At 35.1% G+C, this 69509-nt stretch overlaps 1 protein-coding gene across 4 annotated transcripts; it reads right to left on the bottom strand.

Moving 5' to 3' along the window:
- Window positions 1-4148: 4148 nt before the first annotated feature.
- Window positions 4149-59767, bottom strand: LOC121410148 (MAP kinase-activated protein kinase 2-like). Of its 4 annotated transcripts, XM_041602040.1 has the most exons (9): window positions 59667-59767; window positions 57675-57908; window positions 40405-40559; window positions 25814-25872; window positions 12457-12660; window positions 10263-10338; window positions 9613-9823; window positions 9137-9220; window positions 4149-7350 (listed from the first exon to the last, which is right to left on the bottom strand). In XM_041602040.1, exons 2-9 carry the CDS (start codon window positions 57840-57842, stop codon window positions 7219-7221), a joined length of 1089 nt encoding a protein of 362 aa, XP_041457974.1. In that variant the 5' UTR covers window positions 57843-57908; window positions 59667-59767; the 3' UTR covers window positions 4149-7218. The 4 variants fall into 4 exon arrangements, with proteins under 4 accessions (XP_041457974.1, XP_041457972.1, XP_041457975.1 ...); XM_041602038.1 differs by lacking the exon at window positions 59667-59767 and having other exon boundaries at window positions 57675-58825; XM_041602041.1 differs by lacking the exons at window positions 57675-57908; window positions 59667-59767 and adding an exon at window positions 41410-41532.
- Window positions 59768-69509: the final 9742 nt, after the last annotated feature.

The raw sequence follows: 69509 nt of genomic DNA on the forward strand, positions 1-69509 counted from the left end.
GCCGCTTTTCCGGTGGCGGCGGCATCAACATCATTAACCTGAGGTTAAGTTTTTGAAATGACATCATAACTTAGAAAGTATATGGACCTAGTTCATGAAACTTGGCCATAAGGTTAATCAAGTATTACTGAACATCCTGCATGAGTTTCACGTCACATAACCAAGGTCAAAGGTCATTTAGGGTCAATGAACTTTGGCCGAATGGGGGTATCTGTTGAATTCCCATCATAACTTTGAAATTTTATGGATCTGATTCATGAAACTTAAAGCAAGGTTTCCACTTTGGCGAGTTAACATCGCGAGTTATGGCGAGTTATAGCGAGTTGCCAAAATGAGGCACTCGCGATAACTCGCATAAAGCTCACCATGAAACTCGGGATAACTCGCGACAACTCGGCATGGCTCGGCGGAGCTCGTTCAAGATCTGGACAACTCTCCTTGAAGTCGTGAGCAGTTTCAAAATTTTTGAACATGTTCAAAAATTTTGCTAACTCGCTGTAACTCGTGCTGAACTCACCTAAACTCGTTATATACTCGCAGAACTCGCAATTACTCGTAAAAAACTCGAGATAAACTCGTAATAACTCGTAATAACTCGCCACATCTGAGTATACGCGAGTGCGTTCCGAGTTCTCAAGAGCGAGATACGAGCATTGCGATCGTTTTACGAGTCAAGTGGAGGTGCCTACGATATTAACGCGACTTTAGCTCGAGCACCCCGAGTTACAGCGAGTTTCGTATGAGTTTATACAGAGTGTGTTGCGAGTGCTCATTTACATGCCAGCTGAATGATAAATATCCAGTTTTCTATATATAAACCCCTCAAATTTTTTTTAGGAAATCTGAGTTTGACCATTAATTTCCCCCAACTCCCAATTTTACACAATGCATATTTGACATCATTTAAAAGATCATTTAATTCTCTTTACAATGATACCATGCTTGTTATGATCATGCCATTACAAAAAGAGTAGGATTCAAAAGTGTTAGATGAAGTCTGAATTGAAAAGCTGCAAAACGAGCAAAAAAGTTTGGAAATCTGAGTTTGGCCATTAATTTCTCCTAATTCCAAATTTTACACAATGCATATTTGATATCTTTCAAATGATCAGTTGATTCTCTTTAAAAGGATAACATGCTTGTTATGTCATGCCATCAAAAAAAGCAAAATTCAAAAGTGTTGGATGAGGTCTGAATTGAAAAGCTGCAAAACTAGCAGAAATAGTCATGAAGGGTCAATACAGAACATGATTCTTTTGTCTGTGTCAATAGAGATGAAAATTAATTCAAATAAAGCCCCGCCTTCTTCAATTCTTATGTTTTGTTGTGGTTTATGTTGGTTTGTTTGTTATGTGTTTGCTTGTGCAGCGGTGTGTCTGATTCCATTTTAATGTTGATGTTAAGGTGCATGAAAACAAAAGAAACCGCTGGGAAACTCACTCATCACCATGGAAGAAAAGAACAGTGACTTTCAATTTTGTGTAATTTTGCAACTTTTGAATGTTGACCTTGCCCCACATTTAACGGCACTGCAACTCCATGTGAACCATAATTATATCATGTAGGGTATCAATTTTAAAAGAAATTAATGATCTAGTCATTGATATTGATATTCATTGATATCTACTAAAACCGAGGAGGGATTATCGACCAAAGTCGGATTTCCAAACTTTTTTGAGGAGTTCATTTTAAAGTGAGAGCACATTTTAACTGACCCACGCATGTACACGTACTTTTAAAAAGGCTGTTGTCACTCCATTATTACAACTACCAACGAATAAGGAGAGAAATATGCCTCGACCCAAAAGATCCAAGAGTTGTGGCCATTCAGGTCGGGAAACTCCGAAAGAAGATGTCATTCAAACAAGGGTAGAAGTAGAAGACGTGGAGGAAGAGACAATTGAAACGGAAGAGGAGGCCAATGACGAGCAGAGCCAGGTAAAAGAACAAGACACCAAACTAGACCAGGACCAAGTGGAGCGCCTCTGGCAGTCTCACCTACATCACGCGATTAGATATAGCAGCAGTGCTGACTTTCAAAACTACTATAAAATAATTATTCACAAAACATCATTCATATAATGATACAATACTACGTTCATTGACAATAAATGACATTTGACCTTGATCATGTGACCTAAGACTTGTCAGTGATACTTGATTGTTCTTATGTCCAAGTTTATGAACTAGATCCATACACTTTCAGAGTTATGATGGTAATTCAGCGAATATCCCCCCAACATATTGCCAAAGTCCATTTGCCATATGACCTTGGTCATGTGGCCTGAAACTCGCACAGGATGTTCAGTGATAATTGATTACTCTTATATCCAAGTTGATGAATCATACTCCATAAACTTTGAAAGTTATGATGGTAATTCAACAAATACCCCCTATTGGCCTAAGTTCATTGACCTTAAATGACCTTTGACCTTAGTCATGTGACCTGAAACTCAAGCAAGGTGTTTAGTAATACTTTAATAACCTTTTGTTCAAGTTTCATGAACTAGGTTTATATATTTTCTAAGTTACGATGATTTCAAAAACTTAACCTTCGGTTAAGATTTGGTGTTGACGCCGCCCCCGGCATCCATCTTTTAGTGCCAAAAATGTGCATGTCCCGCACCTTGGTCGTATGAAACTCTTATCACTCGTAAGAAAATCTTGATAACTCGTTTATAGCTCGCTTTAAGTCGTATAAAGGTCATACTAAGCTCGGTCTGACTCGTTTCGCGCTCGGTTCACTCGTACAGCGAGCGTAGTGAACTCGATGTTGAGTCTTTTGTCACTCGAGCAAATTCCAGAAAAAAATGTAAATTTCACGCGAGCTTGTGCGAGTTAAGGCGAGTTAGAGCTCGCGCAGCTCGCGTATGACTCGCAACTCCAACTCGCCAAAGTGGAAACCTTAATAGTAATCAAGCATCACTGAACATTTTGTGCAAGTTTCAGGTCTCATGATTAAGGTCAAAGGTCATTTAGGGTCAATGAACTTTGGCCGAATTGGGGGTATCTGTTGAATTACCATCATAACTTTGAAAGTTTATTGGTCTATTTCGTTACACTTGTACATTAGAGTAATCAAGTATCACTGAACATCCTGTGCGCATTTCAGGTCACATGACCAAGGTCAAAGGTCAATGAACTTTGGCTGAATTAGGTGTATCTGTTGAATTACCATCATAACTTTGAAAGTTTATGGATCTGATTCATGAAACTTGTACATAAGAGTAATCAAGTACCACTGAACATCTTGCGCGAGTTTCAGGTCACATGATCAAGGTCAAAGGTCATGTAAGGTCAATGAACTTTGGCCATGTTGGGGTTTTTTGTTGAATAACCATCTATATCTGTAAGTTTATTGGTCTAGTTCATAAAAAGTGGACATAAGAGTAACCATGTATCACTGAACATCTTGTGCGAGTTAGAGTAGTTTTCAAAGTCAGCACTGCTGCTATATTGAACTGCGCGATGCAGGTGAGACGGCCAGAGGCATTCCACTTGTTTTTAATTTCTGCTTCATTCTGACCCTTTTCTGTCTTCTTACCCACTTACTTTCTTTCTTCCGGTTTTTGTATCTGCTTTATTTACTTTTTTTTTCTTTAATTTCTTTATTTTTTGCATGTGTCTCAAAATGATTATCAGTCATTGTGTATAAAATGCCTATTTCGTGCAATGTTCCAGTAGAAACGGAGTGCCCATGATATTCTCTTAACATAAGGAATGCTTCTATAGGTTAAACTGCAAAAATAAAGTGCATTTTGAAGAAGGGGACAGTCCTTACAGAGATAAGAACACGTTAAGAAGATTTTCAGAATACCGAACGAACAAAGATATGTGTTTTCAGAATACTACCCTAGGAGTCATTTCTTTTATTCTTGACAGACAAGGGGGGTGTTTCACAAAGATTTAAGTACTTAAATATCGATGCATGTCAAGATATGCAACGCGCGATCTTATTGATAGATATGCAGTAATGTGCGTCCCCATGACACGATCTGACCAATGCGGTCAAGCCTTTCATACCATACGCAACTCTATTTAAGTGCGACTCTTAAGTCATACTTAAATCTTTGCGAAACATCCCCCAGATTACACGGTTATTCAATAAACATATGTATGGTAATAGAAAGATAAGTATACAAGGCAAGTAGTTTTTATGCTTTTTTTTTATTTACCTAATGTACATGTATAATATTTGACATCAAACCAATATGGTCTGCATTTTGTGACAATCTTTATCATATGAAATAGTGATCTTAAAAATGGCTTCATCTTTCATGATTATCATATCTTGCTCATTTAAAATACATTAAAATACATTTTTAGGAAATAAGATCCCTTTTGTGATCACTCTCATCAAGAGGTTAAAACCATTTCAGTATTGTAGACTTGTAATTAAGGTCACAATTTAAGTTTTCACAATAAAAAAAATTACATCCTTTAACACATTTTGAGGAAGTTTAAAAAATCATCAGCTTGTACATGGATGTGAAAATAGATAGTACCGGTACCTGTATTAAGTTATCACATTTTCAATAATTCAAGAAATACAAGGATATATTTGAAGATGGAATCCCATTGATAATGTAATGGCATTAAATTTTTGAACAAGCCTTTCATAAAAATGAACATATAAGGCTGAATGGAATCAACCCCATATGTATTTCACACCAAGCTTGTAATTTCTCCAAAATGAAGATACATGTAAAAACTTTCAAAAATGAGACAACTATGTACAAAAACTCACATAACAGAACCTATTGCTATGATCAAACACTCAAATATTACAATTAACTAGCAGCACCTGAGATGGCAAATATTCTAAAATCAATGTTGGGAGATTTAAGGGTATGAGTAACCCAGAAATATCTAATGTAACAAAGAAGACAATTGTATTAATATTACGATGGAAGAGATTAGAAAGAATAGAGGAAAAGGGGAACTTTGTGAATGACGAGAGCCATTTTACTGTCAAAAGAATTATTCTGATACTGAACTTGAAGGCACAAATGACACACTAATCAGAAATTAAGTGAAAAAGAATTTAAAAAAGGCTACAGGTAATTGAGTGTGATTTTAAATCAACTAGTAAGTAAATAAAGCATTTTTTGTTTTTTCAAAATAATATTCCTTAAATATATTACATTACAAAATTCTAATTATAATTTAATATAAAAGAAATAGATTTAGTATACAGCTAATTATCCAGAAACAAAATATACTGGGTTACAATTGTCTTCAGATTTACAAAATCTTTCTAGTAACATTTATCAAATTCTGCATAAAACATTCTACTAGAGGAGCATAAACATATAAAATGAGGTTACAACAAAATGTTTGTATTTTTTCCCTTACCGAACATGAAGTAGCAGCATCACAATTAAGGAAGTATCTAAAATATACAAACTTTTGTCTTTGACCCTTAACATTCAACATCATCCTTACAAAACATAGGTTTAAACAATTTCACACACTTCTGAAACAATGTGGATTTTAACCTTTTAATAGTAAACAGATGTATAATGCTTAATAAAATGGCCTCTTTAATGTTTTTTAGCTTTATTGAAAAGTTTTCTCTAACATTGTTTTAGGCTTCGTCTGGGAGTATACTTATTACTTTTCAATAAGTTGGACTTATCACGATGCAAAATTTGAAACCTAGAGCAATAAATCATGTCATTTGGCACATATTATTCTTGTGTACCAGATCTAATCAGAGCAATGGATGTCACTAATGACTTCTGTTATTTTGGCCACTTTAACCCCCCCCCAAAAAAAAAGAAAAAATGACAGATTTCATTCTTTCACCTGAAAATCAGTACGTCAGTGATCAGTCCACTTGGAAAAGATTTATACTTTTTTTTCTTCCTGAATTCTGTGATATTACCATGTACAAGTAAAATGAAACCAATTCATAATTGTGTCTGAAATGGGAAGATATTTATAAATCATTAAATATAGGAGTATTTCTACCCTTTTCAATAAATTTCTCTTGGATCCTTCATATACAATTTAATTTATATTCCATGATTTCAAAGCTAACTTGATCCATTTCAGCATGTCTTTTAAAAAGAATACTGAGATAAACTTATTTGTATGTCTTGCACATTATTTGAGCATTTATAAAAATATACAGCTGCTCATTATTGAATTATAATGAAGCAAATCTATATTAAAAAAATTATTTTAAAAAAAGGATGGATGTATATATCCCTGATTAAAAAAATTACCCTTCAAATTTATGTAATAAAAGTAAAAATAGACCAGATGTCTTTAGTAAATAATTAAAAGGGACCATACTTGAGGAAGAGATATGAAATAAGGGATTTATACAGCAATAATATAAGTTAATTTGCTTTTAAAAACCAATCTCAGATAGACCACCAGTAACTCTAATACTATAATAAAAGAGATGAAAGATATACGGACAACCATCATAAGACTCTCAATAACAACCAAAATATGTTCAATTTTTTTTTTCTGGAATATACAAGTCTCATTTTCCAATTACCGGGTAGATTCATTATTTGTTGGTATTTGGCAATGCACTGTAACTGGACATCAAATATCACGGCACACTTTCATAACAGATAATGATATATATATATAAATTTTACAAATGGAATTAATGTATTTGATGTCCAAATCAACGATTTTCAAAAGAAGTTTCCTACTTCACAATAGCATTCAAGTAATAATGACTAGCATAATTATGGGTATTATGTGTGCAATTCTCAACTGAATTATTCAAATCCAATTCTCATATATCATTAACAATTGGAAAAACTTCTTGAACCAGGTGTGTTGAATACATTTAGCAAATCAAATTACTGATGCAAAATCAATATTAAAACAGTGAATTGATCATTGAAAATCTTTACTCAATAAGTAATATTCTTAAGAAACATTTACTGAAAAACAAAAGATCTTTTTTTTAATGATTAATCAGTAGGTATGGATATGAATAATTCAGTTGATAAATATTTCAAACAAATGATATATTGAAAAATACCTCCATACATTCTTGACTATAATGCATGAAAGAGGTATACTATGACTATTTGTACAGAAAGACTTATCAATACTGTTGTCTCTCTTGAACAGTTTATTTGGGTAAAAGTGTGAAAATATCTGTTATGTTGAGTAAATCTGCTGATATTAAGACCGGCCTTTTCCCATCTTGTTTATTGTCCATAAAAGCCCTTTATGCAGTAGAATCTATTCAGCCTGCATTGCTAGTTCTTTCTTACGTCTCTTTGCTAGCAGTGGGTTGGATGACATGTTGACATCTTTAATACGGACCTGATCATAGTCAACTCTCATTGTTGCTAGGGCATTAGTCATCTCATCCTGTTAATAAAATGAAACAAAATGACTTTTTAACTTACATTCAAAACTTTACTTAAAATAGTTTTTAAAAAATCAGAAAAGAAAACAGACACAAATTCACAAAATAAGCATGCTACGAAAATTAACTCTTTTCTCTGTGTATTCCGAGGTGTGATTCTTTAATCACATACATAAGCAACCATTCATATTCACAAGCAATGGATATTAAACAAACATTGTTCATTATTTTTCTACATACATGTCCATTGTAACAGAGTTACTGCCTTCTGGTATTCATAAATAATGCATGTTAAGAGTGAAATTAATTTTCATAAATCTATTGTTAAGATTTATCTGGAAGCAGATAAAGATGAAATAAAGTCAATGGTCATACAGTGTGTACACATATACACTTGCACAAAGTCATGTCCAGAGGTACTTCCGTCTCAGAGGCAAAGAATGGAATAAAATGTTTCATATAAAGAAAGGTAGTTGGTTTCACAACATAAGTAGTCATTCAGTAATTCTAACTCCCCTCTCCAAGGGTTGTGGATTAAAATCCTATGCCAAGCATTATTTTCCCTTGAATTCATCCAGGATAGGTACATGCAGACCTGGTAGGAATTTATAAGTGGGATGTGCATAACAGCTGATCGGCTAAGGCCAATTGTGCTGAATTATTCAAGAGTGTTCTAAAGGGAATCCTGAAAAAGTAATTTTTAAGCACTAGACAAGATAATATAATCTATTATTATTTACTAATCCTGGTGGCTGTTTCATAAAGCTGTTCGTAATTTTAGAGTGACTTTAACCCTAAATAGACAGCCCCCCTTGACATTTTTTCGCGATAAATCCGCAGCGCGAAATTTTTTGACCGCGTCGCTCACTGACTTTTTACTTTCAAGTCTCGCGCAACTTTTGCAACCAAAATTGTGACCCCCGGGTACGCGGTTCAAAAATTACGTAACATTTCGTAAGTGCATGCAGACCAAAAATTACTCAAAAATGTGAATTTGTGTACAAATCCAATGCAAATAGTGTTTTTAGCCAAATTTCATAAATGTATCATTATTTTTCCTTTTACTGCTTAAGGCTCCGACAATTTCCATTGAAATAACAATAAAAAACAAAAAGTAAAAAAACAGAGAAGTACATGAGAAATTTAGAAAACAATAGAATACATAAGAAAATAAATGTGATGTTGAAATTTTTTAGAAATAAATTTGATGATGCCTTTCTAGAGTATGTGAAAAAGAATAGCATTTTAGGATTTAGCATAATGCCATGGGCAACGCATGTGCCAATTTTCGTCGCGATCGACAGCCGAGATCATAAGGGGGGCTGAATCAGCCTCCCCCCAGTCTTCTTAGGTGTCGAAATAGCCCAGTCTATTTAGGGTTAAGAACTGGTTATCCTTTCTTTTGGTAAATGATATTTACCATTGGTGATTATTTAGCGTGTAAGAAAGTTTCACCAGTCGTTCTTAAAGTCACTCTTAACTTACTAACAGCTTTATGAAACACCCACCAGGACAAGATATTGTTTTCATCACAGGATTCCAATAGAAATCTAAGAGCTGCAGTCAATGACCCATCTGACACTTTATCAATCACTATTACCACATAAATTCCCATTGTCAATGTTAAATTAAAACCACAAACAGCTAACAACTGGTCAATATTCCAGTCTTAATTTACACGTGAATTTGTTCTTCAATGACCAGCCCCAAAGTATTATTTTGGGGACTTTCCTTCCACAGTAAAAACCTACATAAATACAAAGTAACTATTAGAATCAGTAGACCTACCTGGATGTCTGCCCATTGCTCTACACCTTCTTCCTTCATAACACTGCTGGTATGGAGTGGAGTAGCAGGAACAGCACTACATTGCTGAATAATATAAACAAAAGATTAAGGAAAATATGTATGAAACATTAACAGTGACTGCATTGAGAGATGTATAAATCATGATATTGTCAACTTGATTCAAAGCTAAAGACATGTTTCTTGGACATATTTTATTAAACTGTAATTATTATTGCCTGACCCACCTCTGATATTGAAGGTAAATAGATTTTTTTTTTAAATAATGAAAGCATGTACCACTTTATATCTACTGTATTCATTACTGTTGACAAACTGGTGAATGTATCATGTGCAAAACTTTATAAAAATTGAAGAATCACCAATACTAAGGTTACTTCAGTAAAAGATCTCAATACCTATTAGATTGGTGTGTATACACATAGTTGATTGAGTTGAGCCATTGTGAACAGACTTACCCTAACCCATGTATGGTTCATGAACTCTTGTATGGTAAGTCTCTCAGCTGGATCTGTACGTAGGAGTTTCTTGATTAGATTCTTAGCATCTTCAGAAACATTACTCCATTCAGGATCAGGGAACTCGTACTGACCATTACGGATTCTACGTTTCATACCAGGTGATATAGCCATGCCATGATTGCTGTAGAATGGTGGAAACCCACATAATCTGCAAAACAAAATTGCAAGTACAGGAAAAACATGTTTATCATAGTGAGAAGGTCATTAGAAAACTTTTTATTTTCAGCTCTCAGCTAAATTAAAATTCAATATAGTGAGCCAATACCAAAATAAATGTTCATTATAAACTGTTTTTCCTTTTATTTACACCTTCCATGCATATTTAAAACATTAACCTAACCCCCCCAAATAACTACAGAATAATAACAGTAACAATACTCCAACAATAACGACAATAGCAACAATTATATTAAGATTAATTGTTCTGCGAGTAAAGCTCAAACTTCATTTTAAATATCAAGAACAAATTATCAAACATATTATTCAGTAAATGACTAAATAATGTATAATAAACATTCAAAGTTGAAAGACTTTCTGAACAATTTAGTTTAATAAATTCATTGAATTGTTTATTATTTCCTACTTACAGGATGTACATGATGACTCCTAATGACCACATGTCACATGACTTATCATACTTCTCTGGTCCAAGAACCTCTGGAGCTGTATATGGGAACAAGATAGAAAATACATTTTTGATAGTCATGTTAGATTCCTGTTTTTCTCACGGTGTAAGAAACTCAAATAAATCGATTGCTAATATAAAAAACAACAGAATATGAATTAAAAGATTAATTTCTGCCAAATTGCTGCGATAAGTAGACTAGAAACCAACTTAACTGTTTCATTTAAAAATATATATTATTGATACTTGCAATGATTTTGGGATCTAAGAATTACTTGCAATTGATGGCAATATTCTCATATCACCATCAAAGTCATACAGAAAACAGTATTAAAAGTGGTCTCTTTGATGATCTGGATATTCATGTATATAAACCTGCATTTTCCAGTTGTATTTGAACACTGACAAAGCTTTCATTACATTTACTCTAATTATACATTTCACCTCAACAATGCTAGAAATATATTGCTATACTTTTTATCCCCCTTTAAGATGATCAATAACTGCTATGTCTTCCAGTAGTGACAGGCCTGACATTAGGCGGTTTCAACCCGCCTCGATCATAAAAATCCCCGTTAAATTACGAGAACTTCTCTAGGCTAAAAAAATACCCATTCATTATTCCTGCATTCACACCACCCCGAAACATATCCTTCGGGATAAATTCCTGAAGTTAGGAGCATGTGCAGTATGGTCTGATAAGCAGGCAAGGTGCGAGATTCAAAACCACTAGCTCAGAAGCCACCCACGGCGCCCGCACCTTACTTCACGCTGGGCTAAAAGTTCCCATAAATTGCTTTCACATGGCCAAAATACCTGCGATGTTGGAAAAATCCCAGCGAAAGTTCTCATAATTTTGCCAAGTACCTAGTATTAAGTGGGTATTTTCTTTCGGGGATATTACGCGTAATTTGTTTTCACATTGCCAATATAACCTGGTATTTTTGATCGGGTAAATTTCCCAATCAGAAAATACCTGGAACTGACGAACTTTGAGGCGGTCTGAAACCACCAATTGTTCCTTCATCGCCAATAGAGATTTATTGCCACTTGCGACCATGTTGAATAACAAGAGATCATAATATCTGGATGGACATGCAATCAATCACCTGTTATAATAGGATAAAGCTTACATTTACAGTGTTAAATGTGTGTCACAATAGAGTGTAAAACACAAGTATTGGTAGGTAAAATTAGAATGAAAGGCAAGTAACTAATGGCCTTCACCAGTGTATCAGGATGTTGATCAATGTTAATACTGATCATCACAGGTTACTGACAGCAATATCCATCCCCGGTGGGGTCACTCACCCGCAGAGAAGGTCGCATATGACCGTTACCACAAATGCAAGTAACCCCCTATTGCAGTCAAAATAAGGACAAAATTGCGGTAAAATGGTACCTTGAAACACCACTAATTATAAGATTGTAAGGACACTTTTGCCCATTTCGCAAACTTACCCCTATTTACCATATTTCAAGGACAGGGCATTTATACCCTTTCCTCATTAGAGGAAATTACAACACAGGCGTCAGAGTGCTCAGCCTCAGTCCTTAAAGATGACCAAGAGCCATGTCATACTGATACAATAATCCAAAAGAGACTTTATTTTTCTTGAAAAATAAGAAAAGTAGAATTCTTTGTAAAAATAAATGTAGAGTTGTCCACATAAAGATACAGAGCATGATGAGCGCGCCCTCTGCGGTTGGTGACTCGGCGACAGATTTTACTTCCCGTGATCGTTCTCCCTTTTTCTGACCCCTATTTCCATCAGATCGAGGACGGTGAGCACCCCTATTTTCACTACTTCGAGAAGTGTTCTGTCCGCGGACGTTCCGTGAAATTGACCCCTTTTCCCGCGATTTTGGTAACGGTCATGCGGTCCCCAAGTCATATTGAGTGACCCCACCAGGTATCCATCACAGGTAGATACATGTAAACCTCTGAAGTCTGAAAGCTCCCAAGCTTTTATAATTAACATAAATTAACTACCTTCTCTTCATGGTGATAACATTTAAGAAATTATCAACTTTCAGATTTGGTACTTGAATCAAAAGCACTACACCAAAGAGAAAGAAATTTCTAGAGAAAATTGATACTATGGCCTACTAGATTACAGAGAGATTTAAATGAATCCACTGGTAGATAAACTTACCAACATAGTAAGGTGTATAGCAGGGTGTCTGAAGATTGGTTGTTGTTGTTTCTTTGGCAAAACCAAAATCTGTGAGCTTGAGGAGTGAGTGTGGTGTCTTGTCACGATACAACAAGTTTTCAGGCTTAAGATCACGATGAGCAATATTCATTAAGTGAAGATGAAGGACAGCTTGACCTATGCTACGCACTATCTCTGCTGCTTCTGTAAAGCAAAGAAAGAAATGCAATTGATATTTAAATAATGATTTAATGATTTATTGCTTGAAATAGACAAAGTTCCACTTTATAAGGTAAATAGTGTTAATTTTTTTGGTGTTTATATAGGCTATAATATGCAATGGGACACTCATGTTCAAAAAGTCACCTAAAAAGTATCTAAATATATTGGTATCCTTTGCATATATGTATGGGGGGTCATTATCAAGACTCCCTTACAACTTCTGTATTAATACTATCATACAATTCTTTCATGCTGTCATATCTAAAATATTGTTTGCTGTTTGGGGCAATTGTAGTTGAATTAGATAAGACAAATTATTCAAATTGCAGAAAAAATCCCTTCGCATATATGTATGAGGTGTCATTATCAAGCCTATTCTGCCCCAATGTTCATGGAAAAAAGTTTCTATTAAATATATATGATTTGTATTATTTTTGTATAGCATTAATTGGTTTATTCTTTTTTTCAGAATAAAGTACCTCTTAATGTCCATAAAATGTTAACCCTCAATCACTCATAATCACAATACCTATTTTAAAGATTCGTTCCACTTTATGGCCAATTCAAACTAATAATTTAATGAAATGTGTACGGCATAATTTCCCTGTGATTTGGAATTCCATCCCTAGAGTTGTCGGAAAGCAAGTCCATTAAGTCATTCAAAATAAAATTGAAGTAGTTTCTATATGTCAAATTATGTATAGATATTCTTCTCATGTAAATTGACACCTTTTTTTATGTTGTTTTCTTCTGTCTGTGTGTCTTTATTTTTTTTTTATAATTCATGTTTAATTCTTTATCCTATTCTTCCTTTACCATGTCATGTCATCAATGTTCTGGAAACTGAGCTTACACAATGCCACTTGGCTTTATTTCATGCAGTTCCCCATTTCATTTTAATTTTTACTCTTGCTTGTAAATAGTTTCTCTGCACTTTATATTTGTTTTTTAATCAAGGATGATACAAATGCAAATGGAATTGAACAAGTCTTGTAAACAATATATATTCTGGTGTTCGATATTATTTCTCTACTTTCTCTAATGGTTTATGACATATCACTGTAGGTAATTATAGCAATGTTACAATAGCAATGCAGTATTTACCATACATGTGAAAAATGTCTTGTGCATCTTCACTCCAAGACCAATATGTATTCCAAATCTAAATGACTCACAACATACAGACAAATCATACACTATTCTGACACACCATACACTATTCTGACACACCATACACTCATCAAACTCTGTTTTGTGGTCCCCTTTACATTTGCTTGTGTAAAATGATTGACTTGCTATTGTCCCCTGTAGATTCTCAAAGGACATGTCCAACCCCAAAAAGTTTATTTGAATAAAAAGAGAACAATCCAACAAGCACAACACTGAAAATTTCATCAAAATTGGATGTAAAATAAGAAAGTTATGACATTTTAAAGTTTTGCTTAATTTCACAAAACAGTTATATGCATATCCAGGTTGGTAATGCAAATGAGAAACTGATGACATCATCCATTCACTATTTCCTTTTTGTTTTATTATATGAAATGTGAAATATTCTAATTTTCTCCTCATTGTCAAGTGAAAGAATGACCAATTCACCCCTAAACATGTGGAACTAACATTGCTTAATACTATATGGTTCAGTCAAGTTGGTCCTTATTGTCAAATCTGTAAAAAAATAAAATGTATAATTCAAACAATGAAAAACAAAAGAAATTGTGAGGGGCATCATCAACTGTCTCATGTACATATCACTGTTTTTTGAAAAATAAGCATTACTTTAAAATGTCATAACTTTCTTATTTTACATTCGATTGTGATGACATTTTCAGAATTATGCTAGTTTGATTTTTCTCATTCAAATCAACAGTTTTCCGGGGTGGACTTGACCTTTAACAATTAGAATTACATTTTTGTCCTTTCACTGAAATACATGTAGGAAAAAGTATATTTAGGTAATATTCAAAGTGCACAAAATCTCATCAATATTTAAGATGGAGAAAAATAATGCAAGAAGAAAGGGATAACTGAAACTAGAACGCTTTGCACTCAATGCACAGTTTCAATCTTGAATTAAAAAGAGGTTATCTAAATAGTTCATGAGTGACAGCTAGTTTCCCCTAACAACATTTGAAAACTGTCCAAGGGTGTGTTTATGAAGACAGAATCAGCGATTTCAAACGTCGATTCAAAACGCCGATCGTAAACGTGGTTCTGGGAGTGCTGTTTATGCTTAACTTTTCAGAGCAAATCATGATCACCAGCTGGCTTCGCATCGTAAAGCGAGGTCAAATTGGGCGCGCCTTTTTTCGAAAGTTTTTTTTTCCGATTGTTGTTATAACGTGGAGATAACATGGAGCAATACGACTTTATTTGCCCGCGGATTTTCATCTCACCGGAAGCATGTACCAAATGACGTCATTTAAACATGTTTACGATCGTGGTTCTGTTTATACTTCCCCAGAAAGCCTGATTCTGGTCAAACGGCGTTTACAAACGCACCATTTTGTGAGTTTACGATCGGCGTTTTGAAACAGCGTTTAAATGAAAGTAAGCATGGACGCAACCGTGTTTTGGACTAATCACGTTTGGAAACGCTGATTCTGGCCTGAAAAGTGGAAGCATAAACATGGCCCAAGTGTACTGTACATGCAGTACAAGTACTATACATGCACAAATGTGTTATAGACTGAGAAGAAAATATTTTAATGTACATTTTAGTGTTAATACTGTGAAAATGATGGCTTAAGATGTAGCTCCAGTGTTCATAATGAATACTTTAAAATGACATAGGTTATCATGAGATACAAAAACAATGGATTACGCTCTCTTTGAAATGTGTATAAACATTGACTGGAATCTATCCAAACAGTCAACCTGCTTTATCCACACAAATTATAAATACAGCATGCATATCCATCATATATAATTTGTGTACATATTACACTTCTTTCATCTTTACTGATTAATATTATCAATTTTAATCTTGGCAATATGGTCTTAATCAATAACATCATACCAAGGTAATTGGGAACAATTGCTTTGAAAATTGGATCGCAAGCTTCTAGAGAGAAGTTTCTATGATAAATGGCATCGGGTATTAGCTTGTTGAACCTGCCTTGCACTACACAGACCTTGCACTTTTTTGTCCGAGTCTTGCAGACTCAACAGATTTTTTTTGTATACAGTACTGAAGTGCACATACATCATCTCATACTTACAAATTTAAATGTGATGTACATTGCCCTATATAACAGAACTAGGCATCCATGGAATTATATGAAAAGATTTGTCAAAGCATTATAATGCTGATAATAGTATTTTACAAATTGTAAGATATTTGTCTTGGAAGAACAAGTGTATTGATGTGGAAGAGGTTCATCATGGTGATGGATTGAATAAAGGAAAAAACAATTGTATCACGATGGACAACTGATTATTCCTTCTACTCAAGAAGTGTATTATTTGAATTTTTCACTAAATTCTTTACCTTTTCTTCTATCTTTCTATATATGTACTGTATGTCATTTTGTAAATGCAATACTGTTAATCATTACCAACATTATTTTTTCACTTCATGTAAGCCAGTTGTTTTCAGTACATAAAATAAAAAAAATACTATGTACTCATCTCTCAAATAAATATTATTGATAAAAGCTCAAATAAGGAGAAATCTACATCTCAATAATAATATCAAATATCAACAATTCTTTTAAACCCACAGAATATATTCAGAAAGTGTCATTTCTCCATCTTTAATTATTTTTCACTTAGTGTAGACTGGATAATCCACTCCATTCACCAATCATTAATACTTCACAAAATATGAAATGTAGTGTCAAGTTGCTGGTATTTTATGCAATATGGAGGCATTGCTCATGAAAGAAGACCTCTTAGAACTGACATGTCCTGTTTCCTGTGTAATATGAATAAGTGTTACCATGGATAGTACATATTTCTACATACTTTTATATGGTATGACTGAATTTCAGTTCAAGCAGACCTTTCTCCTACATGTAGCTCAGTGCTTTAATACCACATCTTAACTGAACATGAGAGCTAACTTCCTCTCCTTTATCTAATGCTAAGAAACTTATTCATACATCGTTCATTCATGGAAAAGGGGGAATTTGTCACATGCCATTACATCAACATTTAATATGGAAAAAATTATTATGTATTGACCATGTCACCCTAGTTTGTTACAAAAGATCCTATCAGTAACTTGACCAACTTGTCTCCAATCACCCCCAACAAAATACTTCCAAGCAACCAGCATACATGTATGAGCTAATGAAACTATCCCTTCATAAATCCCTGTTTCACTAATGATGTCATAGGATTTCCCCTTCAGAATGTGGATTTATTTTGTTCTGTATTATAGCCATTGCCAATGGATAAAAGTTGCCAATTACACATTTATCTCATCTGGAGAAAGTAACCTTGTAAAAGTACTGTGTTCTACATGTACTCAACTTTGATCATCTCAGTTTGCAGTTCCTATCATGCAAATGATATCTAAATTTTATAGAATTCTCACAGTAAAATTACTAATTTTCTTACTACTTTTATTTCATCCTTTCTCAGCCCATGCCATTTCCAAGCTCTTACACGAAAACTACTGTTCACAAAATTCCACAAAAGCGAAATAGTTCCATTGCATCCCCCACACCATTCCCTTGATAGCACTTTTATATAATCCTGCTATTTGTGTGTGTCAAGTGTTAATTGCACTGCTTGTGAAGCTGGTAATTAAGCAGCACTAGAAGGACATTTTCAATGAAAATTATGGATCCGCATCTTTTTATGGTAATTGATATGATAGATCTACCTGTGGAATGAAAGGTTCTGCATCATAAATTTAGTATCTACTCTCTACCACAAACAAAAGGAGCCCCTCTGGCAATCTTGCCTGCATTACGCAATTCCATATAGCAGCAGTGCTGACATTGAAAACTACTATAGAAGAATTACTCACAAAAAACACCAGTCATATAATGATATAATACTATGTATATGATACTACTTCTACTACTACTATGATATTGATGACTTGTCATTGAAACTTGATTACCCCTATGATTGCATTTCATATCCATAAACTTATAAAGTTATTCAAACTAGAGATGCTTGGCGATGTCTCTCACAACAAAATCAATAGGCAGCTTTGCTTTTTATTGGACCTTCATGCCACATTTGAAGATGATAGAAGAAATGTAGCTGGTAGGACGCTCACAAGGACATCTCTGCTATTTCCACAAAAACTCTTTTTACCATGGCAACGATTTTCCACCAACACCAAAATCAATAGGCAGCTTTGCTTTTCCATAATGGACTTTCGTGCCACATTTGAAGATGGTCTATGAAAAAAATGCAGCTAATAGAGTGCTTACAAAGACATCTCGGCTATTTCCACAAAAACTTGTTACCATGGCAATGATGTCTCCGCCGGCTTCACTATACCATAATTGACCTTCATGCCAAGTTTACAGATGATCAGAAAAGAAATGCAGTTGGTAGAGCGCTCACAAGGAAATCTCTGTGGCAGCGCGCTACAGGGCTAAATCCATTGTATCCTCCAAACTCTGTTTGGGGGATACAATTACCCCCATCATGGCCAAAATTCATTGACCTTCAATGACCTTTGATCTTGGTCATGTGACTTGAAAACTCGCACAGGATGTTCAGTGATACTTGATTACTTTAAGACACCATTCTCACTACCGTCCTAAAACTAGTTTACTGGAAACTAGTTTAACATGTAATGACAACGGTCGAAGCCATCTTGGAAAAGATCTTCGAAACCAGTTCAGAAAACCACCTTGCGATGTAGTTTTGAAGATCGCTTTGCCGCCAGCAGATTTGATGAGAAAACAAGGATTAATTTTGAACTTATGAAGGCTGTGTTAAACAAGAAACAAGGGAGAACCAACAAGCCAGAATAGAATGGTTCTCAGAGAAAAGAACACTGAAAATGGAGAAAAGGGACAGATTATATTCTCTGAAAATCATAATGTACATTTACCATGTCTTCATGAAAGCAAAATTCAATACATAAAAAAGAATATTTTGTATAATTTTCTCTTGTAGTTTCCCTTCCATTAATAAATCTACTATTTTGCAGGATAGGTCTTTTGAAATTGCTTTGTGTGATATGCTTTGAACTTGACTTCGTATTATGATTCCAACTGAAATGTCATGATTCAATATCAAAAGGTTATATAGATCTCCTAAAGTGCAGACATCCATCTAAACATGAAGTCACTTAGTAGTTCATCACACTTTGTAGCTATATCCAAACATGGTATCATTTTAGGCGATTTTGTCTAAACTTCCCATATAGGTCTACATCTTCTACACATGATGAGATTAAATATGTTACTGTATTAAAACTTAGCCTACTTTGGTTTCAGACTACATTATACAAATAGCAAATAGGCATGAGTGTGATGGTGCGAGATTTCACATGAGGTGCACGAATAACATATTCGCTATTTGTGTTGTAAAACGCCTCAGCAAAAATATGGGGAAAAAAAGTTTTTCCCTGCAGTAATCTATGAAAAAGGAGCAAAAATATTGAAAGTGAAAAGCAAAATCTCACAAGCGCACATGACCTCGGGCAACATTGCGCATTTAGCCAGCAGGCTATACGCATATTTCACCTTCATTTTTTACTGAGCGCAATGAATTGAATCGTATTGTGACGTCACCTCCTAAAGCCATGCAACGGTACACTGTGGATGGTACGTTGTATGTGCAACGGTACAAATGTTTAACATTAAGTCTCCCATTTACTTGTGTACAACAAGCTTAAGTAGGCGTTATACAACTTACCAAACTGGGCTATCATGGTAAATAGAAAGGTACTATCAGGTCCAGCTAAAAGCATAATTAGCTGGCTTATTGCATTGCTAGCCAGTCAATTGCTGTGCTAAGATCTGAAACCAAAGCAGGCTAAGGCCCCCATCTCACTAGGATGGCGATCATGGCGACCATGGCGATCTGTTTAAATCCCGCAAAGCGCAGCAGAATCGTCCTCGAATTCTATTTTTAGCCTGCGAGGCGATTGCACTGCAACTTCACTGCAACGGACCTGCGCTGAAGGCGATGGTAATATGCTGATAGTACGACGCTGCCACTCTCTTGCCATGATTTGAGGCAGATGTGATGCGCTGCTTCTGCGATCAAAGCGACCGTACAACGAGGCTCATACGCTAATAAGGACCTCGGTACGGTGGTGCTACGAATGGAGTGATTGTGTTACGTTCATGATGGGCTCTTGAAACGATTTCAAGCAATCGGCATATTAATCGCGGCACATGAGACATTTTCAGTCGATTACCAACCTCCGACCAAGATGGATGTCCAGAATTTGGTTGGACTTATGCATCTTAGATACAACAACATCAGTTAGAAGTTGAATACGAGGACCTGATACGAGGACAGGAGAAGGAGGAGGCCAAAAAGATACTGGGTCCGATCCTGGCTGTCATTTAAGTCATAATATACAATATCTATTAAAATTTCATTCAAAAAATGTCGATGAGCTTGATAGTTAATATGAGGGATGCATCCAGAATTTCATAAAAGAGCATAACATTTTTTGATATTCTGTTTATTTTTTTCCACAAAAGTTTGTTACTCAAAATTGTTAGGTAAATTCCTTTCAAATTTGCTTACAAGAAGTAGTCTACTGATGTGAGAGCACTCATAAGGGGGGGGGGGCACAATGCCAGAATCCCCATAAAGTGTGCTTTCCCAATCAATACATCAGTGATCGAATCATTAACAAAATTTTAATATTGTCTACTGTCACTGTAGTTAGAATTCATTCTATTTTTAAAACATAGTCAATTTATATATTTTTGCGGAGGTAACCCATTTTGTCATCAAGACATGTGAGCGTGTTTTTTTTCTCTCTTTCAAGCTGGCTCAGCAGTTAGATTTTCATCCTCCTCCTGTACCCCATCCTCCTCCTCTTCCTCCTCCTCCTCCGCTACCACCACCATAACCTCTTGGACCGCCGGGCAGCTTCCCCTTTTTGGTCCTTTTTCTGGGAGGTATATTTGAAAACGTCGTGGTGTTGCCTCGTAATCTGTTGAAAATGTGATAATCCGCCACCATCGGCATGGTGTTTTATAGCAGCGCGGACGGTCGCTGCTCAATCGCTGCCCAGTCATCAGCGGCGCAGAAAAAGCGCAACGCGAATGCCTGCAGCGGGGTGAGAACGTGTTCAACATGCCACCCAAAAGGAAAGCGTCGCGGTGTGAAGCGTGTCGAGCGCAAGTAAACGGAAGCAGCGTAGCAGAATTGTCTTGGAAACGGGCCTGAAAACACGGGCGATCGGTGCCGCTTTTAATGCGCTTCTACTACGCTTTATGCGTTGGAGCTCCGTTACAGCTACAAATATGTCGTTTGTAATACGCTCTTGACGCGATTATGATGCGCTTTAGCACCTCCGCGATCTCGCTACGTAAGTTTTGAACATGTTCAAAATTTTGTGGCGACCAGGAAGATGGTGGCGATCCTTGCCGCTTCAGAAAAGATCAAGGTACGACGAAGATTGAAAAGATCAAGCCACGTTCAAGCTACGATATACCACGCTTTGTCGATTTTTGACGATCGCAGCGGAATCGCCATCTAGTGAGATGGGGGTATAAGGAAAAGCAGGGGGAAGCAGTAGCCAAACAAAAGAGTCAAAATTTGAAATTAATCATGCACTATTTGGCAAAAGTATCAATATTCAAAAGCTGTGTGATAGTCTGGGTTTAACGCACTAACCCTGTCAAAGTAATTAGTGTGGGATTATGAAAGACAGTCCAATCCTCTTCAAAAAAAGTATGGGAATAAGGACAGTCCCTGGTTTAAAAAATCATGGATAAAGAAAATGTAGCCTGAAAGGCATATGACAACCAGCAGTATTATCCCTTATCCCTACCAGAAAATTCTAGCAAGTTAAAAGATCATGATAGCAAGAGCTTTTGAAAGGATTTTTCTAATTTTGTAGAGACTTTTGCAGTGTGGAAGCAAATTACCAGAAATATTGACATATATTAAAGGCAAGAAGCAATGTGAGTCTTACTGCTGGCTCTTAACTCTATCTTGTTTGGCTCGTTTGACTGCATGAATGTATTTTCAGGCCTTACAAGTAATAGGTATTTTTAATCCAGTAGGTGTGAAAGCAACTACTTGAGTTGTTTTTTCCATCAGATAGTCCTAATTTTGCTCAATTAAAAGTACACACCCAAAGAATCAAAAGTATTCTATTTTTATAATGACTTTTTGTGGTCATCATTGTAAAGGGGATGTATTACTAATCAGATATATAACTTAACTTTTTAAAATAGTGATTAGAGTTTGCAGAAATCAGCTCTCAAAAATGACTTATTTTCATGGCATATTTCTGCCTTTGTCCATCCTCTGGAGAGCTCCAGCTGAGTGACGTCACACCAAGAGCAGTGAGCAGCTGAGCTGACAGCAGCCCATTGAAGACGATCTTTTCAATCAGCGTTTTTTTTGCTCTTAGAATTGTTCATTCCTCCAAGGTTGGTCTTATTACATAGATAAAAGTTTGAATTTTCTGAACAGTAAAATGAAATGCACATTAAACACATTTTGGTAACCGATATTTAGCTAAGAAAAATTTATTTGTTTTCAAGAAATATACATGAATAAAAAAAGCATATTTTCACTTAGAAATCACGCTTGCACCACATTGATATTATTATCAATATAAAGCATAGACATTCTTCTTCACGACTGAACAAAAATTATGAAATTTAATTACGTAGCAAGTTCAGGAACCACAAAAAACATGGCAATATCCATCGCGAAATGATTGGAATTGCCGAAGCATTGCGAGGCAACAGAAGCGAACGCACTTTGTTTGATATATTATAATGAACCCGGAAGGGAAACAGATATGGACTATGGACAAAACTGTAAGAACTTTGTTTTTGTTATGAGTGCGGGATTCCTGGGTTGAACCTCTTGATTTTTTTTTTGATTCCGTTTGGGATTTAAAAAAAAATTGTATTCCTTCCCAGTTCCTACCAGCTCTTTTTTCTCTTTTTATTTTCATGTGAGATTCTATTCAGTCCTGTATTTATTAAATCTTACTTCTTAATTGCTGCTTTTTATTTTCAAGTTCTTGATAATAGATTCTTATTTGGGCAGGGACTCACTCACTGGAGTGGAGCAACACAACGACGACTGCAGTGGACAAAATCGGTCTTTACAGTTCACAGTTCAATAAAAACGGGCAAAGGAACACAGTTCTGATTCACTTTTGGTCTGAAGTTGTCGAAAACAGAAATTGAATATCACATGAAGAAAACGGTAAATTCGGAAGATATTGTTCAATAAGGTGATTGAACAGTAAGGTGATTCAGTGCATGATGCACAGAGAGATGATGAGCTCGTTGATTGTGTGATGTCATTATTCTCGACTGTTTTCGGCTGCATGATTGTCGGTCTGGGGGGCTGAGATGGGTGTCTAATAATTTCATTTCTTGCATTTCCATGACATCTATAAGACTTTTTAGTGACATATTTGTGTATAAAAAGATAATACCTTTCCATCCATATATAATTTGTCTATAATCATCACTTTCGTGAAGTTTCTTCGTGTGTACTTTATAGACTCTGGTCTGACAGCACTCTTGGAGTTTAATCACTTGAATCAAGTAAAGAAATCCCAATTGTAATCTGAGACAAAACCAATGAAATATCCTACGAATTGCATCTTAACTCCAAATAATTTTAATTTTTTCAGGATAGTTCGCAGGATTTAAAATTATGAGAAAATTTGATAGCTGGAGCTCTATTTCAGTGCATTGAGACCCATGAATTCACAGCTACTTGTTCAAGCCTCAAAATAACAGAATCATTTTGAGGTATTCTCAGTCATAGTTGTGAGCATGCAGAGTATGAGAAGCAGACAAGGCATGCAAAATCATTGGCTCAGCAAGCAATTTGCCATGCAGCCATGGCACTAATGGAAAGTTTTCATAATTAGGTGATCTGTCAATCGACAGGTTAACTATTAATTTCATACAAATTTTCTTTTTTATTAGGTGATCTTTCAATCGACAGATCAACTATTAATTTCATACCAATTTTCTTTTTTATTCATTTCTTTCTTTCTTTATTTTTATTTTTCTGCCCTTTCATTGTTACCACAAAATCTCCAAATCTACATCATCAATTATCTTCAAAATATCATCAGATATGGGGACTCATCATGTGATGTGTATAAAACAAGTTTAAGGTCATCATGATGTCATCTAGATGACATTTTGTAAAATCACATTATCAATCATATTTTCATTATCAATTATCAAAAATAAACAATATTTACAATACATTAACTTATTTTCATTTTTCCGCCATTTTCTTGTTAGCACAAAATCTCCAAAACTATATCATCAATTATCTTCAAAATATCACCAGATATGGGGACTTATGTCATGTGTATTAAGTTTAAGTTCAAAAGGTCATGACGTCATCTAGACGACATTTTGTAAAATCACATTATCAATCATATCTTTATTATCAATTATAAAAAAATAACATTTACATCACATTAACTTCAGGTCAAGGGTTAACTGTCCATGTCATCAAAGGTCATGAAGAGGTCAAGACATGTGCGTATGCGCATATCAATCTTTTTTGAAATGCACAAAATCACCTTTTGACCAAAGTAGAGTATGAATCAGGTCATTTTAAGTATTTCAAAAATTCGCAAGCGTTCTCACGGTTTTTACAAAATAGGATTGCAATTTTTTCATATCGATGCATCGATAATATAATTCTGAGTAGTTTTATACCTTAATCAACCTTCTACGACTAGTAATAATGGAATTAGCCTCCATCAAAGTTTACAGCATGTGCGCGCGCATGCTAACCATAGACAATATATGTGCAAATACATGCCTATACAAAATTCATTATACATGTAGTTCTTCAGGAAACCTGTTGACCCCTAATTTTTTTCCCATATTCGAATTAAGTATGGACGGGAGATATGATTTCATGTCACATTTGACCCTAAATTTTATCATGAAATCATCAAAATGACATCATCATAGTTCTGCAAATGTGATTCTAACTCCTTAAATATTGGTCAATTTTTGCTTGATTTTCAATATGTTGTACTGAGGACTTACTCTATCTGATGTGATAGGTATATTTTCATTTTTGCGAACGGATCATCCTAAAAAAATAAAGGTATAACATTTTCACTCATTTTGCATGCAATCTCTATGGGAAATGACTTTTTCTCAAAACTGAATTCTACATTCCTCTATTTCGCGAGCCATATCTCCATTATTTCTTATCAGTTTTCTCTGAGCTTTAAGTATGTTATAACTGATATTCTAAGCTATTGCAAGTGTGGTCTGCATTTTTTTATTAGATGCCGGAAAATGCTGGTATTTCACTTACAAAATTGGGTTAGAGATCCTCTTAATTTGCTTATGTGTAAAGTCTATGGGAAATAGTGTAGCTCAATTGGTAAGGCATCAGACTTTCATCTCAAGGGTCTACGGTTGAACCCAGGGGTGAAAATGAGATTTTTTGTTTCCAACATTTCACTTATGGTCCTTTATGACCAGTAAAAATGTATATAAAATAAAAAAATTGACAATAAAAGAGATTGAAATCCCTTTTAATGTACAATATGTACATGTACAATATTGTGTATGACCTTCACTTTTTCACAACTTTCTCATTTCCCTCTTTTTCAAGAGTATTCAACAAGTTCTTTTTGTAAGAAAAGTTCAATTTTCATCATGATGATCATATTGATCTAAATAAACATGGTGATTGTATTTGTGATCATGAAAATCAGAGACAGATCATCTAATTCGTCCTCATGACAAATTCTAGATCACTTTCACATCGCAAGAATACTGGCAGCCTTGGCAAAAATTCCTGTGGAAGTTCTTGGAATTATGAATAATTTTGATATTACTCAATATTTTCTCACAGGGATATCACAAATACTTTGCTTTAACACTGGCAAAAATACCTGGTATTTTCTGATCTGGTCGGATCTGGGTAGATTTCCTGATCGGAGAATACCAGGTATCTGATTTTTTTTAAGTATGTCTGAAAGCATCTTCTCTCTACTGACCTCTTTCTGTGAAGGATGATCTTTCTTGTATTCTGCTGAAGAGCTCTCCTCCTTCCATACTGCAGATGGAGAAAAAAAAGGTGATAAGAAAGTGGATGAAAGATGGGGCACCTCTCTAAACACACATTCATTACAAATATATGCGCATTTTCAAGAGTAGAGTACTGGTAACTTACATCTTCTTTCTCAATTGGAAAGAATGACTGTACAATGATCAGTGACATTAAGCCAAACAAGCATTAGTCATTTACCTTCTATCATCGCTTTAAACAAAATATATAAACATTTTCAGCATGACTAATTAATTATACTGGGTTTATCATACTCAGAATAGGTTTCAGATCCAGTTTATTACATCCATCGAATATATACATGTAAGTGCTCTTGATGAATTTCAATTCTTTTCAAGAGGCACATAGTACATGTGTATAACTGTCCTTTGCAATTCCTGTAATTTGGATAAATAATTTATAACGATATAGTATTAAAAATATCATGTAACCAGAGGGAGATAACAAACTATGAAAAACAAAACATGATTTATTAACCCCTGTTTGCATGGTTAACAAGGGGGAAAAATCATTGTATAACAAAATTATAAGATTTGTGAAGGGAAACCACCTGACTACAATTACTCATATGTACTACTACCAGTAGACAGTAAGAATTGAATAACAGGATTTCCTTGTCTTGAAACACAGTTTTTACTCACAATGAACCCTTCAGTAGGCCTATATACATGCATATATATTTCATAAAAGTAATGTGAACCAGTGATTGACTGGTCTTAAACCCTCCATGTGATGACAGTGTGCGTGCTGCAGGCAGTGATCGATCACTGTTATCAGATTTTAAAACTACATGTAATTTGTGATACTTTCATTGGTTTATTTTCATTTGGTCTTTTATCAATTCGTCCAATTGCCATCTCGTCTACTATCGTTTGGTCTACCATCAGTTCGTCCAATATCCAAACGGTCTAATTTCCATTTCGTCCACTCACCATTTCGTCTAATATCTGACAAGTTGGTCCAATAGTCCATATACTAAGACTTAGACTAAGTGTTAATTGGGCAAGTGAATGAAAACATATCAGATATTAGACCAACTGGTTATGAGACAGAATGGTTCAATACATGTAGACGAACTGGTGATTAGACAAAGTGATGATTGGACCAAATGGTCGTAATGGACGGAATGGCATTAGACCAAATGAACGTAGACCAAGTAGTGAGTGGACGAGTTGGTATTAGACGAACTGGCAATTAACTAAGCCTGAGTCATATCGATTATTTTGAAAACCAGTATTCGACAGCTCTAATTCGATCGAACATCGATGCATCGAATATTGAAGGCGGGGAAAATTTAGTCTTGTTTTTTTGCGTCGATGCGAAGCGCTTTGCATGTGCACTATACGCACTGAGGGTATGCGCTGGCGTTGGCCGGGTGAGCGTTGCACAAGCAGATGACAGAGCAAAGTTCGTTTGTATTTTCCATGATCACAAAACACACAAAAAAGGCCGGGGACCAAAGCAGAATTCTTCCCAAAATATCTTCAACAATGATATTTGCATTGCAGATGCCAACATATAAGTTTGAAATGAAACAATAATAAAGACATGAATCACGCAGAGTCGATCCGAATGATTTTCGGTCAACTAGCATTCGCAGTCCATTCACCAGCCCCGTCCGCAGCTCCATACACTCACTCTCAGCTCCCCAAACGACAGGCGTGCATGACGTCAGCGCCAGCAAACAAGTGCAATCAACGGAGAGCGCTGTAACTTGCCTGAGATTGTGTAGTTGGATCCAAAATGAGCTCCAAATAAATTTATGGGAATAAATACGTAATTTTCTCTGGATGGTCATTTGAATTGCTATTCAATGCTGATATAACGATTGTGAGGAAAGATTGTGGAATATGAGTTATGACGATGTTCGAGAATTAATCCTGATAATGACAATCCAGTTTTTTAGACGCAATTGAGCATGCGATCAAAATAAATATGAATGGTTCGAATCGAGCCCTAAATTCATCTAAATTATTACGATTTAACAAGATTTTATGGTCATACTAAGAATATTGACGATGTCAGCAAAGTATGTTATGTTCATATGGGAGAATTAATACTGGGATTATTTCTATGATTCCATTTCTGGATGTCTCCTCCAAGCTCCGAGAAAATAAGTACAATGCGCATGCGTGTTCGATGACGTATGACATATTTTCCCTTTCATGAAATCAGAGCCCAAAGTTTGGCACAAACTAGCTTCAAATTGATGGGAAAAAAATCAAACGCAATTTTCTCTGTTTTGTCATGTAAAATGTTATTATATGGTGATATTACGAACTTGAACAGAGTTTTTGCATGTAGACAATGTTCGAGGATCAATCCTGACGTGATGATTATTTTTTTTAGACAAGTGCACTAGCTCGACTCAAGAAGTCAAGTCGATCGTCATGAGATGTCCGCCATTGAAAATTGAAACGAAATACAAACGTTTCACATCAAGCTCTAAATTTATATTAATGATTATCATATGCAAATTATTGTTAAATATTACGATTGAATAATGTTCTATGGTCATGATATTAAGATTGTTCATGAAAGCAAGATTTATTTTACGTTGATCGCGTCAATTTCCGGCCATTTTCTGGTTTGATTAAAGAACAGTACTGCGCATGCACGATCGATGGCCATGACTAATTCCATTCATGAATTCATCGTGCATAAATTATCTCGGCACGAGCAGACGAGTAAGACTCGAACTATGATCGAAATAAACTTCAAATTAATGGTGAATAGCATCATAATTACTCAATCGGTTTCATTTTGGGGGCAATAGAAATCAAGTAAGTAGTAGTAAAGTTGGACATTGCTGATATTTTGATGATTGATTGTGTAAACCAAACGAATCGGCCGGCCGACATTTTTTTTTTTCGATGCACCGATTTTGCAAAATCTGCACCGGTGTTCGATGACATCGATCGAACACCGATTTCAAAATCGATTCGACTCAGGCTTACAATTAACCCTTTCATCTCACCTGAAGACTTGGGTTTCTTGTAAATTAATACTAATGATTTAATCACTTTTCCTATCTATTGCATTATAACTGAATTACTGATAATGGATATACAGATATAAACCAAATACGGCCTTCAGAATTTTGATGAATATATGTATGGTTCCAAAATATGACTTTTTTTCAGGGCAGCACCCCTGAGAAAAACTGTTACACATTTCTCACCACTTTGGGATTTTAACCATCTCCTCTGGCTGTCATATTTCTTGACTATTCACTGATAATATTCAATCATTCATATCTCTACAACATTCATAAGGACAGTGATTTTCCACGATTGCGGAAAACGGACAGAATTCACGTAAACGGCCTTTTGACACGGGTGGCATTTCAAATGGAAAATCACAGAAAACATTTTTCCTCAAATACACAAAACAGCAACAGAAATTACACCAAAATCTCAACAAAATATGAATATTAAATGGCCAAAAAACACAATCTCACTTTGCTACAATCAATACAATCCACACATCGCGACAGCACTCGAGTCCATAACACTAGAACGTACCTCTCGCCCCGCGGTGTCAGCCATATATATCGAAAACAATTACATGCACATATCATTTGATCTTAACAACACGGCCGTGTGATTCTGCCCTCTACGTTCGAAGATGTAATCGCAATATGATATCGAAAATGTCAGATAGGCGAAAATCATTGACTGCTTGAAACGATGTCCAAAACCCCCCAAAATTATCGATAAAATTTCATTCAACCTAAAAATAATGCTAATAATGTGAAGGTGAGGATGTATTTATGCTAAATGTGTTTGTCAAAATATTTTGTGTACCCATGTATATCCGATTAGAACGGATTCTAATTCATTGTTGGTACAGTGGCAGATACAAATTTTGACCAGCGCGAGTGTTGTGACATCACTACTCAATGCGTACTGATTTTCTGTGTAAACTGAATTGTCACTTTTTTCATGTACACAAAGTCAACGGGGAAATAGAATATCTATTTTTTACATGCTGAAACAGAATATAAGATATTCTGAAACGGAAAACCACTGTCCCTACATTCATGAATAGTATGTTATGTTTCCTATCATGTTGACCTATCCATTGCACATCAATGTTCATATAAGGTTTTAAGATTGGGGGTTAACACATTAACATGGTCAAAGAATATAATAGATAGTAACTAACAGATCTATATTCCTTTGAATTCTTTTAAACAGATAGCTAAAATGTTGCATTTCATCACATTGAGCAAACTCGGGCTGGTGCAGTAACAAGCCTAGGAAGCTGGAAATCCACTCTGATAATTTTCATTCATAAACTCAGTTTGAGGGATTTGTTTCCTTACAGTAGGCTAATATGGACTGTATTTCATCACATAATCCCAACATAAAATCACACATGATGTACTATTACAGTTTTGAGCTGTCACAAATATTGTACAACAGGAATGGAACTTGATATATATGTAAGCTTATTCATACCATTAGTGTATTTTGAGATTGTTCATAGGGAGTAATACAATACGATATATGACCTTTGGACGATTCTCTCTGGCAGTGTATTTCCTTTAACGTTTTTTTTTTTTAATTCTGTCAAATGTGAACTCCACGTCACTCTTTTTATTATTATACTGAGTGGTTGTACAAAGCATTGTGAAACCCTGCTCATTATGCAATCTGTGTTCATGAATATAACATTTGCAGAAACTTTCCATTCAACATCATTCATAAAATGTTGATTTCATATCTTTTCTGCCCAAGGTTCATGTAATTGTTAAACAATTATTCCCATTTTGATTCATGTACTAAAACAGGGAATTAATGTATACAAACTGTACATGTAAGTTATAAACATAGAATTTAATATACATGTATTTTCCCATAACGTATCACAAAATATAGGACCAAAATATGCGAGAATTGTAAATATATTAAGAATTTCAATCAATACATAAATTGAGAATTAACAAGATTCTGAACGTTGTGATTTTATCTTTAAATAAAATCTTGATTTGTACACTGTATTTCACAATTTGTACTAAAAGCTGAGAAGCATTTCTGATTGCCTCAAATGACACATGTTGTTTTATTAGACTGCCACATTGTGAAAGCATTTAATGGAACACCAGTGTTTAGACAAGAAGTCACATGTGCTCAATTTATTGCCAAAATGATATGAGATGACTCTTCAGTTTTTAAGAAAATGGTAATAATCTGTGACCAATGACAGCTGTTGGCAGTCTATATTGTAGAAGACACAGTAGTAGCAAGGCTAGAAATTGATTACACATTTCAAGGGTTTTGCACTCTATTTTTAAGCTAATTGTACATGTACAATAGGAAATTGGGGACTGTGGAATCACTTGAAAACAGTAAGCATTTATTTATTTGCATACCAGATGTGCATTATTAACAATTAGACATATTTCACAAGAGAGAGATAAAGTCTCATATGTAGACATGATCCCATTTGGAGGTATTTCTTGCTCAATGAAATGGGAATTTCCATCCGATGATTTGCAATGATAGTTTGATAAACCATGCCAACATCTAGTATCCTACTGGTTGAATGACATCATCACCTTTAAGTGTCCATTACACCTCCCTGCCTGTGTACAGTTTATGAACTCAATGAAATTCCAATGTGATGACATCATCACATAGCCTAGTATTTCAGTGCATGCAAATTGCAAATATGCATGTGTTAGCAACAGAGTCATTGTTAATGCAATAATGCGCATGATGGAATATTATATAAAATTGATGAAATAATCAGTGTGTGGACCAGATATTCTAAACTTTAGACCTCAGGCTGGTCAGACAATACAGGCCAACATACATGTATAAATACGCAACAGAACCAAAATTCAAATAAATTCTACATACATGTACTAGTTCTTAAGTTGATTTGATTTTTGAAAAAAAAAGAAAAAAGAACCAGATGGATGATAATGATGAAAATGATACAAAAACCAGTGTTTCAATATTGTAATGGCATATCAATAAAGAGCATTGGGCCATGTATGCATTTTAAAAAAAGAAATAAGATCCTTTTGTTGGGTAGGGGACCATAACACACAGTATGTATGAAGTCATCTCTCACATCAATATTATTTGATTTAAAATAAATTGTTTCCATGGTTACTAGATTTGCTGAAGTGCTCTACTCACATCTCTGCCTTACCATGCAAGCTTTTATTGGTAGTGTAACAATGATGATGTTGACTATATTTCTAAACAAATGCTAAATGCCAAGATGTAGACCTACATTTGAATATTTTGTGCAACAAAAGGGGTAACCTTCTCCAATCTGCTCAATGCCAAGATGTAGACCTACATTTAATATTTTGTGCAACATAAGGGGTAACCTTCTCCAATCTGTAGGCCGTATAATAATGAACACACAAATAAAGGGGAAGTTCACCCTGACAAAAAGAAAAAAAAATGTAAAAATTGCAGAAAAAAAAATATTGCCGAAGGTTTGAGAAAAATCCAACAAAGAATAAACAGTTATTAGTATTAGAATTTTATTTATTTGATTTGTGACATATGCCAGCACATGCTAAAAATGGTTTAAAAAAATCAATGAGATGCCATTTTCTCAGAAAATTGAAAATGATTTTTACAGCACATTCTGTATATTAATATACAAATCATTTTACACCCGTTAATAAAAGACCTTGGTCATGTGACCTGAAACTCAGGCAAGATGTTCAGTAATATTTGATTATTAAACCTCATGGCCACGTTTTATGAACTAGGTCCATATACTTTCTAAGTCATTTAAAAAACTTAACATACGGTTTAAAATTTGGTGTTGACGCCGCCGTCGGAAAAGCGGTGCCTTTATTGATTATTCTCACTCTGCTTCGCAGGTGAGACTAAAAAAAAATAGCAGTCATATATCTCACTGCTTTGATTTTTTCCATTTCTTGTACATTTGAAGTACACATCTTAATATAAATAAATATGTGGGAAGATTTGTCCCAGCAATCCCAAGATTAACTACCATAAAAAAAGTGTTTGATATTGAATCACAATAAAGCACAACAATCGACCCATTCAAGAAATAATTTTTTGAAGTATTTCCCAGTATTAACTATTTTTCCAAAAATTGCATGGCAGTATTTACATGTACAACATCTACATGTCCTTGAGTAGATACATGTCAGTACATGATGTCCTATGTTATGTTTGCCAATAGGTTTATTAAACAAGATTATGTGTTATACTTTTATATCATGTACATGTACTATGTAGGACCCACTACATGTACCCACTACATGTACGTCAATTGTATTTCTAATCTCTGAAAGAGCATAGTACTCTTGGAAATCCTGAAGTATAAAGAGAAACACTTTCTCCTTTCGATTGATGCAATTAATTCATACTTAACTATCAGCTTTGAGCAGACTCTCACTTTCATAGTCTATGTTTACTTTATATTCAATTAACACATGATAGAGTTATGATTAATGACACTTAATAAATCTCTGTAATCTAGAAAAAACACATTTTGTATGATGATATTATGGAATGACAGGCTAGAAATTAAGAATGAATGCAATTTTACAGGGGAAATTCTCCACCTCTCAAAGTGGAGAAGTTCGCTGGCGAAGTTCTGTGTACCTTTCATACTGGACACTTTCCCCTTCACTGGCGAACTTTGCCGGCGAACTTCACATGGGGAAAGCGCAGTATGAAAGGGTAATACAGGCCTCTAAATAACCTGAGGCCACCTGTCCTAAGGCCATGACACCCCTATAACTAAACATGATGATGATACATTACCCTTTTCATTTTGCTTAAAGTACATGAATGTGCAGAAAAAAAATTTTCAAGGTAAAATCGAAATGGAATATTCATTTTGATTCTTTACTTTTCATGTGAAAATTCATTAAATTTACAGAAATTGAAAAGACCATTTTTTGAATGGAAAAGAGAAAATTACTACCCATATATACGGTACTATTTTATGATGTAGAGGAGCCTATTTATTTGGACAGAGTGCTTGTCCTACTTGAAAAAGCGCTCACCAAAGTGGCCTTGCCCCTACAAAATAAAATTTCATGCCTTACTCTTTCATTAAACAAACGGACTGTAGTAAATGTACCTATATATGGAAATAAATGTCATACTCATCATTTTCTTTAACATTTGATTCCATTTTTCAAATGTTCAGTCATGCTGAATAGGTCCATGGTTATACTGACCCATTTTTTTTTTAGTTGTTTATGATTATACTTCCAAATATTTTAGTTATTAAATGTGCATCTGGTCTAACACACATGTCATCATGTATCACTGTGATAAGATAAACTTTAAAAGTTAGTAGTGTCTGTTGCATTTTCTTGATTTCTTTAGTTCATTTCCTAGTTGTTGTGGTAATTGTTATAGGCCTACCCCTTTTGAAATTGTTTAGGGAAATACACTGCATTTGTTATCAGATCTCAGTTCGAGGAAATCCCTTATCTAGTGCTATAATATGTAGTGGCTGTGCATCTATTCTTTTTTAGCATGATTGCTTACGGTACAGTATCTCTTTCAAAATGATCACATTTTGGCGTTCCTTTGATGAACTTTGTGCAAAAGTAACATAAGTTAGGGAAAAATTCAGCATGTTAAAAACTACAAATAGACAAGAATCTATTTTATTTCTATATCTACACTTTATTCTGTGGACACACTAATTGTATGTGAAGAGATTTTTTTAAATGGTAATAAGTATTTATCTCTTACCAGGAAACCTGGCAGTTGTTAGATAAACTTTAAATCCTGTATACAGTATACATGTACCTGTACTACAGTGTAGGTGTATTTAGACTGACTCGTTCACCACAATACCTGTTACACTGTAACAAGAACTTATCCCTGGTTAAATTAACACCCAAAATAAATTATTTTTCAAATTAAAACCAGCCTTAAACTGCACTGGACACACAGTATAGTCTCATTTGCAGGAGAGGCGTGTGATTTAAAATTGTGAGCTCAGCAGTCCACAGCACCCACGAACAACTGCTCACTGGGTTGAGAAAGTTCTTGAAATTTTGACAAGTATATCTATTATAGCGGGTATTTTCTTTTCAGAATATCACAAGTAATTTGCTTTCTCACTGCCAAAAACACCTCCTATTTTCTGATTGGGTAGATCAGGATAAATTTCCTATCCAAATTACCTAGTATAACTTCAAAGTGTTCTGAATACAATGTACACTGTATGCTTATTAATTGTGAATACATGTATTTGTACATGCATGTGATGTGCCTTATTTGGTGATATTAGAACCTGAATAAATACACTGTGTACATGTACATGAATGTGTTCTCGGTCATACCCATAGATTTATAGCAGTGCAGCATCATGGGGCAGCCTCAAAAGGGAGATTACCCCCCTTGTCCCTGTACATTTGTTTAAGTCATCCCCCAAAGACATGTAGAGGTTAAAGAAGAAGGAAAAATTCAGAACAGACATGGGTTCACCTTTCCATCCATTCCCCCCCCCCTACAATCACCTTTGATGAAAACAGGGGAGCATATGAGGACTTCTGTTGTCTTCTTCCCCCCTCCCCAACAGTGTCTACAGTAAACACAGAGATTCTCAGCCAATCGAAATCAAGGAAAGTTCAAGATTTGCAGTAATTGTAGAGGTTGTGGTAGTGGTACTGATAAGATTAGAAAGGGATGGGCCAATTAGGTCAACAGGTTATTTAAAAAAAAGTACAAATAACCACATTTTTACATTGCAATTTATCCAGAGCTCTATCATTTGCAATATTATCTACTGTTAAACTGATAAACATTGTGTAGGGGAGATTGGGGTTACCAGTAGTTGGAACGCATGGTAAGTTGAGACATTGCTATTTCCTTTAACACCTATAAATAAATTTATGCAATTCTGCCCTTCATTTATTGCCATTAGTAACCGCCATCCACCACACTATAGACAACACATACATGTACGCAGCAAGCCTGGTGATGTTAGAAAGGTATGTTATGTTTATTTTTTCACCTTTTGAGTAATTTTTTTCAATCTTTCAGAATTGTTTTTTATCTCAGAGAAGATCAAGTTGGCCAGTTTGGAAGTATAATAGACACTTGTACCAAGCTACAAAATAAGGTTATTAATATGCCATGGTGAAGTCCCCTTTTTGTGCTGTAAGCTTATAAATATCACATGGGCCTCTGCGGTTAGTTGGAAAAAAATTGAAGGGGCCATTTTGAATATGTTCCAACTAACCCCAAACATAATTATGAAGTAAAAATATTGGATATGATAAAAAATGAATACAGTGTTTCACTCTCTTTTGAACATGTCTTGTAAGCCATGCTTGTTACATTTCTCGGTTAGGACTGAGTGTGCATTTAATGTCTTTTGTTTAATAGCAGATAACAACTGGGGGAGGGGGGCAATTTGAGCCCCACCCCCCTTCCTGACAAATTTTGTAACTACGCTGTTGCACAAATATTTTTGACCGCACCGCTCACTGACTTTTTACTCTCAAGTCCTGCGCATCATTTGAGACCAAATTTGCAATGCCCAGGTGGGCGAGTTCAAAATTACGCAACATTTTGTACGTGCATGTCAGACCCAAAATTGCTCAAAAAAAAAAGATTCCATGTACAAGGTTATAAATGCAAATTGTGTTTTTCCACCCAAAATCATAAATGTATGATTACTTTTACTTTTGCTGGTTCAAATGGATTTATTTTATGCTATTTATCGCAAAAGGGTCCCCGACAAAGTTCATCAGAAAATAACAATAAAAAAGGTTAAAATAAACAAAGAAATACAAGTTGAAAAAAAAATTATATATAAGAACCTATGATTTTTGCAATTTTTTCATAGATCATTATTTGTTATCAATGTAAAAATTGATACACTCACCAAAAATTAGCATTCTACTTGCTGACAGAATACAAAAAAATGGTGAATTTACAGAAAACAGAACACATTGTTATTAGTGTCATTAAAAAGTTACAAAAAGACATACTTTTTCATGCAAATTTGACATCTCTTTCGGATCATGCATCTGGGCAAAGGGCAGTGAAAATCAAGATTTACACCTTTTGGACATGTATCTAGTGAAAAATTAATATTCTTAATTGATTGGTTTAACTTGAAATTTGAAGCCTAGAGTGTCTAGTTACACAGAATGGCTGACATGTAGGCTACTGTGTGTACATGTATTAGGGCAATAAAGATTCACTGGATTGATGTTCCATCTGCTGCTTGTCAACTCCATTTAAATTAAAAGCAGAAAAAATGTCATCTATCATAATCTCTGCCACTGGGAATATTACAAATCTTCTACATGTAGGCTATGCACCTAAACAAGTAAAATATATGTACAGCAAATCAATGATATACTGTACCCCCTCCACCCTTCCCAATAAAGCTTAATGCTACATGTATATGTTTAATACTGATTGATGAATCACCTTATACAGACAAAGCATTATATCTTGAAGAATACATGCTCTCAAGTTGTGCCAAAACCCGCCAACACATATTCCTGTGCACCACATTCTCATCTGTAAAACAGATGGTACCTACACGTACCATAAATTTCTGTTGAAGAAACTTTTAAAAAAATATCATAATCTTGTCATAGACTGTGAAAAGTCTGTTGTTTTGTTCTGTAACATAAATTCTACAAGAGATAGATTTCTGTTAGACTGGTAAAATTACATGTATATCAAACTTGAAGACAATATAATATAAATCATTTCATTTGGATTTTTAATCATTAGTAGTTCATAACAGCCTTGTCCTAAATTTTCATTTACCGGTACATAGTTACATGTACATGTATGTCCAAGTTATACAAATCTAGAAACAGAATCTTAATATACATCATACTTGTATTTTCCTGTATATTACTATTAGCATGACATTTTCTTTTCATAATTAAGCAAAATGAAATTCTTTTTTAAGTGTCCAATTCAAAATCTTGTCATTTTAAATCAATAACTGCATTACTATTCCTCATTGGGTTGATGAAAGACTTATGTTCTGATTGTGAGCTGCAAAAGAAAACCCTTATTTTGCATGCTACTCCAAATCTAACACTGATGGGATAAATATTGGCCATTTAATATCAAGTGTTATCATGATACATGTAGCAGAGAAATGAAATGCAGGTATACATGTCCTACATTAGAAGGTAAATTTGTTGATTCGTCTATTGCCAACTCGTCCACTCATCACATCATGTAGTCTCATGCCATTCTGTCCAACATTTTGTCTAACAGCCATTTGGTTCAATAATCACTTTATCTAATCACCAGGTCGTCTAAGACCGTTTCATCTTATAACCAGCAGTTGGTCTAATATCCATTTCTTTTCTGTCTTTCATTCAGTTATCCCATTTAAAAACTCTTAGTCCAATTAGACCAGATGTATGGACAAATTGGATATTGGACCAACAGGTAATAACAGACAAATTGCGAGTGGACGAAAAGGCAATGAGACAATGTGGATAGTGGATGAACTGATGGTAGATCAAATGATAGAAGAAAGGTTGGGAATTGGACAAATTGGCAATAGACCAATTGGAAATAAAGCTATTAGAAATGGCCATTTATAAGGAAATTTTCAAAAACAGAATCTTTTGTTTGGAATGATATTTACATGCGCATGCATCTTCTTTTTTGTTTATGTATGTGAATTTATGGTTGTGACCATGTGTGTGATTTGTTTTAATCATATGACTCAGCTTATTTGTGTTGGGTGGATGGGTATTGCGCCTCAGTAGGTGGTTTCAGACCACCTCCAAGTCCGTCAGTTCCAGGTATTTTTTGATCGGAAAATTCACCTGATCAGAAAATACCAGGTAATATTGGTAATGTAAAAGCAAATTACTTGTAATATCCCAGAAAGAAAATACCCACTAAATAGTAGGTACTTGGCAAAATTATGAGAACTTTCGCGAGGATTTTTCCAAGGTCTCAGGTATTTTGGCAATGTGAAAGCAATTTACGGGAACTTTAAGACCAGCGTGTAGTTGGGCGTAGGCAACGTGGGAGGCTGCAGAGCTAGTGGTTTTGAATCTTGCGCCTTGCCAGCTTATCAGACCATACTGCACATGCTCCTAACTTCAGGAATTAATCCTGAAGGGTATGTTTCGGGGCGGTGTGAATGCAGGAATAATAAATGGGTATTTTTTAACCTAAAAAAGTTCTCATAATTCAACGGGGATTCTTATGATCAAGGTGGTTTGAAACAACCTAGTTACTGGTATTCAAAAAACTGCAGTGTGACATGTAGCATGAAATCACACCCTTAGTTGATATAGTCATCTGGAAATTTATCATACTCAGTTTCTGCAGAAGTCTTTTTTTTTAGTACAAAAAATATGTTATATGCATGCACTTTATGTAGCATTAGAGTTTTAATCAAAGCAAGGAGTTCCTTGATCCTACCATTTGCCATCTATTACTTTGTACATTTCATGACTATTATTTTCTCAAGTCATGAGACAAATCAAATCTTATCTAAGATTCTACCCCTCCCCCCCCCCCCTTCATCAATTCTACATGTACATGTATCTCAAAATTACTCTACAATCCTAGAAAACAATGATTGATGTTTTAACAAGAATTTTCTAAATACATGTCTACACTCTATAGATCCTAATGCATAAATGTATAGGCTTATAACTTAAAATTTGGTACAGAGTAATCTTACACTGTACCTCCTCAATAATTTGACTAGATTATATAGATAGAACTATAGAAGTACTGTACGTATCATTTAGCCTCTGCCTCTCCTCTTTCTGTAACCAAGACTGGTTCACTTTTGTATCTTCAGAGAACTATGGCTCACTAATTGATCATTCTTTGATCCAAACAAAAATTACTACTGCTGTGAAATAGGAAATTGAGGCAGGTGTCTGTCAAACACCCCAGTGGCATGTCAAGATTAAAAGCCCCCCCCCCCCCCCCCTTGGATATAGCAGCATTAGGTCTTATCACACACACACAAGATGACTGCATACATGTTTATGTAGATATTGATTTTTTATGGGTTCTAAAAATTTATACATATGAATCCTACAGAGAATTTGTTATACACGCTACATGCAGTGCGAAGAAAACGTGTAAACAATAAGAAATGATGAAAATATCAAAAGTATAGATTTGTTCTGCAAATATCCAATATTTTCAAGTGTGTTTGCAATAATATGACTTTGATAGTGGGCCTATCATCCTTTATTGACAGCAGATTTATTGAAGCATAACTATAACAGATAGGAAATCTGTTACTTTGTTCTTTTGAAAGTAACAAGTCAAAGGAGGTTACTATTCTAATTTGGCTCACAATTACATGTAGCAGTGAAAACAAGTAAACTGATAGTACTTTCCACATTAATGATATTGTATTCAATATTTTCTATCTTGTCCCCCATCCCCCCCCCCAAATAAAATAGAATGGCAATAAAGGGGTTACATAACACAATAAATAGTAAATAATAAATGAAATTCAGAGATTAAATAATTCATCTGATAATCTAATTAAAATCAATAATACAAAACTTACCACTCCATGACAACTAGAAGACATCTTTGACCATTGTACATATTTTCATAGATATCTCTAATGTGAACAATGTTGATTGGATATCCAGAGCTAAGAGACGATGCCCTATAGTGTAGCTCTACCTCTCTTCTTGCCTTGGTATTATCTGCTAACACCTGGTTAAATACAAAAATACAAAGGAAGACTAAATAAGTTCACTCATTCTCTATACATGACACTGTTCTCACTACCATCTTAAAACTAGTTCACTGGAAACTAGTTTAGTGGAAACTAAAATAGTATGAAAATAGTATGAAATTACAAAAGTTTACATTTGCTCATGAAAAACATGACACATTTGACCGCTGATACAAATTAAATAATTTTAACTTAATCTTTGCAATGCACATAATTTGAAATATACCTGCAAACAAGGCATAAGCAGTGTTGTGTCTCACCCACTTGTGAAAATGACCAGAAATATTGCGATTTGCAAGGGCATGCAACAGAATTGTATCAAAAGTTCATTGTGAAAAAACTGGGATAGAATAACATTTGTCGTAAGTCTTGCATGTAAACTTTACTGTCGACCTCAAAATGACCTTTGACCTTACCATGTGACCTTTGAACAAAGTGCAGGTCTCCCAAATACAGCTTCAACCAAAGTTTGATATGAAAGTGACTTTCAGTTGTGGAGTTGTAGGTCATAAGAGTCTTGCATGTAAACTTTAACGTTGACCTGAAAATGACCTTTGAACTTACCATGCAACCTCTAACTGCAGCATAACATGCATGTCCCCAAAGTACATCTACCATACAAGTTTGGTTTAAATGTGACTTATGGTTGCATAGTTACATGTATGTGTCATAACAGCGTCGGAATTACACGGGGGCGACGGGCGATTTCGCCCCAATGACAGCCCAAATCGCCCCTAAAAATTCTCAAAACCCAATGGTTTGGGGCGACTATTTATTTTAGAATCGCCCCAATAAAATACCATCGACAATGCAAAAAATACTTCACACAATTATGTTCCCCGGTGGCGGAGCAAGCGCATCTTTTATATCGCCCTTGCCAGCTTCAAGTTGCAATAATATCCGAGCCTTCCGCAACACCGGAAGCTTCGCGATCATAAATAAACGCGCAATGCAATATGGGATGCGGAGTACGCATAGTCTTTAGCACAGGCTTTTTAGAATTGTTGACGCACTTGCCGCATGGCTTATGCACACCTGGTAACGAGACCACATGCATCGTGCGGTATGTGTACTAGGCGGTGTAAGCAATCAGCTGGTGATTGTGACAGCTCTGCTTATCAACAGCGTCGAGTCGGAGTGCGAGATGGATAAGCAGCGAAGCCATATCGTACATGTATAAATTTAAATATCTGGAAAGCTAAAATCAAGTAACTTTCAATTTACGATAAGCACAGTTTCAAATTGCCAAGTGCGTCTCATTTTCAATAGCATGGTTTCTCCATACTTCACCATGTGCAATATCTAATGCACACATTTCCCATTTGGGATATCACAATTCTGTGATATCGTAATTGTAATTGCTCAGGAAATAAATCCCTGTTCATAGACATACGATGTGCAAGTCTTTTATCCTCACAGTCGCTGTCTTTGCTTGTCAAAACGGAGCCTTAATAATCCAAAATCACTTCGCTTATAGTTGTGAATTATAGCTTTTTAATTTCTTTCTTGAAGAGGGGTAAATATCAGACAATAAATCATCAAACAAGGCTCAATCTAAAAAAAATAGGACGCTGTGCGCTTGAGTGTGGTTCTTGCATGCTGTTAGCTAGCCAGTTAGAGCTCAAGTTCTCTGCCAGAGCTCTGGGTGAGAATTCTATCAGTAATGGCCTAAGTGATGGTGATTTTCTGTTTCAGATAGAGTTTAGATTTCATGTTAATTTTTGAAAACTGTCAAAACACTTTATGATTTCTTCATTGTGATTAATATTTAAGTTATTAATGAATATATTTTCACCGATTTTAAACTCTCCCAGAATGAAAGGAATTTTCTGTGGAGATCTGCGTTTTCAAAATAACTTGCGAAAAACTTAAGGTACATGAACCTACAATATTAATGTACATAGCCTATGGCTATGTGTCGGAATTTCAATAGACTGAGTAAGATATTGATTTCATTTCTTTAACATATAAAGTTATATGCAATCCAAGTGCACTTCATAGTCACAATCACACACAAACACTCACCCACACCCGTGATTCTAACCATGAAAAAAAAAATTATTATTTCGTCTGAATTCTCTCTCTCTCCATCTCTCCCTCTCTCCTTTATGTTTGTTTTATTCATTAATTTTATTTAGATTTTTTTTTGGGGGGGGGCGGGATTCATTGTTCATGGTTCATTAAAGATGAAAAATAAATAAGCCCATGTGTGTGTGGTTGTAAAGGAGATGTGGAGTGAGGGTGTCAAAACACACTTAAACATTTAAATCTGATTTCTTAAATGTTTGAATAAGCCATTTGGGGCCTCGATTGGATCAAATCTGAAGTGTGTGAAGCTGATTATTGTAAGGCCTGTAGGGCATTCCCCCACCACCGGGAGATAAAAAAAATGTTCTGAGCTGTTAGGCGTCACAGTGAGTCTCGTAATGTCAAAAGGTAATTGCTGATATGCGATAAAAAAAAAGTAGCCCCATGAATTTGAAAATAGCCCCAAGATATTCAGTGGTAGCCCCAATGTAGAAAAAAAAGTAGCCCCTAAAAAAAACAAGTGGAATGCCTCTGGCCGTCTCACCTGCATCACGCGGTTCAATATAGCAGCAGTGCTGACTTTGAATACTACTCTAACTCGCACAAGATGTTCAGTGATACATGGTTACTCTTATGTCCACTTTTTATGAACTAGACCAATAAACTTACAGAGATATGATGGTTATTCACCAAAAAACCCCAACATGGCCAAAGTTCATTGACCTTACATGACCTTTGACCATGATCATGTGACGTGAAACTCAAACAGGATATTCAGTGATACTTGATTACTCTTATGTACAAGTTTCATGAATCAGATCCATAAACTTTCAAAGTTATGATGGTAATTCAACAGATACACCCAATTCGGCCAAAGTTCATTGACCTTTGACCTTGGTCATGTGACCTGAAATGTGCACAGGATGTTCAGTGATACTTGATTACTCTAATGTCCAAGTTTAATGAACTAGCCCAATAAACTTCCAAAGTTATGATGGTAATTCAACAGATACCCCCGATTCGGCCAAAGTTCATTGACCCTAATGACCTTTGACCTTAATCATGAGACCTGAAACTTGCACAAAATTTTCAGTGATGCTTGATTACTATTATGTCCAAGTTTCATGAATCAGATCCATAAATTTTCAAAGTTATGATGGGAATTCAACAGATATCTCCAATTCGGCCAAAGTTCATTGACCCTAAATGACCTTTGACCTTGGTCATGTGACGTGAAACTCATGCAGGATGTTCAGTGATACTTGATTAACCTTATGTCCAAGTTTCATGAACTAGGTCCATATATTTTCTAAGTTATGATGACATTTCAAAAACTTAACCACAGGTTAAGATTTCGATGTTGATTCCTCCAACATGGTCTAAGTTCATTGACCCTAAATGACCTCTGACCTTGGTCATGTGACATGAAACTCTAATAGGATGTTCAGTAATACTTGATTAACCTTATGGCCAAGTTTCATGAACTAGGTCCATATACTTTCTAAGTTATGATGTCATTTCAAAAACTTAACCTCAGGTTAAGATTTGATGTTGACGCCGCCGCCGCCGCCGCCGTCGCCGCCGCCGTCGGAAAAGCGGCGCCTATAGTCTCACTTTGCTTCGCAGGTGAGACAAAAATTAATTCCTACCCTGTGTCATAATGTTTGTGACGGATGACATTTGGATCCCTACATGAAAGTCTCACCGAAGTAAAATACTATCACGAGTTCGGTCAAATTTGTGCTGTCCAAACTTTTATCGCATTTCCTACGGGCTCTCATACCGGACGGATTATATTATGCAAGTCAATTGGCCATTTGCAAATTTCGTATTGATTCAATTTCCCCATGATTTGTCAATATGGCTGGCCGCTTTAACATTCATACTGTGCGTTCTACATGTATTTTATAACCTGCTGGTTAACAGAATCAGATTTGTACCTACATGTAACTTATACCCTTTTCATAAACCTATCCTCCAATTAGCCGCCTAAGAGTAATGCGGATAATTCAATAAAAATTGCGTTCATAAACTCCGAAAATAAGCCGCATTATTTTTACGAGCGCCCGTCCTGAAAAAGGCGGATAATCGCCATGACAACTGGACACGCCCCCTCCGATGCGGTTGTGTTGGAAAAGGGTGACCTTGTGACCGCACCATGGCAATTATCCGCATTATTTGGAAATGCGTTCATAAACTCAAAATCTTATCCCGATGCCGCTATTATGCGGATAATAGCAGCATCAGAGTAATGCGGATAACTCTTGTCCTCCTCCAATTTTACGACCAAATTATGCTGCTATTAGCCGCCTAATTCATTTTAATTGGATTTATGAAAGGAGTATTATGTAATGAATCATACCAAAGTTAGCTTTGGATATTTATATGTTGAAACTGATGTACAACATCAAATACAACCGTGTCAAATCATGACCTGTATTGCCGAAACCAATCTCTCAGAAGGGAATGGATATAATCCTCATTTAAATGCCATTAACTTCTTGCCAGATCTCAGAATCTTCTCAAAATTCAATAATTATTGATCCATTCTTCATGCACATGCTCAAGATATCTATCTTTACCTAGGGGCAGCCCAGCTTTAAAACTAAATCACTAGGTGGTTTCAGACCGCCTCCAAGTTCATCAGTTCCATGTATTTTCTGATCATGAAAATTACCCCTTTCGGAATATACATGGTAATTTTGGCAGTGTGAAAGCATATTACGTGTATTCTTCCCGAAAGAAAATACCCGCTAAATAGTAAGTACTTGTCAACATTACAAGAGCTTTGGCAGGGATTTCTTCAAGTTCGCATGTATTTTGGCAGTGTGAGAGCAAATATTATGGGAACTTTTAGCCCAGCATGTAGTTGGGCGCGGGCGCTGTGGGTGGCTGCTGAGCTAGCGATTTTTTAATTTTGCAACTTGCTTGCTTTTGTACAGGCCTGGTCTATATATAGAAAACTAAATTTAAAAAAATTTCATCTTATAACTTTGAACAATCTTTTTCACTGTTCCAGACTTACAGTATACTCATCTAATATTTATCACATTAAAAGATAAACAAGTGGAACGTCTCCGGCAGTCTCGTCTGCATTACACAATTCGATATATACATGTACATGTAGCAGCAGAGCTGACTTTGAAAACAGCTATTAAATAATTATTCACAAAAGATTGACCCAACATGACATTTGACTATGATCATGTGACCAAAGTCTATGAAGACATGTGCAAAACAATCACTCATACTTGATTACCCTTTACTATGTCTCTGTTTCATAAACTACATGTGTAGATCCATCCATAAACTGTCTAAGTTATGATGCCAATTCAACAAATACCCCCAACATGTCCAACATCCACCCTAAATGACCTTTGGTTTTAGTCATGTGACCTGAAACTCGGGCATGAAGTTCAGTGATACTTGATTACCCTTATGTTATGTCCAGGTTTCATGAACTAGGTCCATATACTTTCTAAGTTATGATGACATTTCAAATATTTAACCTTGGTTAAAGCGGCGCCTTCATGTATAGTCTCGCTCTGCTATGCAGGTGAGACAAAAATCTGAAAATGGGATCAATCAAAGATTGTGTAAATTTGGACAAACAGTTTAAATGTATGAGCATTTAAATGCCAAGGACATAAAAGGACAAGTCCACCCCATCAAAAAGTTGATTTGAATAAAAAGAGAAAAATCCAACAAGCATAACAATGAAAATTTCATCAAAATCGGATGTAAAGTATTAAGTTATGACACAGGTTTTACTTAATTTCACATAATCGTTATATGCTTTTTCTGGTCGAATTGCAAATGAGGGAACTGATGTCATCACTCACTCACTTTTTCTCTTGAATTTTATTATTTGAAATATGACATATTCTAATTTTCTCCTCATTGTCCTGAGAAACAAAGTTTTATTTCTCACTGAACATGTGGAGTTACCACTGCTTGACATAATATGGTTCAGTCAAGTTGGTCCTTATTGTTTAATCTGAAAAAAATTGAAAAATTATATAATTCAAACAATAAAAAACAAAAGAAATAGTGAGTGGTAGACATCATCGATTCTCTCATGTGACTGTGGATGTGTTTATGCTTCCATTGCGAGGACAGAATCAGCGATTTCAAACGTTGATTCAACACGCCGATCGTAAACGTGGTTCTGGGAGTGCTGTTTTAGGGCAGGTCCAAGCTATTTGACTTGTGACATACGGGACATTTAGAGACTTTAAAGTTCTGTAACATAAAAAATATATGCACAACAGAGAATCTTTTAAGGACTTTGGAAGGCCAGTCGTGACCTCTTTATTCATAAAAAAAATTAGTGATCTACAATTCCATTAACAATGTAATATTTTAATTAATATGCACTGTGACGTACGGGACCAGACGAAAGCTGATTTTTTGAAAAAAAGTTTGTCATTAAAACTCTGTGAGTTGGAATAAGCTGGAAATCTCTCATTAGCATGTTTTCATTGTGTATCTTATCAAGTTTCAATAGCCATGAATGAAATGATAGAACTCATTGGTGTTATTATGTAATAGCTCAAAATATAAACAACCGCACTGTGACGTACGGGACATGTGACGTACGGGACATTTGTCCATGTGTAAAAGGAATGGGGAAAGTGAAATTTAATCAAAATTTATAATTAAATTGATGCAAACCAAAGTAAGTTAAGTTTTACATGGTTTATCATGATTGATATATATTTCTCTAGTAGCATACACTGAAACAAGACACAGCAAACACTTTACGACCTTATAAATATTATTAACGAGACCTTGCAAATAATTCCATGTGTTAAACAAATGGGGAAAGTGAAATTTCATCAAAATTTATAATTAACTGGATGTAAACCAAAGTAAGTAAGTTTTACATGGATTATTATGATTTATATATATTTCTATTATAGTATATGATTAAACAAACATAAAAAATTTATGACCTTATAATTATGAAAGATTTAATTAATGAATTAACTAATTAATAATAATTAATGTTATTTATTACAAATAGTAACTTTATTATCAGCCTTTTACCAATATTCAACCTCTGATGTAATATTATTCATTTCAATTTACATTATCTTTGCTCCTTATCAAAAAATAACCCTAATTAGAATTACATAGAAATCCTATGTATAAAGTATGGCATGTCCCGTACGTCACACATTTGTCCCGTACGTCACACATTTGTCCCGTACGTCACAAAGATTCATTAGCTGATATAATTAAACAGGAAGTTAATTCAGTAAATTCACTTTAATTTTTGGATGTATTGTAATATAAATTAGAACTTTCCAAAGTGTGAAGAAAACTGTTCAACTTTTTCTTAATTAGAATCTAAAAAAACATATGCTAAATTGTGACATACGGGACACTGCCTGTTGGACACCACATAATCAACTTAATTAATTTTCAAAATTATTTTTTCCTCAAATGTTTGCATGAACTTAGTACTACAAGTCCCCACAGAAATATTTTGAAATATAAAATTTGCATTATCTGCAGATCAAAAAATGTGATGTCCCATACGTCACGCTAATTAATGATTTCTTGGAATCGTGACCTTGGCATTCATTAACTTTACGTTTTCAGAAGAAAAAAAATATAGGGGAAAAAACTTCAGAGTATACATGTAAGCTTCAAAATGACATACAATATGTTAGATTTAATTTTGGCTTCAGAGGGGACAATAGCTTGGACCTGCCCTAATGCTTAACTTTTCAGAGCAAATCATGATCTCCAGCTGGCTTCGCATCGTAAAGCGAGGTCAAATTGGGCGTGCCTTTTTTCAAGTTTTTTTCCGATTGTTGTTATTACGTGGAGATAACATGGGGCAATACGACTGTATTTGCCCGCGGATTTTCATCTCACCGGAAGCATGTACCAAATGACGTCATTTAAACACGTTTACGATTGTGGTTCTGTTTTATACTTCCCCAGAAAGCCTGATTCTGATCAAACAACGTTTACAAACGCACCTTTTTGTAAGTTTACGATCAGCGTTTTGAAACAGCGTTTAAATGAAAGTAAGCATGGACGCAACCGTGTTTTGGACTAATCACGTTTGGAAACGCTGATTCTGGCCTAAAAAGTGGAAGCATAAACACGGCCTAAATTGTGCATACAACTTTTTCTGTGAAAAATAAGCGAATTTTCGAAATGTCGTAACTTTCTTAACATCCGATTTTGATGAAATTTTCAGCAACTATGCTTGTCTGATTTTTTTCTGTTCATTCATAACAACTTTTTTGTGAGGTGGACTTGACCTTTAATGCTATGGAGATGTGTGATGTATGTATGTTCATGAACAAAAAGCTCTTCCATTTAGAAACTTGTAGTTGCATGCATATCTTTTTGCTGGTTCTTCATACTGAAAACAAATTACTCCATGATATAATGTTGTAAAAACATATGCTACATATCTGCTCATAAAAATGAACAACTTTAAGACAAACTAGAATAAAAGAGAAAAGTGATAAGCGATAAGTGAAATGTGTACAAAAATAAAGGGGATTTGTACATATCATGTGGCATTACAGTTCTTGGTCACATTGCCAATATTGTACATTGCATAAGTGATCTCAATATTCAACTTCTCACAACTTTCTTATGATTATTTCAGTTTTTCACAAACTTTCATTAATCTGTTTCTTTTAATTTCTCTAAAATAATTTGATTGGTTTCAAGGGTTTCCTGTTCTGTTACAGAAGAATGAATAATAAAAGAACGGAACAATAGCTTAGCCTTACAGTGTGTTAGTAGAAAAAATTAAGAAAAATCTACAATAACTTGAGCAAATTGGACAAACAATATGAAAGGTATGAGCATTTAGAACACCAATGCTATTGATTTTTTTTTGCATTGGCAATGTGAAGAAGATCTTTGATGATGCAACTTTCCCCTTTGGACACTAAAAATATGTACCCATTTTCATTTTGCTTATTCTAATGATAGGACAAACAAATCATCCATGTTATAATGTTTTAAAACCTGTATTACAAGTCATCTCATAAAAAAGAATAGCTGATCTTGCAAATTAACATTAACTAATGTAATAGGGAAGTTGTACAGCACAGATCTTGGTCGCATTGCTAATGGGATCATTTGCGATCTGAACATTCAAATGTTCTTAACTTTCTCACCACTCATTTAATCTTCCTCAAAAAGTATATAGATCTGCTTGATTTTCTTGTTTGATAATTAATTAAACTGGTTTCAGTGAATGAACAATGCACATGTACAGTATATTTTCTAAACATGAACAGAGTATCTACATTTAGGTACTGCATCCTCTATGAATAGAAAATGATTTGCACTTTGATCTCCATTATCTCAAATCAATCAATTACAGACATCTACACTTGAGCAAACAAAAATTCTTAAACACAACCTACATTTTATCCTCTCCAGATGAGTGAAGTCCATGTGATTCTGAAACCGGTATTCCTGACCAGTTTGTACTCAAGTTTATAATTAGAGCGGCTTACACAGAAAAACGGATGTTCTTGTGAGTCAATACTAGGGCCGTTATTATTGAGAAAATTATCTGACGACATATCGCTAAAAATAAATCGATATTGATAACTATTGACAAAAGAACATAATCAAAAACGCATTTTTTAAGCACTATGACACAATACAAGCGTTGGTCAAAATTTGTATCTGCCACTGTGCCAAGAAAGCTTTAAAATCTGCATTCATTTGATGTAAACAATTACATAACGAACATATTTGGCATAAATATATCCTCCCTTTTCACATAATTAGCATTATTTTAGGGTTGGATGAAGTTCTATCGATAATTTTGGGGCTTTTTGGACATCGGAGCAGTCAACGTCTGTCGCCTATCCGCCACTTTGATACCATGCTGTACATCTTTAAACATAGAGGGCAGCTACACATGGCCATGTGGTGCTTTCTACACTGGTAATTCGCTAAAATTGAGCTTGCGCTTGCCGCTTGTGAATGTTTTCAATATACGATTAAATGGAGTCGAGTGCAGTCATGATGTTTGGATTGCCATGATAAAAGCAAAGTGAGATCGCAAAGTGGCAAAAAACAAGCGATTTTCGACAAGACTAGTGATAAAAAATTTATCGATAACAGCCCTAGTCAATACATAGTTCCAATTTACAACTGAAATTTACAATGTCATTATTCTCATCCTCCCCTCCCCCCAAAAAAAATTGAATAAATACATCAAATCAAAATCAAAGGAATACTTTTAATACCTGGTATAAATTTGTTCTGTAGATGTATTAGAAGAAATGTGCAGCTCTGGTTTTTGAAAGAACACATTTTTCCAAGTTGGCAATACTGAGATACATGTACTATTGTTCACCTTTGTCTGTTCCTTTTACAAATTTCAATCCCATCTTTGCATGTACATGTACTGTATGGATTCTGTTTCTCATTCACACCAAATCAAGATTGTTTACTTTCAAGATTTTTTTTAATATTACCAGTAAAATTTACCTTCATTGGACTTTAAAGTGGTGTGATCTGAGCAATACATGTAAATCATTTCGAAATATGTTGAAAAAGCAATTATTGCACAATGTATTTGCTGATGCAAGTCATTTGAGAAGAGCAAAGCAAACAATATTTCAACTCAGAAAATGATAAAGATTCGGTGCAGCATGAGTATCCTCTAGATTAAAGGAGAATAAAACCTTTGGAACAAGATCGCTTGTGTGAAAACAGAAAAATTAACGAAACAGATCAAGGAAATTTTGAGAAAAATCGGACAAATAATGAGAAAGTTATGAGCATTTGAATACTAATGCTATGGAGATAGCGAATTGGCAATGCAACAAAGATGTGTGATGTCACCTGTGAACAACTCTCCCCATTACTTTAGTATATATTTCACTAGAGTTGCCTCTTTTATCGCATCTATCCATAAATCATGTGTTCTGTCTACATGAGGGCATGTAATACATATTTTTTAAGAATACATCATGGATAAAGAGTTTGTATCATCATTTATAACAAAAAGCAAAAAGAGACATTTTGAGGGTATTTTATAGTCCACCAAAGGGAAAGTTGTTCATCAGTGACAGCACACATCCTTGTCGCATTGCCAATGTGAGGATCTCCATAGCATTACATGTAGTGATTGCAATATTCAAATGCTCATAACTTTCTCACTATTTGTCCGATTTTTCTCAAACTTTCTTTATTCTTATTCTTTGATTTTTCTGTTTCTACACAAGCCTATTTGTTTCAAAGGTTTCATTCCCCTTTAACTCCAAGCTCCTATGTTTCACTTACCACTCTCATCCCTCTAGCCTTGAAAGAAACCAGTGTGCAATCATGTTTAGTATCTTCTAAATATAGGGATAAATATAGTCTCCACAACAAGTCTTTGGATGTTGCCTGTACGGTACATGTGGTCAAATGCATCGGAATCTCTTCTTTTAAAAATTGTATTATTTGGGGGTTAAAATTCCCTCTCTTTCAAAGCAGAAATCTATCAGGAACAATTTACTTTAAAAGCAAGAATGAAATAAATAGTCACTATAAAAGGTTTTAGTGAGTTGAGACTTGATAATTAAATCAAATTGACAACTGACGTTGACAATCATGCAAGCTTGTTTCACATTCAATACAGCACTCAATACTGGTACTGATCCGATGCTCCAAGACCAGTAAAAATTGCTGTCAGGCCAGTAAATTTTCAGAAATGGTCAGTCAGTTTTACTGGTCAAACATGACCAGTAAAACGTATATCAAACTGATATAAATGATATTTTCTCCTCTTTTGTAAATTATAAAAATGGATCTGGCATCTTTAGAAGGGCTCTCCAAAGTTGAGAAATGGCTTTAATGAATTATATTGTGCGTGTCTACTGTTTGTTTGTACGGTGTTTTTATTGGGGGGGCAATAAAAGACAGCAAAATAAACTCAGTCTTTTTTTATTTTAGCGGACCAGTAAATTTTAGGTTCAGACTAGTAAACCATAGTAAACTGGGTATCTACTGGTCTGACATGAAGAGGTTGGACTAGAAACAAGTGGAATGCCTCTGGCCGTCTCACCTGCATCACGCGGTTCAATATAGCAGCAGTGCTGACTTTGAAAACTACTCTAACTCGCACAAGATGTTCAGTGATACATGGTTACTCTTATGTCCTCTTTTTATGAACTAGACCAATAAACTTACAGAGATATGATGGTTATTCAACAAAAAACCCCAACATGGCCAAAGTTCATTGACCTTACATGACCTTTGACCTTGATCATGTGACCTGAAACTGGAAAAGGATGTTCAGTGATACTTGATTACTCTTATGTACAAGTTTCATGAATCAGATCCATAAACTTTCAAAGTTATGATGGTAATTCAACAGATACACCCAATTCGGCTAAAGTTCATTGACCTTTGACCTTGGACATGTGACCTGAAACACGCACAGGATGTTCAGTGATACTTGATTACTCTAATGTCCAAGTTTAACGAACTAGACCAATAAACTTTCAAAGTTATGATGGTAATTCAACAGATACCCCCGATTCGGCCAAAGTTCATTGACCCTAAATGACCTTTGACCTTAATCATGAGACCTGAAACTTGCACAAAATGTTCAGTGATGCTTGATTACTATTATGTCCAAGTTTCATGAATCAGATCCATAAACTTTCAAAGTTATGATGGGAATTCAACAGATATCCCCAATTCGGCCAAAGTTCATTGACCCTAAATGACCTTTGACCTTGATCATGTGACCTGAAACTTGCACAAAATGTTCAGTGATGCTTGATTACTATTATGTCCAAGTTTCATGAATCAGATCCATAAACTTTCAAAGTTATGATGGGAATTCAACAGATATCCCCAATTCGTCCAAAGTTCATTGACCCTAAATGACCGTTGACCTTGGTCATGTGACGTGAAACTCATGCAGGATGTTCATTGATACTTGATTAACCTTATGTCCAAGTTTCATGAACTAGGTCCATATATTTTCTAAGTTATGATGACATTTCAAAAACTTAACCTCAGGTTAAGATTTCGATGTTGATTCCTCCAACATGGTCTAAGTTCATTGACCCTAAATGACCTTTGACCTTGGTCATGTGACATGAAACTCTAATAGGATGTTCAGTAATACTTGATTAACCTTATGGCCAAGTTTTATTAACTAGGTCCATATACTTTCTAGTTTCTAAGTTATGATGTCATTTCAAAAACTTAACCTTAGGTTAAGATTTGATGTTGACGCCGCCGCCGCCGCCGTCGCCGTCGGAAAAGCGGCGCCTATAGTCTCACTTTGCTTCGCAGGTGAGACTAGAAAAAAGGGTTAGTGTAAAGTCCTGTACTGACCACGCAGAAACGTTGTTAGTGCTAACAGTGCACTAACAGAGGCCCTGTTACAACTGGTGATGTGGAAGCGATGCCTAATGTAATGCATTGCTTAACATTAAAATAAATGCTTCGACTTAACAATCCGAAAGATGTGACTAAGCTTACTATGAAAAATTGCAGAACATTCAAAATAGATCAGCTAGACTTATTTTTAAGGTAAATCATAGGGAACATACTTCACCATTATTACAGCAGTTGCATTGGCTTCCAGTCTCTAAACGCATTGTTTTTAAGATTCTTGCTCTTGTTTTTAAAGCACGTATGGGGGAAGCTCCTGGATATCTATCAGACATAATTAGTAATCATATTCATATGGGCAATACTAGATTTCTTAGATCACATGCTGACCAATACCTCCTTAAATACAGAAGAAGTTTTAGTACATATGGTGATAAAGCATTTGCTAATTTTGTGCCCAAATTATGGAATAAACTGCCTGTTACAGTAAGATCTGCTGACAAGTTAAAAACTTTTAAATCTCTGCTTAAAACACATTTATTTGCTCACTGATTTTTTTCTCCTATATGATTTTTTGTGTAACTATAGGTTTAAATATTCATATTTAGTTCTCTTTCGTAAGTTGTTTCTTTGTTAGGGTTTAGCTTAGGCCTGGTGTTTTTAGAGCCCTTGTGAGTTATGTACCTGCCGGATTGCCTTCTAGGCAAGTTCCTTAAACTGCGGGTGAACAGGGCATTAAGATCAGGCACCAGTCCCGTAGATATATTTTAAGTGTTTAATGTAATTATTATCATCATTAGTTATTTATTGTAAAGCGCTTTGATCATATTTTTGGTAAAGCGCTATATAAGCACCTGTTATGTACATGTATGTATGTATGTATTAGCGCTCTGTTAGGCTAATAACGTTTCTGTGCCGTCGGCACTGTTTAATAGCTCAATGCATGTTCACATACAAATGTAGCTCCCATTCCCAACAAAAACAAGTGGAATGCCTCTGGCAGTCTCGCTTGCATTATGCAATTCCATATAGCAGCAGTGCTGCCTCTGAAAACAGCTAATGAATAAATTATTCACAGAAGAAAACACTAAATAAAATATTATGTCCATTTACCAAAAATGACCTTGACCATGATCATGTGGGCATTTTCACGGTTAACTGATGTTACACTTAATTTGCCACAGAGATAACACATGGAAGTCAAATGTTTGGAATCACCGCATTGTATCTTAATTTTCATTTTAATAAACGGATCATCCTGAAAAATTGCAAATAATAAAGGCATGTCATTTTTTCCTCATTTTGCGTAATCTCTGTGGGACATGACTTTTTCTCAAAACTAGATTCGACATTCCTCTATTTCGTGAGCCATATCTCCGTTTTTCTTGTCAGTTTTCCCTGAGCTTTTGGTAAGTTGTAGCTGAGATTCTAAGCTTTCGCAAGTGTTCCCTCCATTTTTTGATCAGATGCCGGGATCATGCCCGTTTTTCACTTGCAAAATTGGAAATATAATTCTCAAATTTGCTTACATGTAATCTCTATTGGACCATGTAATCTATGTTGGGAATATCGTGGCTGAATGGATAACGCACTTGACTAGCGTCCTTGGGGTCCCAGGTTCGAATCCAGGGGTGAACAAGACAAATTTTTTTCTTTTTTTTTCTTTTTACTGTACATGATCCTTTATGACAATTAAAAGGCATAAAAGTTAAAACAGATTATAACTACTTTTTTTTCATATCACATATATTGTCATATTGAAATTAAATAGACCTTTTTCACAGTGCTTTATCATCTCCCGTCTTTCACAAGTATTCTATCAATAATGAACATTCAGTTGTCATCATGATGATCATATTGATCTGCATGAACATGGTGATACTGATGGTGATAATGATCATGATAATGATCATGACTTTTTGTTGAAAATTCAGTAACAAAAATTGTAGTCATCTCTTACTTACTCCAAAAATGTATTTGAAACATCAAGAGCTTATATGTAAGTTTTTAAAAGTAATTCTTATGCAGATTTTTTTCACTTTAACTGTTTTTAATGGAAATTATTGGTAAAAGCTTATTGTTTTCCTATCATTAACAAAAAGTACAAATAATGCTATACAAATTATGGCGAGAATTCACATTGGCTTTATACATAAAATCATGCTTTTGAGCAATTCTGGGTCTGACACGCACTTGTGTAATACTGCATACCCATGCATGCATATTGATTTGAATCAATATAGAAAAATCAAACAAGCATAATACTGATAATTTCATCAAAATCGGATATATAAAGTAAAATAAGAAAATGATGACTTTTAAAGTTTCGCTTATTTTCACAAAACAGTTATATGCACAACTCAGTGATATGCAAAATAATGAGAGCCGATGATGTCCCTTACTATTTCTTTTGTTTTTTATTGTTTGATTAATACTAATTGCAGTTTTTACTGATTTGACAATAATGACCAACTTGACTGAACCAAAAAATATTAGAAATAATGGTAGTTCCACATGTTCAGGGAGGAATAATACTTTATTTCATATGACAATGAGGAAAAAATAATGAAATACAAAAGAAAAAGTGATGTCATCAGTCCCCTCATTTTCATACCAACCGGAATGTGCATAAAAATGTTTTGCAAAATTAAGTGAAACTTAAAAATGTCATAACTTTCTTATTTTACAACTGATTTCGGATGAAATTTTCAGCATTATGCTGTTCAAAATACTTTTCTTCATCTTTACCAAGTTTCACCTGCTTTCATGCGTACATACAAAGTATGATTTCAGTTTTACAGTCTATATTAGTATGCTTGTGCAACACTTCCATTTCATTCAAGTACTACTTTACATGTACATGTATTTGAGCTTCTTTTAGAGTGTTTCTTTCCCTGTCCAAAGAGTGAGCACATCACTCAGACATGTTTGTTAAATGAGAATATTCTTAATATGAATTGATGTGATTGAACAGGGAGGAAAGAAATAGGAAAAAGCGATGGAGAAAGGGAGAATAAGGGGGGGGAGAGAAAGAGGAGTTCAAAAGGAAGGGTGTTGAGAAAGAATTTTAGTGAGTTAGAAGAAAATAATGGAGAGTACCATATGCACCCCCCACTAAGTCTAAAAATAACAAAAGATTGTTGAGACTTTTGTTCACTTCAGATTTATTTATCACTTTTTTACTGTTGCTTACCTTAGTTGGGACTCGAACTCATCTCGATTTATCTGCAGTCAAGACCTTTCCCGCTATGCTAGAGAAGCGCTGATACCGGAAGGGGTATTTTAACGATTATCAGCCGATAGTTTGACTCTTGACTCACAGACCCTTTACTGACTACATAAACCAATGTCTATGGACAATTACACACATTAGATACTGCTCGAAATTTGACGGAATAAAGCCGTATTTTGGTATGTATTTCCACTTTCCCCATCATATATGTTCTATATTAGGGCTTGATATATTATTCTCGACCTTCTCCATGTTTTTATTTTTAATTTTAGTGGGGGTGCATATGGAACTCTTACCAAAATAATACACCACTTAAAAAAAATCATCTAATATCCATGCAAATTTATAACACACAAGTCTACGAGGTGTTTTAAAACAGTTTTTTGTAAAAAAAAAAATGGTGTTTTAAAACGTTTTTTTGTAACATGTTTTAAAACACACTGTTTAAAACATGCCAACCCTGGATCTAGGCCTAGTAGTAGAATCTACTTACCTTCAATGCAAATTTCTCCTTAGTCTTCTTGTCGATACATTCAAGTACTTTGCCATTGATACCAAGTCCAAGAACCTTCTTTGATATTTCATAGTCCGTGTTGAGCGAGTGCCTTTTGGGTGTGTACGACATATTTTTTGCTTGTCCTGTAGACTGTCCTTCACCCATATGCCTCCCGGTTTGCCCGGAACGACTGTCGGCGTCTGAAGGCCCTTTAAATTTGCCTTTGAATTTCTGAAACAAATCCATCATGAAAGTTGACAAATTGAAATGCGTTAGAAATGTGCTGGACTGCTGAATTAAAAAAAAGCTAGAACTAGTACAACGAAGGCAGTGTTCCTGGCTTGAGTAACTTCCAGACTTCTGTCCAGTCCAGTCTAAAAAATTTTATCCCCTGATTGACAATTTACCGCCTAGAGTGGTAGGGGTACAGGTTTATTTGCGCTTTTAAAACGTCAATGACAATGGCTAATTGTTAGGCCTAAGGTTAGGCCTAGTACTAGTAGTAGTAGAAGTAAGGAGATGAAACAAGCTTGAGCCTCAAGGATCGGAGTAAAGTAAGCTGAGCCTGCTGAGCTGAGTCGGGAGACTTAACGTTAATTTTACAGTCTTGACTTGCACTTGTCTGACTTGAAGTTGAATTAAAGCGACTAACAACTAACACAGCTAACACTGTATACAGTAGACTGAGATTGTATGGTACCCGGTATATAATGTTGAGTAATATTTAAAAGATCAATAGTTTACAATTTCTTTTTTTTTGTATTGCAATTTGTACTTGGCTAGCCGCTAGGTTTTTAGTTGTAGTTCTGCAGTGCTGGAATTTTGAGCGTGTCGTTAGCAAAATTACCGGGCTGACGACCCACGGCTAAGGCGAGCAAACCCGCTCCCCGATTAACATCCACACGCGAATATTCAAGTCTTATTCCAAGATGAAGTGCTTGAATTAAAAAAAGCGAGAAGTCACTAAGTTGAATGAATATCCTTATTTAATTCCTTGAAGTTCAAGCAATATATTGCGACTAATTTTTGCAGTTCCGATGGTTGAAATGCCAACAAAAGCAGAAAAAATTGCGAGGGAAGGTGCATGCCGTTGACAGACTACCAGTACCAAATACGTATAGCATATGTATACACACGCGCGTATACCGGCCGTACGTACCACTAATGCACTGCAGCGATATATAGCGACGTATAATATGTAGTTCTAGCTGTACGTACGTACGGTACGGGGGTACGGATCGGAATCAGAATAAATTATGGTTCATGGACTTGATTTTATTTTTCTCAGAACAATTAAAAACAGTCTTGATTAAAATTGCACTGTAAATTACATAGTAAAAATACTTAATTTCATGAATGTGTCAAACACATTAAATACCGCATATATACCGGTACCGGTACCGTATATATATCACGATTATAATGAGATTTTTTATAAAAATGGAATCATGACTCCGGGCATGACTCAACAGTTCCTTGCATTGCAATATTGGCAATGCAAGTGAGTAGAGAATGTACTATAACTAAACATACGTCAGTACGGTACGTTGAAATAATAAACAAATGCCAAACATGCCAATGCACAGATGTAACAACAGACATATATATTTACTAAATTCGGTAAATACAGTCATTCTCTATATCCTCGTGTAATTGATAATATCAAAATCATACGAGATAAATCTCGCAAGATAATTCATCGAGAGAAATTTTCAATCATACTTTATATATTATAGCGAGCAAACTAGCTTAGGTTGAACTCGAAGAATACGGAAATGTATTCTCCCCAATACATAGATATACACTAAAATGGCAGGACATCCCACTGAACACACACAGACACAGTGCTATAAGAGTGACATATATTGATTTCTAGGGGATTAGCGTTTTATCAAAAGCTGACAACATCATGATTAGCATGAAGGGTTGGCCAAAAAAAATCGGGCGTTAAGCGTTATTACTTATTTGTCGAAAGCAGACATATCCTACCTTTATTACAGATCTGCTCAATAACGGACTCCAGCAAAGTCGTGCGCATTATATCCCACAACAGAGAGCGCACTTCCAGGAGCGAGCAGGTGCATTAATTTGGGGTTCATAGATAGAGATCCCATTAGGGTTTCAGCTGACTAAATTCTTGTCATGAAAAGGGTCATAAACGCATAGGCCTATATATCCCCACCGTCACCGTCTCTGACTCAAGGCAACAAATATACTTGTTGCCTGAGTAATTCATCCCTGAAATAGTCAGTATAGTTTAATAAAGATACAGATTTAAATTATGAATACTTGTTTCAATTATTTCATTTTCAACTAAATATAATTAAGTTAATGCAATGATAACAGTCAGTGCCCTAAAGAAAATACCAAGGTAATTTCAACTCAATATAGACATGTTATCAGAAAATTACACACAGAATAATCATGTGTAGATGATAATAATTTATAATTTGTGAAAACTTACCTTGTAACAAGCCTTGTTACAAGGGAACCCGGAACTTGCCTTGTAACAAGCTTTGCTTTTTTGCATGTTCCCCCCATATCCAAATTGTTCATTATTATTATATGCTTTATCGTTCAGTAACATAAATTGTATAATTTGTATGTCTGAGTTATATTATATACTTTGTGATATCATGGATATGGAAATAAAATGAAATAAAAATGAAATGAAAATGGTGAATCCCACTCGAAAGCAACTTAGAGATAATATTTAGACATGAAAAAATAAAATCATCTGTGAAAGTGCCTACTTGACCCGACTCATATTATCCGAGATATGAATAAAAATGTAAATAAAGAATATAAAAGAAAAAATAAGCGTTACAGTACTGCTGGGCGAAGCTCTATGCTCGAGGGGACCCAGTATAGCGCGTGTGGCAAGAAGTAGCTTGATATAAGTCCTGAGCGAGCGAAGCAAACGAGACAAAAAAAATCACACTATCATGAGAATCTAACATGAAGATGAAACATGAAAATATTCAGAAAAATACAATACACTTTTCGTTTGCTTTTCTTTCTTTCCTCTTTTTCCTTGTTTGGTTGTAGAACTTTTGGGGGCCCATGGTCCAAATTCATCTGTGAAAGTGTCTACTTGACCCGACTCATAGTATCCGAGATATGAATAAAATTGTAAATAAAGAATATAAAAGAAAAAATAAGCATTACAGTACTGCTCATTCTCAGAAAAATGAACCAATTGATGGGGGAAAAAATCGTAAAAATGAAGTCTCCGGAATGGGTTGAAAGATGCATATTGTGAAAGTACCATGTATGAGAAAGTGGCAACAGAGAAGGGGCAAGTAGATGTTGCGTCAATTTGAAGTACTGACCGGATTAAGTCGAGCACTGTATATCATCGTTACGGAGGTTAATCGTTAGCATGGCCCACTTATTTTACTCGATTAAATCACTTTTGAAATGATTGAAATTGAAATGCACACAATTTGGTTTTAGTGTGGTATCAACAATTTCATTTTCTGAAGCAAAAATGTTTGCAAGATGGAAAAACTATTCAATATTGTTTTCATAAGCAGGACTTTACCAAATAACATATAACAAAAAGTACCAAAAAAATCATGGCACATCTTCCGTTCAGTTTAATGTTCATAATTTGAATGAGGCAACCTTAAAATAATTTTCATCCATAAGCTGAGATCCTTAGCAATGCATGACCAATGCTAGGAATCCAAAGATAGTTTACCATTAAATCCTCACGATAGCATTTAACCTTGTCAATCTTCGTTACGGAAGTTAAAATCAAGTTGCAAATTGCAGTACTTATTTTGTTAGCTTGTGAATATCCATATCAAGGTATTCGTCTACCTTTTTTTTTATTTATTAAAGATTAATGTGGAACGCATTGCTTAATCCCCCCCTCCCAATAAAAAATGTTAAAAACAGAACAGGAAGCGGACAACTGTCATTTTTGTTGTCGTTCTTGTTCAAAGTTGGAATGAGAAAACTGAATAACCAAGCCACAGAATTGCAGTTCATCTTAAAGTTTTCTGGCAATAAACAAAATATAACAATCGCAGTCCCGTAACCAGGATGAGTTCTCTGGGTTACGAGGAATCCCGCCGCTTGCCAATATAGCCAAAAAAGATAGAGAGAAAAAAAGAAGAGAATTAAAAAAGGACATGGGGAAATGAATAATAATAAAGTGAGGTGAATGAAACAAGAGGCTAAAAATTTACAAATACATGAATTATTTATGAATTCTAAATGATCTAATTGCGATTTGTTTTCATTATTTTGTTTCATTAAGATACGCAATTACGCATCCTGATCGTGATTTTAGAAAATATGAATAGCCAAAATGTTTGATTATCGAAATACGTATAATAAATTCCAACAAACATGACAAACCGTGAGTGTTTGAAATATCTCTTTCCATGTTTTCATGTCATAGGCCTATATCAATTATTTCAGCGCTTTTTCATGCGCATTAAAGGGGTCATCCAGGCTGAAAAATCTGATCTGAACAGATAATAATCAGACAAACAAAATACTGCAAATATGATCAAAATCGAACAAGGAATAACAGCGTTATGCCATATGAAAGATATGCATTGTTTTAGTGAAACAGTTTGGTCTATGCATATCTTCATGAATATTAAAAGAGTTGATTGATGGTGTACATAATGTATAATCCCCACTTGTTCTTTTGCATTCTCTTGCATGAAATTATTTTTTATTCAATTTATATCCTCTTTTTTTTAAAGTGTGCTTAAAATGTCTTGGAATGACATATTTTCAGCTCGCGCTTCGCACTCGCTGCTTATCATTTCCTTAGCAAGACACCCATCCTTTTTATGATTACAGAAAGTTAATAGAATGTCCCATTTTGGGTTCTAAACCTAAATAAGCGAGCGTTTTACCCTTGCAATAATTGTTTATTGGATATATATCTTGTTCTCAAATTAAAACGTCCAAAAAATTATTGTTCTCAGATCAAAATATAAAATATTTACAGTCGCATCAATTAAGATAAACATCCTTGTAATTAGTACAAACAGTGTTTAGAATGTCAAGGTTTCAGTCAGAATACGAAAAAAAAATCAGCTAGCACTTTGTACTTGCATTAATACTTTATTCAGATAACATCCTGATCATTTCTACAAAAAAAAATGTTAAGTTTTCAGATTGGACTATTCACAAGATTTAGCTCGCGCTTTGCGCTCACATTTTTGATCGTTGAAATAACCTTCCTCATGAGTCATTGCAAATAGTTTTCCTTCCCCTTTCCTTGTCCATAAAAGCTTAATTGTTTCTCCTTCTTCCCTTTATCTCCACCGTTTCTACCGACTTCAGAATTAGACAAAGGCATGTCACCTGTTCTGGAACTAGAATCGTACTATCAATCTCAGTAAAGTACAGCAGAGAAGTTTATTAACTTCCGTAACAGTATTGTTACGGAAGTTAATGCACTTTATATAGCAAAGAAATTTAGAAATTTTAAGTTCTAAAGAAGATTCCAATATTCAAAATTTGTAGTATGAATTATTCAAAATTCCAAAAGCATTAAATATCGAATATAATTCTTGGGAAATTGTTTTCGCTGGCAATTTTCCCTCTTTAAAAAGTGATGTTGAAAATAAGATGTGCAATAATAATTTTACAAGGATGAATAGCTATTATTTCTAAGGGTACGTAGATGGAGGGTACCTTATATAATTTATATCTGTATGATCCGGAGTGATGCGGTATAGCACAAATTTGTAGCGTATTCAAGAAAAAATGTTACGGAAGTTAATGCGTTACGGAAGTTAATGTCTTTGTGCTTTGTGGTCCAACGTGGACCTTATTTAGCAGCCCTACCTTTGAAAACTGTATTTATTATGAAAGGTGTCTCTTATCCTATATAATACTGAATCCTTAACAGAACTGCCAAAGTGCATATTTTCTTAAGGTGCGTTACGGATGTTAAACCTGTTTAGTCATACATTTCATTTTTTAAGAATAGTCCTTTATTTTATGTAATACAGGAAAGACATAAGATACTTCCTTATCAATTATTTATTAATGAATATCACTCTACTTGCAGACACATTATCATGTAATATCATTCAGTTTAAAAGGGAGAAAAAACTTGTGGCAGTATTCGTTACGGAGGTTAATTTGAATTGAGGACAAAGTTAAAAGTGAAATTAATCACAAAGTGATCATCAAATACTAGGATAAGCCCAGTTTGTCAGACGTATACACCATGCTGCAATCACCAGACAGTGATGTAGGAAAGAAATACAGAGTACATATAAAAGAGAATGATAGTAAAATAAAAAACTGACCCAAGACAGTGTATATTCTAACAAAAAGCAAAAATAAAAGGCCTGTGTAATAAATTTAGAGCTTTACTAGTCACTGGTCGCATATGGTTTGTGGAGGTAGACTATTATTGTCATTTTATTGATAATATTTTTGTAGAAAATATTCAGGGTTGTGGAACTAGCGGGCATAAGATAGTCGAGACACGTTTTTTGTGAATTGTATCATTTTTTTGAGATTGACCCTACAGTACTGCTCTATATAAAAAAAATACTTAAGATATTTTACAGCCCCGTATTTTCCTCTATTTCATTTCATTGGCATGATTGGCAGGCGCTTTGTCTGATACTATTTCAACTCATATGATATATAGCACTTATGTATTTTAGATTCCAAAACTTCTTCCCATTACCTGTAACTAATCAGATCAAGATGGCAGCTATGTTCTCTGGTTCATCCCAGCATTTGTTATTCATGGACGTTTGCAAAAAAAAAAAATCCGCGGGTGGTTGGGGCTGCAAGACCTAAATTTTCGAAGAAACTTAAGAGCGAGGGGGTTTGTGATGGAGGAGCTTTTGCATTTTCTAGAATAAAATTGAAGGATTTCGTGCACACTTTTGGTGAATTTTGCCCTCTCGATCGGCGGCCCCCGGCTGCGTACGATCATGTCATCATAAAGTCTTTAAAAGGCCTATATTACATTGGTTTGAAACAATTTCGTTTGCAATAAGGCTCGTCATTTGCTGGAACTGCGACCCTGATCATGAAGAAACACCAGCTGGGTCAGAAGGGAGAAAACAGAAGGAGCAAAAAGTACTCCAAGACTGTTGAATTCTCTAGAAATTTATTTTTGAATGCTCTTAAAAACGCAATTTTATACTCCATTTTTACACAAAGTCCTTACCGTGGGGGTCCCACACCCTCTCCCGCTCGATCGCTTCGGTAACTCACGCTGTCAAAAATATTGCGCCCCCTTCGGGATTTTGCCCCCAAAAAACTGAAAGTGTTCCGGCGCGCCTTAGGTAGTAAGTACGAGTGACATTCATTTGTCTGTTTTTCTTGTTTCTCAAATTCAGACGAGATCGACTGCTCTTCACAACCTGTCTCACGTACCCCAGCATCATCATTGCTACCATAAAAAAACCCACAGCGAGACCAGGAAATTGCTTCCAGGGGCGTACCCCCCCCCCCCCCCGATAACGCCCCCGGGACAAAAAGGAGGGGAATGATCCAATACAAAGGACTCTGATGGAGACTTTGGTAGTGAACTTATATACAGGTTTATTATACAGTGCGTATCAAAATAAAGTTTACACTTTGAAAAAATCCTGTAAAATTATACATTTGTAATATCCTGAAGATTTTTCCACTTTTTAACATTGGTATAGATCCATTTAAGCAAATGACGATATAAATATCGAAAAATATTTCCGCTTGAGTGAGCACCGCTTACTTTTGAAAAGTTAGTGAAAAATGATTTGCGCAGAACTTTGAAATAGCTATGCGAATAAAACTAAACCATTATCATGAAGAACACGTATAATTTAGCAAGTAAAATTGATTTGAAGATATCTTTGACCTCTTAACTTGTTTCCTTGCCCAATACACTTCTAAGAGTGCATTACGCCTCGCCCCACTCCCCCACACACCAAGGCCATCAAGACAATATTTGATTTACACTGAGCTGTTATTTACATAAAATGAATTAGGATTGATTTTCAATTTGTTAATCATTGTTAAGCTTGGGAAAAGTGTGGAGAAACAAGTATTAAATAAAAAATTAAATGTCAACCCACTTAAAATAATAAAAACTTAGTGAAAAAGTGCTGGAGATGTCTGACGTAAACTTGTGTTCAGATTCAATTATGTCCTCAGATCCAGCTGGCACAACTAAAGGTTAAAAATTGTGCTTACTAAGTGTTGAAATTTCAATTTGGGTGGCAAATTTGTTTTAAATGCTTGAATGTATCTGTTTAATCTTAATTGACTAAAAGTGCAAGGGAAATGTGGGGACATCCCGATGGACCGCGGGCCCGATAGACCGCGGGTCCGATAGTCCGCGGGTCCGATAGACCGCATGCAGTGTGTGTAAAATTATGATCAGATATTTCAAATGTCATCGAGAGGTCCAAAGGTCAAATGATGTGAGACCATGGGGTTCTATCAGGTGCAGATCCATGGGGGGCGAGGGGGAACTGCCTCACCCCCATCTCAAAAAAAGAGGGGGAGAGGGGAAAAGGGAGAGAACAAGAAGAGAGAGGAAGATGGGAAAAGAAGAGAATAGAAAAGAGAGTAAGAGGGAGAAAGCAAGAGAAGGAAAAAAAAAGAAAAGAAAAAAAGGAAAGGGAAGAAAAAGAAAAAGGAATAAGAAAAGGGGGAAAGAAGAGAAAAAAGAGAGGAGGGAAAAGGAAGAGAAGAAAAGAAAGGAGAAAGGAAAAACGAGGAAAAGGAAGAAGAAAACAAGGAAGGAAGAGAAAAATATTTAAATAGAGAGGAAGATGGGAAGAAAGATAAGAAAAAAGAGAGATAGAGAGGCAAAAAGAAGAGAAGAAAAAGAGAGGGAGTGGAAGGGGGAGAGAAGAAGAGAAGAAAAAAAGATTAAAAGAGAAAAAAGGGGGAAGGAGAGAAAAAGAAAAAGGGAAAAGAAAAGGGGGAAAGAGAAAAAAGAGGAAGAGGGAAAAGAAAGAAAGAAAGGAGAAAGGAAAAGGAGGAAAAGAAGAAAAAAAGAGGAAGGAAGAGAATAATATTTAAAAAGAGAGGAAGATGGGAAGAAAGATAAGAGAGGAGAGAGAGGGGAAAAGAGAAGAAAGCGAAAGTAAGAAGGGAAAGGAAGAGAAGAAAAACGAGAAATTAGAGAGGAAAAGAGAGAAAGAAAAGACTGGGAAAAAAAAGAGAAGAAAAGGGGGAAGAAAAGATGGGAAAAAAAGAAAAGGGGTGAAAGGAAGACAATAAAAAAGAGAAGAAAGTGTAAATATATAGAGAAGAAAAAAAGAGAGAGAGGAGGAAAGAAAAGAAGAGAAGAAGAAAAGGAAAGAGGAAACGGGGGAAAGAAGGAGAGAAAGAAAGAGAAAGGAAGGGGAATTAGACCCGGACGTCGATGTGATGTTCGAATTAGGCGGCGCCAAAATGACGTTCGAACTATGTGGCGCCGAATTGATGTTTGAACTGGAAGGGGCGCCAAATTGATGTTCGAACTATGGGAGCGCCGAATTGATGTTCGAACTAGGGGAGTGCTAATTTGAATTTTGACCATAATGCGACAAATACATTTTTCAGAGGGGGGGGGGGGGCAAAGTTATATTTCACATAGGGGCGCCACGTTTATGTTCAACCGAGGGCGCCAAATTGATCTTGAACTTAGGGGGCTTCATGCAAATTCATTTTCGACAGGAGGCGCAACATTGCTCGTATGGCATGTTTATAGTGAAATATATGTCCTGCCCAAAAGCTTAAATTAAAGGTCAAGTCCACCCCAGAAAAATGTTGATTTGAATCAATAGAGAAAAATCAAACAAGCACAATGCTGAAAATTTCATCAAAATCGGATGTAAAATAAGAAAGTTATGAAATTTCAAAGTTTCGCTTATTTTCAACAAAATAGTTATATGAACGAGCCAGCTACATCCAAATGAGAGAGTCGATGATGTCACTCACTATTTCTTTTGTTTCTTATTGTTTGAATTATACAATATTTCAATTTTTACAAATTTGACGATTAGGACCTCCTTGCCTGAAGCACAAAATGTTAAAATAATGGAATTCCATGTGTTCAGGGAGGAATGAAACTTCATTCCACATGACAATGACGAGAAAATGAAAATATTTCATATTTCATATAATAAATTACAAAAGAAATAGTGAGTGAGTGATGTCATCAACTCTCTCATTTATATGTAACTGGCTTGTTCATATAACTATTTTGTTGAAAATAAGCGGAACTTTAAAATGCCATAACTTTCTTATTTTACATCCGATTTTGATGAAATTTTCAGTGTTATGCTTGTTGATTTTTTCTCTTTTTATTCAAATCAACTTTTAGTTGGGGTGGACTTGTCCTTTAATGCGGCTGAATTGAAATATTCCGTTTTTACGATAATAGACAAACACAATGTTTTCGAGTTTCAAGTCTGTTTATAGCGAGATAGGTATTCTGTTCAGGGTCACAGAAATGGTTATTAAAAAATTCAGCTCGCGCTAGGCGCTCGCAATATTTGATTAATGAGGTATGCATCCTCTGCATCAATCCCACATGTAAGTGTTTTTCAAGTCAACATACATAGGCTGATCCAAGGGGCAAAGATTTTGCCCTCCCCATGGTGGCGCAAAAAAGGGATAAGAAACAGAAAAAGGGAAGAGAAAAAGGACAAGCAATTAGAATAGGAATTATACCTTAAAATAGTAATTCTTAAGTCAGTATATAAAAAAAATTGAGCTCGCGCATCGCGCTGGCATCAATGAATTGTTTAGTTATATTCGCATCCCGACCTCACATTTTTTTATGCGAACGAGAAGCACAAGCTGAAAATATTTGATATTCTAACCTGACAACTGAAAATTTATTTTTCATTTCATCAATATAAAAGTTTTCAACTAGCGCTTCGTGCTCGCATTCATTTCTCAATAGATATGCATCGTGTTCATCATAACAACTACTAACATAGGCGGAGCAAATAAATTGGGAAAAACGGGGGAGGTAGAAAAGGGGGAAAAAGAAGACGAAACATAAAAGGAGGAAGACGAGTGAATAAAATAAGGTCAGGAGAAGACTTGGAAAACTATTTTTGAAAATAATTAATGTCACTATATTAAAGTTTCGCTCGCGCATCGCGCTCGCATTGCCTGTTCGATGAGATACATATCTTGGTAAATAGGCTGATATTTAATTTAAAATATCAAGTTTTTATATCAATATACAAAACATCATTCAGCTCGGACATCGATCTTTCATTATTGTGTTTGATTTACTAATTTATGTTTTTTTAAGTGCTCTGGAAAATTTCCGTTTTGTGGTGTGTATCAACATTTGCAACATTTTATGCGCTAGCACTATTAGCCAAGTAGGCCTACCTATTGTCTTTTCATATTTCAGATTATGTAAATATCCCTTTTCAGGTGTCTCGATTGTAAAAAAATAATAAAGGCCTATGAGCGCAGCACTGTGCGCTCGCATTTGATTGGTGAGTTATGTATACCTAATTCTCTAACAAACTACTTAAATTCCCCCATTAAAAATTCCGGATCGCGATTTGCGCTCGCATTATTTGCTAAAAATATATCAACCAATGAATCCTATTCATGATTACAAATATACTTAAAATATCCAGTTTTCAGGCCTCGTGCACTGTCAACAAATTTCACACACTCATTAGGCTTAATAGATTAATAAATATGACATAAGATTTGAATGAATTCATAATAACTAAATTGTCCCTTTTTCAAAAAATAAATATCGACAAGTTTTAGGAAAATAAATAGAAGATTGTCATCATTCTTATATGATGACAAAATGTCTTTAGGCCTAAAATGTCTCGATCCTAGGTTAAAATAATAACAAACGTCATCTCG

This window comes from Lytechinus variegatus, chromosome 3 (assembly GCF_018143015.1).
Source record: "Lytechinus variegatus isolate NC3 chromosome 3, Lvar_3.0, whole genome shotgun sequence".
Lineage (NCBI taxonomy): Eukaryota > Metazoa > Echinodermata > Echinoidea > Temnopleuroida > Toxopneustidae > Lytechinus > Lytechinus variegatus.

Excerpts from the sequence above, each read along its gene's own strand:
- LOC121410148 (XM_041602038.1), bottom strand. The coding sequence starts at position 57,926 with ATGATGGATTTGTTTCAGAAATTCAAAGGCAAATTTAAAGGGCCTTCA. Across the intron at positions 40,560-57,674 it reads AGGAGAAATTTGCATTGAAG|GTGTTAGCAGATAATACCAA; the intron begins GTAAGTAGATTC and ends GTATTTAACCAG. Across the intron at positions 12,661-25,813 it reads ATCATCCTTCACAGAAAGAG|AAGCAGCAGAGATAGTGCGT; the intron begins GTCAGTAGAGAG and ends TTTGCTTTACAG.